Here is a 64,485-nt window from a genome sequence, read left to right on the forward strand (position 1 = left end):
GTCACCAGCCGACTCCAAAAGTCAGCGATTCCCCATCTCAGCCCAGAAAGCAGGTAGAACCACTTTTGTGGTGTCTTTCATCTGGCTACCGGGGCAGTGTAAGAACAAGCAACAGAACTCCTTTCTGGCACCTTCGCCGGGGGAGTTGTGCATGGGGTGTGTTTGGAACATTTTGTCACCAGCCGACTCCAAAAGTCAGCGATTCCCCATCTCAGCCCAGAAAGCAGGTAGAACCACTTTTGTGGTGTCTTTCATCTGGCTACCGGGGCAGTGTCAGAACAAGCAACAGAACTCCTTTCTGGCACCTTCCCCGGTGGAGTTGTGCATGGGGTGTGTTTGGAACATTTTGTCACCAGCCGACTCCAAAAGTCAGCGATTCCCCATCTCAGCACAGAAAGCAGGTAGAACCACTTTTGTGGTGTCTTTCATCTGGCTACCGCGGCAGTGTAAGAACAAGCAACAGAACTCCTTTCTGGCACCTTCCCCGCTGGAGTTGTGCATGGGGTGTGTTTGGAACATTTTGTCAGCAGCCGACTCCAAAAGTCAGCGATTGCCCATCTCAGCCCAGAAAGCAGGTAGAACCACTTTTGTGGTGTCTTTCATCTGGCTACCGGGGCAGTGTCAGAACTACCAACAGAACTCCTTTCTGGCACCTTCGCCGGTGGAGTTGTGCATGGGGTGTGTTTGGAACATTTTGTCACCAGCCGACTCCAAAAGTCAGCGATTCCCCATCTCAGCCCAGAAAGCAGGTAGAACCACTTTTGTGGTGTCTTTCATCTGGCTACCGGGGCAGTGTCAGAACAAGCAACAGAACTCCTTTCTGGCACCTTCCCCGGGGGAGTTGTGCATGGGGTGTGTTTGGAACATTTTGTCAGCAGCCGACTCCAAAAGTCAGCGATTCCCCATCTCTGCCCAGAAAGCAGGTAGAACCACTTTTGTGGTGTCTTTCATCTGGCTACCGGGGCAGTGTAAGAACTACCAACAGAACTCCTTTCTGGCACCTTCCCCGGTGGAGTTGTGCATGGGGTGTGTTTGGAACATTTTGTCACCAGCCGACTCCAAAAGTCAACGATTCCCCATCTCAGCCAGAAAGCAGGTAGAACCACTTTTGTGGTGTCTTTCATCTGGCTACCGGGACAGTGTCAGAACAAGCAACAGAACTCCTTTCTGGCACCTTCCCCGGGGGAGTTGTGCATGGGGTGTGTTTGGAACATTTTGTCACCAGCCGACTCCAAAAGTCAGCGATTCCCCATCTCAGCCCAGAAAGCAGGTAGAACCACTTTTGTGGTGTCTTTCATCTGGCTACCGGGGCAGTGTAAGAACAAGCAACAGAACTCCTTTCTGGCACCTTCCCCGGGGGAGTTGTGCATGGGGTGTGTTTGGAACATTTTGTCAGCAGCCGACTCCAAAAGTCAGCGATTCCCCATCTCAGCCCACAAAGCAGGTAGAACCACCTTTGTGGTGTCTTTCATCTGGCTACCAGGGCAGTGTAAGAACTACCAACAGAACTCCTTTCTGGCACCTTCCCCGGTGGAGTTGTGCATGGGGTGTGTTTGGAACATTTTGTCACCAGCCGACGCCAAAAGTCAGCGATTCCCCATCTCAGCCCAGAAAGCAGGTAGAACCACTTTTGTGGTGTCTTTCATCTGGCTACCAGGGCAGTGTCAGAACTACCAAGAGAACTCCTTTCTGGCACCTTCCCCGGGGGAGTTGTGCATGGGGTGTGTTTGCAACATTTTGTCACCAGCCGACTCCAAAAGTCAGCGATTCCCCATCTCAGCCCAGAAAGCAGGTAGAACCACTTTTTGTGGTGTCTTTCATCTGGCTACCGGGGCAGTGTCAGAACAAGCAACAGAACTCCTTTCTGGCACCTTCCCCGGGGGAGTTGTGCATGGGGTGTGTTTGGAACATTTTGTCAGCAGCCGACTCCAAAAGTCAGCGATTCCCCATCTCAGAACAGAAAGCAGGTAGAACCACTTTTTGTTGTGTCTTTCATCTGGCTACCGGGGCAGTGTCAGAACAAGCAACAGAACTCCTTTCTGGAACCTTCCCCGGGAGAGTTGTGCATGGGGTGTCTTTGGAACATTTTGTCACCAGCCGACTCCAAAAGTCAGCGATTCCCCATCTCAGCACAGAAAGCAGGTAGAACCACTTTTGTGGTGTCTTTCATCTGGCTACCGGGGCAGTGTCAGAACTACCAACAGAACTCTTTTCTGGCACCTTCCCCGGGGGAGTTGTGCATGGGGTGTCTTTGGAACATTTTGTCACCAGCCGACTCCAAAAGTCAACGATTCCCCATCTCAGCCCAGAAAGCAGGTAGAACCACTTTTGTGGTGTCTTTCATCTGGCTACCGCGGCAGTGTAAGAACAAGCAACAGAACTCCTTTCTGGCACCTTCCCCGGGGGAGTTGTGCATGGGGTGTGTTTGGAACATTTTGTCAGCAGCCGACTCCAAAAGTCAGCGATTGCCCATCTCAGCCCAGAAAGCAGGTAGAACCACTTTTGTGGTGTCTTTCATCTGGCTACCGGGGCAGTGTCAGAACTACCAACAGAACTCCTTTCTGGCACCTTCGCCGGTGGAGTTGTGCATGGGGTGTGTTTGGAACATTTTGTCACCAGCCGACTCCAAAAGTCAGCGATTCCCCATCTCAGCCCAGAAAGCAGGTAGAACCACTTTTGTGGTGTCTTTCATCTGGCTACCGGGGCAGTGTCAGAACAAGCAACAGAACTCCTTTCTGGCACCTTCCCCGGGGGAGTTGTGCATGGGGTGTGTTTGGAACATTTTGTCAGCAGCCGACTCCAAAAGTCAGCGATTCCCCATCTCTGCCCAGAAAGCAGGTAGAACCACTTTTGTGGTGTCTTTCATCTGGCTACCGGGGCAGTGTAAGAACTACCAACAGAACTCCTTTCTGGCACCTTCCCCGGTGGAGTTGTGCATGGGGTGTGTTTGGAACATTTTGTCACCAGCCGACTCCAAAAGTCAGAGATTCCCCATCTCAGCCAGAAAGCAGGTAGAACCACTTTTGTGGTGTCTTTCATCTGGCTACCGGGACAGTGTCAGAACAAGCAACAGAACTCCTTTCTGGCACCTTCCCCGGGGGAGTTGTGCATGGGGTGTGTTTGGAACATTTTGTCACCAGCCGACTCCAAAAGTCAGCGATTCCCCATCTCAGCCCAGAAAGCAGGTAGAACCACTTTTGTGGTGTCTTTCATCTGGCTACCGGGGCAGTGTAAGAACAAGCAACAGAACTCCTTTCTGGCACCTTCCCCGGGGGAGTTGTGCATGGGGTGTGTTTGGAACATTTTGTCAGCAGCCGACTCCAAAAGTCAGCGATTCCCCATCTCAGCCCACAAAGCAGGTAGAACCACCTTTGTGGTGTCTTTCATCTGGCTACCAGGGCAGTGTAAGAACTACCAACAGAACTCCTTTCTGGCACCTTCCCCGGTGGAGTTGTGCATGGGGTGTGTTTGGAACATTTTGTCACCAGCCGACGCCAAAAGTCAGCGATTCCCCATCTCAGCCCAGAAAGCAGGTAGAACCACTTTTGTGGTGTCTTTCATCTGGCTACCAGGGCAGTGTCAGAACTACCAAGAGAACTCCTTTCTGGCACCTTCCCCGGGGGAGTTGTGCATGGGGTGTGTTTGCAACATTTTGTCACCAGCCGACTCCAAAAGTCAGCGATTCCCCATCTCAGCCCAGAAAGCAGGTAGAACCACTTTTTGTGGTGTCTTTCATCTGGCTACCGGGGCAGTGTCAGAACAAGCAACAGAACTCCTTTCTGGCACCTTCCCCGGGGGAGTTGTGCATGGGGTGTGTTTGGAACATTTTGTCAGCAGCCGACTCCAAAAGTCAGCGATTCCCCATCTCAGAACAGAAAGCAGGTAGAACCACTTTTTGTTGTGTCTTTCATCTGGCTACCGGGGCAGTGTCAGAACAAGCAACAGAACTCCTTTCTGGAACCTTCCCCGGGAGAGTTGTGCATGGGGTGTCTTTGGAACATTTTGTCACCAGCCGACTCCAAAAGTCAGCGATTCCCCATCTCAGCCCAGAAAGCAGGTAGAACCACTTTTGTGGTGTCTTTCATCTGGCTACCGGGGCAGTGTAAGAACAAGCAACAGAACTCCTTTCTGGCACCTTCCCCGGGGGAGTTGTGCATGGGGTGTGTTTGGAACATTTTGTCAGCAGCCGACTCCAAAAGTCAGCGATTCCCCATCTCAGCCCACAAAGCAGGTAGAACCACCTTTGTGGTGTCTTTCATCTGGCTACCAGGGCAGTGTAAGAACTACCAACAGAACTCCTTTCTGGCACCTTCCCCGGTGGAGTTGTGCATGGGGTGTGTTTGGAACATTTTGTCACCAGCCGACGCCAAAAGTCAGCGATTCCCCATCTCAGCCCAGAAAGCAGGTAGAACCACTTTTGTGGTGTCTTTCATCTGGCTACCAGGGCAGTGTCAGAACTACCAAGAGAACTCCTTTCTGGCACCTTCCCCGGGGGAGTTGTGCATGGGGTGTGTTTGCAACATTTTGTCACCAGCCGACTCCAAAAGTCAGCGATTCCCCATCTCAGCCCAGAAAGCAGGTAGAACCACTTTTTGTGGTGTCTTTCATCTGGCTACCGGGGCAGTGTCAGAACAAGCAACAGAACTCCTTTCTGGCACCTTCCCCGGGGGAGTTGTGCATGGGGTGTGTTTGGAACATTTTGTCAGCAGCCGACTCCAAAAGTCAGCGATTCCCCATCTCAGAACAGAAAGCAGGTAGAACCACTTTTTGTTGTGTCTTTCATCTGGCTACCGGGGCAGTGTCAGAACAAGCAACAGAACTCCTTTCTGGAACCTTCCCCGGGAGAGTTGTGCATGGGGTGTCTTTGGAACATTTTGTCACCAGCCGACTCCAAAAGTCAGCGATTCCCCATCTCAGCACAGAAAGCAGGTAGAACCACTTTTGTGGTGTCTTTCATCTGGCTACCGGGGCAGTGTCAGAACTACCAACAGAACTCTTTTCTGGCACCTTCCCCGGGGGAGTTGTGCATGGGGTGTCTTTGGAACATTTTGTCACCAGCCGACTCCAAAAGTCAACGATTCCCCATCTCAGCCCAGAAAGCAGGTAGAACCACTTTTGTGGTGTCTTTCATCTGGCTACCGGGGCAGTGTAAGAACAAGCAACAGAACTCCTTTCTGGCACCTTCCCCGGTGGAGTTGTGCATGGGGTGTGTTTGGAACATTTTGTCACCAGCCGACTCCAAAAGTCAGAGATTCCCCATCTCAGCCAGAAAGCAGGTAGAACCACTTCTGTGGTGTCTTTCATCTGGCTACCGGGGCAGTGTCAGAACAAGCAACAGAACTCCTTTCTGGCACCTTCCCCGGGGGAGTTGTGCATGGGGTGTGTTTGGAACATTTTGTCACCAGCCGACTCCAAAAGTCAGAGATTCCCCATCTCAGCCAGAAAGCAGGTAGAACCACTTCTGTGGTGTCTTTCATCTGGCTACCGGGGCAGTGTCAGAACAAGCAACAGAACTCCTTTCTGGCACCTTCCCCGGGGGAGTTGTGCATGGGGTGTGTTTGGAACATTTTGTCAGCAGCCGACTCCAAAAGTCAGCGATTCCCCATCTCAGCCCACAAAGCAGGTAGAACCACCTTTGTGGTGTCTTTCATCTGGCTACCAGGGCAGTGTAAGAACTACCAACAGAACTCCTTTCTGGCACCTTCCCCGGTGGAGTTGTGCATGGGGTGTGTTTGGAACATTTTGTCACCAGCCGACGCCAAAAGTCAGCGATTCCCCATCTCAGCCCAGAAAGCAGGTAGAACCACTTTTGTGGTGTCTTTCATCTGGCTACCAGGGCAGTGTCAGAACTACCAAGAGAACTCCTTTCTGGCACCTTCCCCGGGGGAGTTGTGCATGGGGTGTGTTTGCAACATTTTGTCACCAGCCGACTCCAAAAGTCAGCGATTCCCCATCTCAGCACAGAAAGCAGGTAGAACCACTTTTTGTGGTGTCTTTCATCTGGCTACCGGGGCAGTGTCAGAACAAGCAACAGAACTCCTTTCTGGCACCTTCCCCGGGGGAGTTGTGCATGGGGTGTGTTTGGAACATTTTGTCAGCAGCCGACTCCAAAAGTCAGCGATTCCCCATCTCAGAACAGAAAGCAGGTAGAACCACTTTTTGTTGTGTCTTTCATCTGGCTACCGGGGCAGTGTCAGAACAAGCAACAGAACTCCTTTCTGGAACCTTCCCCGGGAGAGTTGTGCATGGGGTGTCTTTGGAACATTTTGTCACCAGCCGACTCCAAAAGTCAGCGATTCCCCATCTCAGCACAGAAAGCAGGTAGAACCACTTTTGTGGTGTCTTTCATCTGGCTACCGGGGCAGTGTCAGAACTACCAACAGAACTCTTTTCTGGCACCTTCCCCGGGGGAGTTGTGCATGGGGTGTCTTTGGAACATTTTGTCACCAGCCGACTCCAAAAGTCAACGATTCCCCATCTCAGCCCAGAAAGCAGGTAGAACCACTTTTGTGGTGTCTTTCATCTGGCTACCGGGGCAGTGTAAGAACAAGCAACAGAACTCCTTTCTGGCACCTTCCCCGGTGGAGTTGTGCATGGGGTGTGTTTGGAACATTTTGTCACCAGCCGACTCCAAAAGTCAGAGATTCCCCATCTCAGCCAGAAAGCAGGTAGAACCACTTCTGTGGTGTCTTTCATCTGGCTACCGGGGCAGTGTCAGAACAAGCAACAGAACTCCTTTCTGGCACCTTCCCCGGGGGAGTTGTGCATGGGGTGTGTTTGGAACATTTTGTCACCAGCCGACTCCAAAAGTCAGCGATTCCCCATCTCAGCCCAGAAAGCAGGTAGAACCACTTTTGTGGTGTCTTTCATCTGGCTACCGGGGCAGTGTAAGAACAAGCAACAGAACTCCTTTCTGGCACCTTCCCCGGTGGAGTTGTGCATGGGCTGTGTTTGGAACATTTTGTCACCAGCCGACTCCAAAAGTCAGCGATTCCCCATCTCAGCCCAGAAAGCAGGTAGAACCACTTTTGTGGTGTCTTTCACCTGGCTACCGGGGCAGTGTCAGAACTACCAACAGAACTCCTTTCTGGCACCTTCGCCGGTGGAGTTGTGCATGGGGTGTGTTTGGAACATTTTGTCACCAGCCGACTCCAAAAGTCAGCGATTCCCCATCTCAGCCCAGAAAGCAGGTAGAACCACTTTTGTGGTGTCTTTCATCTGGCTACCGGGGCAGTGTCAGAACTACCAACAGAACTCCTTTCTGGCACCTTCCCCGGGGGAGTTGTGCATGGCGTGTGTTTGGAACATTTTGTCACCAGCCGACTCCAAAAGTCAACGATTCCCCATCTCAGCACAGAAAGCAGGTAGAACCACTTTTGTGGTGTCTTTCATCTGGCTACCGGGGCAGTGTCAGAACAAGCAACAGAACTCCTTTCTGGCACCTTCCCCGGGGGAGTTGTGCATGGGGTGTGTTTGGAACATTTTGTCACCAGCCGACTCCAAAAGTCAGCGATTCCCCATCTCTGCCCAGAAAGCAGGTAGAACCACTTTTGTGGTGTCTTTCATCTGGCTATCGGGGCAGTGTAAGAACTACCAACAGAACTCCTTTCTGGCACCTTCCCCGGTGGAGTTGTGCATGGGGTGTCTTTGGAACGTTTTTTCACCGGCCGACTCCAAAAGTCAGAGATTCCCCATCTCAGCCAGAAAGCAGGTAGAACCACTTTTGTGGTGTCTTTCATCTGGCTACCGGGGCAGTGTCAGAACAAGCAACAGAACTCCTTTCTGGCACCTTCCCCGGGGGAGTTGTGCATGGGGTGTGTTTGGAACATTTTGTCACCAGCCGACTCCAAAAGTCAGCGATTCCCCATCTCAGCCCAGAAAGCAGGTAGAACCACTTTTGTGGTGTCTTTCATCTGGCTACCGGGGCAGTGTAAGAACAAGCAACAGAACTCCTTTCTGGCACCTTCCCCGGGGGAGTTGTGCATGGGGTGTCTTTGGAACGTTTTTTCACCGGCCGACTCCAAAAGTCAGCGATTCCCCATCTCAGCACAGAAAGCAGGTAGAACCACTTTTGTGGTGTCTTTCATCTGCCTACCGGGGCAGTGTCAGAACTACCAACAGAACTCCTTTCTGGCACCTTCGCCGGGGGAGTTGTGCATGGGGTGTGTTTGGAACATTTTGTCACCAGCCGACTCCAAAAGTCAGCGATTCCCCATCTCAGCCCAGAAAGCAGGTAGAACCACTTTTGTGGTGTCTTTCATCTGGCTACCGGGGCAGTGTAAGAACAAGCAACAGAACTCCTTTCTGGCACCTTCCCCGGTGGAGTTGTGCATGGGGTGTGTTTGGAACATTTTGTCACCAGCCGACTCCAAATGTCAGCGATTCCCCATCTCAGCACAGAAAGCAGATAGAACCACTTTTGTGGTGTCTTTCATCTGGCTACCGCGGCAGTGTAAGAACTAGCAACAGAACTCCTTTCTGGCACCTTCCCCGGGGGAGTTGTGCATGGGGTGTGTTTGGAACATTTTGTCAGCAGCCGACTCCAAAAGTCAGCGATTGCCCATCTCAGCCCAGAAAGCAGGTAGAACCACTTTTGTGGTGTCTTTCATCTGGCTACCGGGGCAGTGTCAGAACTACCAACAGAACTCCTTTCTGGCACCTTCCCCGGTGGAGTTGTGCATGGGGTGTGTTTGGAACATTTTGTCACCAGCCGACTCCAAAAGTCAGCGATTCCCCATCTCAGCCCAGAAAGCAGGTAGAACCACTTTTGTGGTGTCTTTCATCTGGCTACCGGGGCAGTGTCAGAACAAGCAGCAGAACTCCTTTCTGGCACCTTCCCCGGGGGAGTTGTGCATGGGGTGTGTTTGGAACATTTTGTCAGCAGCCGACTCCAAAAGTCAACGATTCCCCATCTCAGCACAGAAAGCAGGTAGAACCACTTTTGTGGTGTCTTTCATCTGGCTACCGGGGCAGTGTCAGAACAAGCAACAGAACTCCTTTCTGGCACCTTCCCCGGGGGAGTTGTGCATGGGGTGTGTTTGGAACATTTTGTCAGCAGCCGACTCCAAAAGTCAGCGATTGCCCATCTCAGCCCAGAAAGCAGGTAGAACCACTTTTGTGGTGTCTTTCATCTGGCTACCGGGGCAGTGTCAGAACTACCAACAGAACTCCTTTCTGGCACCTTCGCCGGTGGAGTTGTGCATGGGGTGTGTTTGGAACATTTTGTCACCAGCCGACTCCAAAAGTCAGCGATTCCCCATCTCAGCCCAGAAAGCAGGTAGAACCACTTTTGTGGTGTCTTTCATCTGGCTACCGGGGCAGTGTCAGAACAAGCAGCAGAACTCCTTTCTGGCACCTTCCCCGGGGGAGTTGTGCATGGGGTGTGTTTGGAACATTTTGTCACCAGCCGACTCCAAAAGTCAACGATTCCCCATCTCAGCACAGAAAGCAGGTAGAACCACTTTTGTGGTGTCTTTCATCTGGCTACCGGGGCAGTGTCAGAACAAGCAACAGAACTCCTTTCTGGCACCTTCCCCGGGGGAGTTGTGCATGGGGTGTGTTTGGAACATTTTGTCACCAGCCGACTCCAAAAGTCAGCGATTGCCCATCTCTGCCCAGAAAGCAGGTAGATGCGACGAGCGAGGGGAAGCAAGCGGCCGACTCAGTGTGAGTGATAAAGCAAGCTTCAATTTATTACGGCGCGATTATGTCTTATATACTGTTCCAATTAATTTTATGCCTACAAATCATCTGCTAATTGGCTAAGCTCTAAAGGATTACATTTTTATACGTCCTCCTATTTGCGGTTACAGCGGATAGCTACAGCGGGTTCGGGTTACACCTTGTTCTTCATGCTTACTCCCTTAAAGTTGTTTTTCTGTTTTTGTATAAGGTCAGCACAATCTTATCTCTCTTCTCTCTTTCACAAGCCTGGTAACTTTCCACTGCAGCTGGGCTTCTTAGTGTTTTTTTCTCTCTGCGGCCTAGTTAGGTTCACTCAGACCTTAGCCAGACTTATGTCAAAAAGTCGTATCACACAGTCCTTCCTTAGTACCGTGGCCGTTCTCTTTCATCCATTCTGCAACAATTCCCCCTTTTTCTTTTTGGACAAGGAAAACTGGTCCAGTTACACGTTCAAACAATTTTCGAATACAGGAGAGAGCACAACTTAAACATATAAATCCGATGACAACAATTATCACTATAAGTAATACACTTTGTAAAAGTCCCTTTAACCAGCCTCCTATTCCAAACCAATTTGCTAAACTTTCTAGGCCAAAGAATCCAACATCTTGTTGAATCTTTTGAGAATGTTCCATCAACTGTTTAATTTCTTTGTGTATGGAGCTGGAATTGTCTTCAAGGTCCATACAACACATGCCTTCAAAATCTTCACAGCCATGTCCATGTGCTAATAATAGAAAGTCAATGGCCATGCGATTTTGTAAAACGGCATGTTGAACAGTGGTTAGGCTATCAGCTAGGTCTGATAGTACCCGGCTGGTGAGGTTGGCTTGTTTAACTATCCAACAAGACAGTGTTTCTAAGTTTTCATGGGCTCGAGCAGCAGCAGCACCTGGGATAAAAAACGAAGTAAAAAATACTTCCCATTTATTCCAAAGTTGTATACTATCGTCACAGGTGTTTTGAAGAGTTTGTATAACATCTCTTTTCCATCTTGTTGGATTTGATTTGTTAGGATGATGATGTGGTAAAGCTAAACTTAAGCGACCAATGGTACATGGACCCCCTACAGGCATTGAGGGTATTCCATTCCATGCTCTATTACCACAAATAAAAAATAGACCAGGGGGTAACTTTCTAGGATATAATAGTCCAGGGGCAGGATTTGACAGGTTTCGACTGGTATGGTTACACCAACCACTCCAAATAGACTGATTTCCAATTGGGTATACAAGAGTGCTAACAGTTGCATTACAAGGTGTGGCAGAACTTTCACCAGCACAAGGATACTTAGAAGAATTTAGATATACACAATAAGAGGCATTCAATGAGTCAACTAGTTCAATTTCTTGAGGATTAGGACCAATAGAAAGTTTGTCATCCCAATTATCAAATTTATCAAAAAACTCACTCATATTTGAACCTCGAGCTAACTGGGTAATCTTTGTCTGGCTAAGAGACTGGTTAAGGGTGATCCAATCTGAGTCATTTAATGGCACACCTACTAAACAAGTTAAAAAGGGTACACTAGGAGTTGACACGCTTGCACAAAATGTGGTTGTGTTGACAGCTCTGCTTAAGGTTACCCATACATTTTCCCGCACATCAAACAGTGATTTAGATACAAAAGCTACACCTATAACAATAAGATTAATTAACACAACAGCTGTTAACATCATGATTAGAATATAGATAAATTTACACTAAAAGATTAATCACAACTGTCACTGGTTGTTGGAACATTGGTCACCGCTGCTTTGGTCCACTTTGCTGGGATCCACTGTGGTTCTGTGGAAGTAAGTACACACATATAACCTCTTCCAGCATATTTCACTTCCGCTGGTCCTTTCCACAAACCAGTTGAAGGATCCCTATTCATAACAAACATTGGAACATCATCTTTACATAGCTTAAACATACGAGTGCAATGCTAACAATTATTACTCTAAGCAAAACACTTTACAACAGCCCTTTTAAACTACCAGAAGACCGCCCTAATAATAGAGCACCATAACTTTGTCCATTAATTATCAGAGGTCCTCGGACACGAGTTGCAATTTTTTGTGTTCGGTTGTCAATTAATGTTGTATCTACTGCTGTTGCCAGGTCCAGGCCGAGGCTCCCTCAGGTGGCGGGTTGTAACACGGTGTCTGTCGATAAGAGTTGGTCATGTCTCCTGGAGGGGGTGTCGTGAAGGTGACAGGAGTCGCGATTGGGGTCGACGCGCTGCGGCTCCTCGCGCTCGGTTTCTCGTTTCCCGTCTGCCGACAGACGTTGGTCTTGTGGGTTCCTTGCTGACAATTTCGGCACCACACTTGACGTTGTCGACATCGGTCACGGGTATGTCCTGGCTTCCCGCATCGATAGCAGAGGAAGTCTCGGCGCGTGGTGGTCACTGGCTTCGGGGGCGCGGTAGCCCCAGGGGGGCGCAGAGGCGCAAGCGCTGCAAATGCCTGACTTTGGGCTTGCACTAAATCTCTCCCTACTGCTTGGATTGCTTCCACTAGCAAGGCTTGCTGACCTACTGGCACCCGACTCATTCGCTCTAGCATTGTTTCTACAGAAGAATCTAAGGGCAGGGTTACTAAAATGCCTTTGGTGTCACTGTTAGTATTCTCCAGAATACACTGGCACAATAACTGCCCTTTCATAGAGTTAGGTGTATCTGGTGGGCTCACTGTGGAGGCCTGACTCATTCACTGTACTACGTAACTGACTTAATATTTTCCAATCAAAGCCTCCCAGGTTCCCTGTCTTTGGTTAGCGGCATTCATCTGATACGTTACAGGGAAAGCTTGTAGGGGGTTGTCTTGATCAGCAATATAAAATATTCCCTGAGCAGCCGCTTCTTGTGCTATTTTTTGCCAATTAATGTGCGTAGAACGCACCAGTTTCTTTACTGTATTTTTTTTTTTTTTTTTTTTTTTTTAGACTTTTGTATTGACTGCTCACTGCTATTTTCTTCCTCAGCAGCACTTTCGTCAAATGTGTCCCCGCCCTCTGGCCCCCCCGAGGCTACTGTGCCGGAGGGGGGGGGGGGGACGGGACGGACACACGAAGGGTCTATAGGTGGTACAGAGAGCACTGTTTGTGATAAAGAGGGTATTGGAATGTGATTTTCACATAGCATAATTTTTCCTGCATTAGGATCTGCGCTTGCAAGTCGGTTTGTTACTGCCGCAGCAAGGCGCTCTGCTTGATATCTTTTTACACAATTAGTTACTTCATGCCATGATTTCATCAATTCTTAGCAACTTTATCATCATCAATTACTAAATCCCATAAACAATCTCCATAATTACGCCATTCATCTACTTCAAACATATGCTCAGGATCTGTAAAATATCCTTTCGCTTTACCCATAGTAATTAACCTGGCCAGATCTTTTAAAGGGCCTACTCCCCGCTTTTCTAAAAAGCATCATAAAAGTGCTACCTCTTTTTCCATAGCGCGCTTAAAATAGTCCTTTTCCTTGATTAAGATGCAGCCTTTTCTCTGGGTAGACACTCACGGACGGCGAACCTTGCCTTGATTAACGTCGGTTCAAGCACGGATCGAGTTACGATGCCTGCATCAGTCGATCTTCGCTCCCTGCTCGCTGCTACCAGTGCTTCTCCGTCCTCGCTGTCCGGTGAAGAACAAGGATTGGGTGTCCTTTGTACGGGCGCCATTTGCGACGAGCGAGGGGAAGCAAGCGGCCGACTCAGTGTGAGTGATAAAGCAAGCTTCAATTTATTACGGCGCGATTATGTCTTATATACTGTTCCAGTTAATTTTATGCCTACAAATCATCTGCTAATTGGCTAAAGCTCTAAAGGATTACATTTTTATACGTCCTCCTATTTGCGGTTACAGCGGATAGCTACAGCGGGTTCGGGTTACACCTTGTTCTTCATGCTTACTCCCTTAAAGTTGTTTTTCTGTTTTTGTACAAGGTCAGCACAATCTTATCTCTCTTCTCTCTTTCACAAGCCTGGTAACTTTCCACTGCAGCTGGGCTTCTTAGTGTTTTTTTCTCTCTGCGGCCTAGTTAGGTTCACTCAGACCTTAGCCAGACTTATGACAAAAAGTCGTATCACACAGTCCTTCCATAGTACCGTGGCCGTTCTCTTTCATCCATTCTGCAACAGGCTGGTCCTGACCTCCTGGTTTTCCTGCGGCTCCTGTGCGATGGCGCTCAGGATGATCAGCTCCACAACCTTCCCTGGCACTAAGATCACGTTGACAGGCCTGTAGTTATCCCGATCCTCTCTCCTACCCTTCCTGTAGGTGGGCACCACTTGACTAACATTCAGCCTTCTTGGGCCTCCCCAGTTAGCCAGCACTGTTGAAAGTCATCGCTGTGCTGAGGCAATAGAGAAACAGACCAATGATTTTCAAAGTGTCCCTACATCACGAGATGTCCATGGTCAAGGACACAATCAAAAGCACCTTGTCCTTTCTGGATATAAGGTTCACCGGAACCACATGTCCTCTGGGGCTGCAGAGGCATCACTGGCAGCAATGCCTTCTCCTGCAGCACTGCACAGTCCAGCCCTGCATGTCTGTGGTCCCAGGGACAGCATGGATTGCTCTCCTTAGGGACATCTCATTTCACCTTCACAGTGACCTCTGCCCACCACCCCAGCATGCGCTGCAGCAAAACATTTTGCTGGCGTGTGACCTTGGACACTTGGTACCCATTATTATTTTTGTTGTTACATGTCTGAGCTTGGCCCAGGTGACACAGGTGTGGTTCAGGGTAACTCTGCTCTGAAATAACCTAAATCAGGGAGAGGAAGGGGAAAAGTCTTATTTAAGCAGCGTTGAGGAAGCCTTAGGATCAATAACCTGACATCTTCTTGGGGAATTTAGAGATCCTGTGTGTTTACACGGCAGGGGTTTGGGAGTGGTTTGGAGGTGTCTGTAGGGCTGGCAGAGGTGAGAAGAGACCAAGAGCTGACTCCATGGCCATAACAGCCACTTTCATTTGACTCCAAAATGGACCAGCCCCTGCCCAAACCTGAGCCAAGAAGCAATTCTAGTGGCACCTCTGTGATCCCCTATGGCAGAAAGGACAAAACACAACGGGAGAGGAATGAGAATTATGTGAGAGAACAACCCTATAGACATCAAGGTGAGTGAAGAAGGAGGGGAGCAGCGAGACAGAGGCTTGGTGGGATCCTGCAAGCCAGTGGTCAAGTAACCACCCGCCGACAGTCACAGGGCAGCACAGTGACAATGCTCCTTTAGGTGTCTGCAGGTTCTTTGCATCGGCATTCTAGCACAGCTGCCAGATGGGCCAGCAGCTGTGATGCTCCCCTGGATCTGAAACCCTGCATCATTCGTGTCCACCTTGGTTCTAGGAGCAAAGAAATGGTGGAGTCTCATCTCCCAGGGGGAGTGAGGCAGGAGAGCAGCAGAGTGCAGGCCCCAGGTCACACACTGGCAGGCTGTGGCCTGTGCAGAAGGAGGGAACGCTCCTTCAGGTGCCCTGGAATTGCCCCAGAAGCATAAACTCCATTTTCAATGTTGGACCTGTTGGAGGCTGCTGTCCTTGCCGAGCAGCTGTGCTGAGCTCTGCCACCTGCCTTTGCACTTGGTTCCCTCAGTGTCACAGCTCTGTCTGCAACAGGACGGGCTCCAGCTGCCTCTGCGTGGGCCCCTGGCTGAGGGCACTGCTGCACATCTGGGCTGAAGCCCCCCAGCTGTGGCACCAGCCCAGCTCTGCCTGGCCATAAGGCAACCTGGTACCAAGTGTCCCCGAGCCCGTGGGTGCAAAGGCTTTGCTTCAGAGCAGAGACATGGCCTGGGCAAAGGAGAGCTGAGTCTTGAGCCCTCGGACTGTGCAATGAAGTGCTGCAATGGGCTCTGCAGGGCTTACTGAAGCACTGAGGACATCCTCCCCGCCCCTGCCTGTAAAACCACCTAACACACCTAAAAACCAAAAACACAAACCAAACCCACCCCAGTCAATAGTAAGACAAAGGTAACTGTGATAGTGACAGTTTGCAACCTCCAAGTCAAACAGCCCTCAAACGAGGGCAAAACCCCGCTTGGGGAGCATGTGCAGTCAGTGAAAGCCTTCCGTGGTGCTGCCTGAGGGTGAGCACTAATGGACATTACGAGTGAGAAACTTATAACATATCCCGTGTAGGTAAATTAATAAGCAAGGTGCTATGAAGTGTCAAAGTGGACAATGAGGGGATAAGTGAGTGGAGACTCCATGGGAACTTCTGGGATCAGTGGATGGGCTGAACCTGTCATTCCCCCTAGGGACGCCTATAGGGTAAGAACTTTATGCTAGCACTAACTCACGGTAGCTGTTGCTCAGGGTGTTGCTTTAAGCGTGTTTTGCAGTCAGTCTACCATTACTTGCATTCTTTGAACCTTACTCTGTCACAAACTTGCATAATAAAAATCTTCAGCTGAAGTTCATTTTCTATAAGTCTCTGGAGATGTGAGTAGGGGTTTTAAGGGCTCTGACTCAATGATGCTGTCAGCGGGGTTCCTGGATAGGTTGGTAGAGTCACCCTCGGATACAGTGGGCTGTCAAAGCGCAGGTCGTGGGCAGGTTGGTCAGACACAAGGGTCTCGTCTGTCTTCGGAAACTGCCAGGCTCATTAAAAACCAAGAGTCTGAGGAAACCCCTCGTCTTAGTGTGAAAGCACTGCTGCACATCTGGGCTGAAGCCCCCCAGCTGTGGCACCAGCCCAGCTCTGCCTGGCCATAAGGCAACCTGGTACCAAGTGTCCCCGAGCCCGTGGGTGCAAAGGCTTTGCTTCAGAGCAGAGACGTGGCCTGGGCAAAGGAGAGCTGAGTCTTGAGCCCTCGGACTGTGCAATGAAGTGCTGAAATGGGCTCTGCAGGGCTTACTGAAGCACTGAGGACATCCTCCCTGCCCTGCCTGCAGAACCACCAGACACACACGTACACACACGCTCCGTTAGGAGTACTTGGATCCTTTGCTGCAGTCTTACTGGTGTCCTGTCTAGGAATGGGTTAACAAAAGTTGATGCTCATGCAGAAAACTTTTTCTAGTAAGGGAATTGCCAGTGCTGGAAATAAGTGTGTCCCCCCAGGTGAGGCAAGGCCCATGAGGGATTGCCTCATCCTGCTGCCCAGCAGGTTCCCCTGCAGCCCCAGGGACAGCTGGAGGGAGCCCAGAGGGGCAGAGGAGGGAGGCAGGGAGAGCTCAAAAGCAGACCTTGGTGGGAGGCTGCTGAGAGCTCCCTGCTGGAGAAATCTGCAGAGCCCTTGAGCCGGTAAGTGTGTGGCTGCAGGGCAATGCCTCTGCAGTTGCTAGCCGGGTCTACAGCAGCTGGGGCCCCCCAGCCTGTGGGACCGTGTGGGAGCCTTTTGCTGTGGAGGAGGCCAGTGTGCTGCAGAGCAGGGCTTCCCTGCTGCAGCGTGGGAGGGCCAGGGCATGTGGGCTGCCTTGTGCCAGGGCCGGCTGCAGGGCTGTGAAGGTGGCTGTGCAGGCAGGGGTGCCCAGGGCTGTCCTTGCCAGCAGGGTCCCTGCAGCCGCGGGGGCTCTGTGCTGGGGCAGGGGCTCTGCCGCCTGCCAGGGGCAGCTCTCAGCCTGCCGGGGGGCTCCCCACAGCTCTGGGGGCGTATGGACTGAGCCCCGAGAGGGAAGGATCTCTCTGCTGTTGAGAATGTGCTGCATGGCTGAGCGCTGCTTACAAGGATAGGTTACCCTCAGAATATGTCTGGATGAGACTTTTCGTATCGAAGGTCAGCGCAGGGATTGCTATGATAAATCCAGGGCTCTCCTCAATCTGTGCTTTCAGTTTTCTGTTGTTGGGGGCAGGAGAGGGAAGGCAGAAATGTTAATGGAGATCTCGAGTTTGAAGATGTCCCTGAGACTGCCAGCTGTAACTGTGAGTGATGAGGAGGTCTGCCAGGAGCCTCCTGAAGTGCCCTCAGCCACTCCTCCACCTATGAACAGCAGCAGCAGCACCTTTGCTGGAGCCATCAGGGTCGTTCTGAGCTGCCCTTTTCCCCCTGTGGACAGGACCCTGCGCCCAGCCAGTGCCCTGCAGAGAGGCACGTTTGTGCGGGGCCAGTGCACAGAGGCAGAGATGGGATCTGTGAGCACTGACAGGGAAAGACCTGGCACAGGGAGATACCTCCCACAAGGAAAATCTCCTGACGTCCAGGATATTGCAAGGACTGATAGGAAACTTCAGACAGAATTGTTGTTGAAAGCAGAATCAGAAAGCTCTCTCTGACCGTGTGCAGTGCAGACCCCTTTCTCTGAGGCATCCCCCTGGCTGCTCTCCCCCCAGCAAAGCCTCTGCCCTCAGGGCTGGGGGTCCCGAGGTGTGAGCCACCCCCTCTGCAGCCAGAGCTCCAGCAGAGCCGCGGTGCAGCTCTGCAGCCACGTGCCCCGGTCCCTCTGCAGAGCACAGGGGCTGAGAGCAGCTGCCCGGCAATGTTGGTGTGTGGGAGGTGGTGAGCAGAGCTGGGCAAGGGCAGCGCTGCCCTCAGTGCCTGGCACGCTCGCCCTGGACACTCATACCTAGACCATCAGTGCAATTTTACTTCTTTCTCTGCCTTTTGGTGTTAGTTTTATTCTCTTGCTCTTGCTGTCAGGCTCTCTGGGGATGGGTGTTTCAGCTGCAGAGTCACACTCTGACCTTGTGGGTCCTCTCCTGCAGGTGTGTCCATGGGAACAGGTGTCCCAGCTTTCCTCTCACCTGTGGGGCTGTGGGCAATGCCCTATGTGGGGCTGGGCAATGGGCTGGTTCTCCCTGAACCTGATGCTCTTGTTAGGGCACTTGGCTACCTCCTTGAAGTTCCCTTCCAAGCAGTGCGTTGCCCTCCAGAATGGAAACCTGTCCCCTCGCACCCATGAGTGATCTGAAAGCCCCACGTAGAGGCGTAGAGTTTCTGTGATGGAGAAAACACTGTTGGGGAGGGTGAAATGAGCTGTGTATCCTTTGCTGTGGGTGGGATGCTGACTTCTGATGAAAGTCTACAACCTTTACTGGTCTGTGGTGGGTCAGTCTGTTCTCAGCAGTGCCTTGTGGTATTTCAGGGTAACATGGGAGTGTGGCCACCATTCATCTCAGGAAGGTGCAAGCTCATAGAAACTGGGAACCAGATGGACAGACCACCTCCCCTCACTGTGCCCTCACCCACAGGCAATCCTCTTGCCTCACAGACCTCACTCTGTTCCACCTGAGGGCAGCAAAAATGCTCTGCTTTTCTGACATCCGAGAATACGCAACAGGAGAGATGGGGGGAGCTGTGAAAAAAACTAAAACTCCCTTAAAATGCCTTCACCCTTCCCGTTCCTTAGCACTGGCGCTGCAGACGCTGAGCAGCCCTTCTGCATTGGCACTGGTTTCACAGGACAAAGTTAAACACCAGGACTGGTCCCTGCCCCCACCCACTCCTGCAGAGTGGGGCTGGCTGGTCAAGAGCCCGTGGGCAGATGCCCTGCTCTTCATCGCCCACACGGCCAGCACCAAGCAGGGCTGCAGCCACACAGCTGCAGGAAGGTCTCCGAGAAAAGAGAGGGATGTCTGTGTGTGACGGGGGGGTGGTCTGTGGGAAATGGCTTTGATTTTGCTTGCAGAAGTCTCCCCTAAATTATCACTGTCTTTTTCTCCTGTGACAGGATCATATGCTCAGAGGCAGCAGATGCCCAACAGCAGCTCCATCACCCAGTTCCTCCTCCTGGCATTGGCACACACGCGGGAGCTGCAGCTCTTGCACTTCTGGCTCTCCCTGGGCATCTACCTGGCTGCCCTCATGGCCAACAGCCTCATCATCACCACCGTAGTGTGCGACCACCACCTGCACACCCCCATGTACTTCTTCCTCCTCAACCTCTCCCTCCTCGACCTGGGCTCCATCTCCACTATTGTCCCCAAAGCCATGGCCAACTCCCTCTGGGACACCAGGGACATCTCCTACTCAGGATGTGCAGCACAGCTCTTCCTGATTGTCTTTTTCCTTTCAGCAGAGTGTTCTCTCCTCACCGTCATGGCCTATGACCGCTTGGTGGCCATCTGCCAGCCCCTGCACTACGGGACCCTGCTGGGCAGCAGAGCTTGTGTCCACATGGCAGCAGCTGCCTGGGCCAGTGGGTTTCTCTATGCTGCGCTGCACACGGCCAATACACTGTCACTGCCGCTCTGCCAAGGCAATGCCCTGGGACAGGTCTTCTGTGAAATCCCACAGATCCTCAAGCTCTCCTGCTCACACACCTACCTCAGGGAAGTGGGGCTAATTGTGGTTAGTGTCTTAGTAGTTTTTGGGTGTTTTGTTTTCATTGTGCTGTCCTACGTGCAGATCTTCAGGGCTGTGCTGAGGATCCCCTCTGAGCAGGGACGGCACAAAGCCTTTTCCACGTGCCTCCCTCACCTGGCCGTGGTCTCCCTCTTTCTCAGCACTGCCATGTTTGCCTACCTGAAACCCCCCTCCATCTCTTCCCCATCGCTGGACCTGGTGGTGTCAGTCCTGTACTCGGTGGTGCCTCCAGCAGTGAACCCCCTCATCTACAGCATGAGGAGCCAGGAGCTCAAGGGTGCAATGTGCAAACTGATAACTGTATCTTCTTCTGAAGGAATAAAATTTTGAATAACATTTATAATGTAATTTATCACAGACCCAGAGTGTCTTCTGAATTTGTTGTAGTTTCTCAGGGTATTTCATTTCTGATAAAGGTGTCGTCCCCATTCTAATTCTTTCTGTGATTTTCTTTTCTGAAGGTGCCCTGCTCTCTCCTCATCTAACAAAGCCAAAGGGCCATTAAACCACTATGTTTTTCCTGGGATTCTTTCTTCCAAGGCCTTTCTGGAGCTGCAGGGACAGTTCCTGTATCCACAGACGGAGGGGAAAAAATTCCTGGCATGGCAGCACTGCCAGGGAACACCACCCCTTGGCTCTCCAGTGCTGTCCTCCTTCCACTTCCACACCCTCCTTCTGACCCCCTGCCTTGGTGTAAGGCCTGAGTGCTCTGGCAGCTTGGTCACCGCCGTGCTGCGTGGCAGTCCTGTGAGCGCAGGCAGGGGCAGGCAACGGGCACTCTGTGACGGTGCTGGCCTCCATCAAATGTTCTGGATTTGTGGAGACCACCTGAATGCAGCACTGCAACGTGCTTCCTTGAACCGAGGTCCCCGTGCCCATTGCTCATGACGAGGGCCATCTCCGCGAGGTGCCGAGCAGGGCACGACACCCCCGGGCTGAGGTGCTGCCAGCCTCTGGCAGGGGCAGCAGGAGGCCAGGCAGTCACTGTGCCTGCTGCAGTGCTCTGCCTCCGCCTTGCCAGGGACGGGCTCGTGCCTCCGAGCACCCCTGTGTGCGTGAGGCTGGGGTTCAACCACGCCAGCAGAGCATGAGGCCAGCTGAGGTGGGGACACCTCCCAGGGCCCGGCCGTTCCTGTGTGTGACTGCAGGAACAAAGGCCACTGTCCCAGGGAGATTCATCTCACCCGCCTTGGGCAGGCTCATTGCAAGTGCCTCTGTCTGATCACGACACCCTTTCTGGATGGTGCCCTCAAATGTGTCCGAGCAATCAGGGAGGTTCTGGGGTCCTGGCAAAAGGCAGACATCCAGCCTTTGTTCAGGAAAAGCAAGAAGGACAATTCGGAGAAATACAGGCTGGTCATTCTCACCGTAGTGTCTGGGGAAATGCTTGTCACGTCGCTGCTGCCTGAGAACATGGCAGCACAGCAGCAGGCACACCGCTTGCTCATGTCTATGCAAGAAGCTGAAAGGCTCGCAGCCTTGGAAGAGCGCGGTGAGGCCGTGGCATGGTCAGGAGAAAGGCCACAAGGAGGGTGACGGGTCGGGATGTCCACCTGAAGGGTGGTTTCCCAGGTGGTGGAGCTTTCCTTGGAGGTAGGGAAGAGCAGGAGGGAGAAGCACTGCCACCCAGTGCAGCTGGGAAAGTGGAGACTGGAGGTCAGGAGGAGGAAATGTCACTCAAGGGCTTGTGCTGTGGTGGGAGACGTCGTCCAGAAGGAGTGTGAGATCAGTCCATGTCTGTGTGTTTGCAGGAACAGCGTGTGAGGGTGGGCAGACATCGGTGCATGTGTGGCAAGGGCAGGGTGAGAGCAAGGTGGGGAAGCCAGATGGGTGCCTGCAGCCTGCCGGGGAAAAGCAGCAGCCGTGGGACAGCGTAGGACAGCGTGAGATGGAAGGCAAAGGGCACGGGCAAGGCTGGAAGTCACCAAGAGAACCCAAGGGTTGTCCCCTTGCGTATGGCCATTGTCTCTGCCACCAAGGCCTATGAGAAGGCGAGTTGTCCTCTGGCCCTGGGGCCTCATGGCCTCCTTGTGACCACTTGCACTGAATCCTTCTCCCTTGAGTGATACTGCCCAGTGAAAGTTCCCAGCACTGGCCACAGCCTGCCACGCTGAGGCCCGGCACCTGCACTCCGCTGCTCTCCTGCCTCACTGCCCCTGGGAGATGAGACTCCATAATTCCTTTGCTGCTGGAGCCAAGGTGGACAGGGGTGACACAGGGTTTCAGATCCAGCTGAGCATCACAGCTGTTGACCCATCTGGCAGCAATGCTAAAATGCTGATGTAAAGAACCTACAGACACCTAAAGGAACGTTGTCACTGTGCTGACCTGTGAACGTCGGGGTCAGTGGGTTGACCATTGGCTTCCATGAGCCCAGCAAGCCTCTCCCTCACTGCCCCCCCTCCTTCTTCACTCACTTGGTATTTGTAGGGCTGTTCCTGTGCCTATTTTCTCATGCCTTTCTCTTACAAATGCTGCACACTGTCTTATGTCCTTTCTTGCATTGGTTTGTCACAGAGAGAATTCACAGCTAGAATTACTTATGAGCTCAGGGAGGTAGCAGGTCCATTTCAGAGCCAGCTGAACGTGGCTTTCTTGGCCATGGGGCCAACTCTTGACCTCTTCTCACCTTTGTCAGCCCTACAAACCCCATGACCGCTCCCAAACCCTTGCCATGTAAACCCACGGGGTCAGAAAAGTCCCCAGTAAGATGTGAGGTCATTGATCTGAAGGCTTCCTCAGGCTGGTTAAGTAAGAGTTTGGCCCCTTGCTCTCCCTGATTTAGGTTCTTTATGGCGGAGAAGGGACGCATTGGACCTCAGCTGTGGCACCAGGGCCAAGATCAAACATGTAACAAAAATAGCGGGTACCAAGTGCCCAAAGTCCAATGCATGCTAAATTTTGCTGCAGAGCATACTGGGGTGGTTGGCAGGTGGCACTGTAACGGTGAAATGAAATGTCCCTAAGGAGAGGAAACCCAGCTGTCCTCAAGACCAGAGGGACAAAGGGCTGGACTGTGCAGTGCTGGCACAGACATGTCTGTCTGTGTTGCCTCTGCAGCCCCAGAGGACATGTGGTGCAGGTGAACCTCATGTCCAGGGAGGACAAAGTGCTTTGGAAAGTGTCCTTGGCTATGGACATGCCGTGACCCAGGAACACTGTGAAAACCGTTGGTCTGTTTCTCTAAATGCATTACCCCAGGGGTGACTATCAAGACTCCCGCCTATACTGGGGAGGCACCAGAAGCCTGGGGGTTAGTCAGAGTGGTGCCCACCTACAAGAAACGTAGAAAAGAGGTTCCTAGGACTGTCAACCTGATCGTAGTGCCAGGAAGGTTGTGGAGCTGATCATCCTGAACAACAGCCAACAGCAAGCATAGGACAACCAGGAGGTCAGGACGAGCTAGCACAGATCTATGAAAGGCAGGTCCTGCTTGATGAATCTGATCTCATTTTGTGACAAGGTGGCCTGCCTAGCGGATGAGGGAAAGCCTGGGGGTGTTCTCTACCTGGACCTTAAAAAAGCCTTGGACAACATATCCCACTGCATTCTCCTGGAGAACCTGGCTGCTCATGGCTTCAGTGGGTGTTCTCCACGCTGGGTTAAAGCTGGCTGGACAGCCAAGCTCCAAGAGGGGTAGTAAATGGAGTGACACCCACGTGACGACCCATAATTACTGGTGATCCATGGGCTCAGTGTTGAGGCCAGTCCTGCTTCAGAACGTTATCAATGGTCTGGATTGAGTGCACCCTCAGTGAGTTTGCATACAGCATCAAGTGGGGTGGAAGTGCTGATCTCCTTGAGGGCAGGAAGGCTCTGCAGAGGGGTCTGCACAGGTTGGAGTGTTCAGCTGAGTCCAGTTGTATGAAGTTCATCCAGGAGAAGTGCCAGTTCTGCACATGGCTCACCACACCCCCACATAACTCTACAGGCTTGGGGCAGAGTGGCTGGAAGGCTGCCTGGTGGGGAAGTACCCTGAGGGTGAGGATTGACAGATGGTTGAGCATGAGCCAGCAGTTGTGTGCAGATGACCAAGAAGGCCAATAGCATCCTATCTGGTATCAGAAAGAGCGTGGCCAGCAGGACCAGGGCAGTGATGGACCCCCTGTACTCGGCACTGCTGAGGCCACACCTCAAACAAAGTGTTTGTGGTTTGGGCCATTCAGTTCAAGAGAAACGTTGAGGTGATGGAGTGTATCCAGAGAAGGGCAACAAGGCTGGTGAAGGGTCTGGAGCCTTGTTTGGATGAAGAGGGTCTGAGAGGACTTGGCTTGTTCAGTCTAGAGCAGGCGAGGCTTCAGGGAGACCTTTATGCTCTCTAGAAGTACCTGAAAGGAGGTTGTAGATGAGTGGGGGTAGGTCTCTTCTGCCAGATAACAAGTGACAGGACAAGAAGCAACAGCCTCAAGTTACACCAGGAGAGGTTCAGATTGGATGTGAGGAAAAACATCTTCACTGCAAGGGTGGTCAAGCATTGGAACAGGCTGCCCAGGGAGCTGGGGGAATCTCCAGCCCTGGAGGTGTTTCAGAAATACACAGTTGCGGTGCTTAGGGACATGGTTCAGTGATGACTTACTGATACTCAGGTTACGGTTGGATGTGATGATCTTTAAGGTCCTTTCCAACCTCAATGATTCTGTTTCTGTGCTTCTATGGTCTTGGAAGCCTACCTAGACCACTTGCTGAGCAGGCTGCTCTAGCTGACCCTGCCTCAGCTGCGCAGTTAAAGGTCAGTCCAACCAAAAAGCAAACCATAGAGATATAAGAGCATCTATAGAATGTGTCAACACAAATAGAGGAGCTCATCTGAAGAATGTTTCTCCACTCAAATGGATTGCGGGAAAGGTATTTGATAAATCTGAGAAAAACAAACTTGTTTTTTGGTGGTCACATCCCTGGACAAAAGGAGGGTGATGGAGGGGTCTGGTATTAGGAGGGCACCTGGGTCTCAGGAACTCCTCATGCAGGAGGACGTGCCTGACTGTGAGGGGCCTGTGAGGTCAGTTCTGCCTCTGGAGGTGACAGGCCAGCATCAGGAACGTGGCTGGGACAGTCCCTCTGCCAAGGGACCCCACAGGCCCCATCCAGGAGAAGGGCTGGGATAGGGCTTGTCATGTCCATTTTGCCTGTGGACATGACAGGACAGCGGCAGGCACAGGGCTTGGTCATGTCTCTGGAAAAAGCTGAAAGGCCAGCAGCAGCCATGTGGTTTGGAAGACCATGTGGAGGTGACTTCACTTTTTTGAGGGGAAAGACCACCAAAAAAACCCTAACAGGTTGGGTTCCCTGCTTGAAGCGTAGTTTCTGAGATGGTAAAGCTTTGCTGGGCAGTGGGAAAAATCTCAAGAGAGGAAAAAATGTGACAAAGGCAAGCTCTGATGGTGGAGAGTGGCTATCGGGAGGAAGAACTGTCACTCCAGGGGTCCTGCTGCGGTGCAAGAGCTCAGCCAGAGGGAGCCTGGATCAGCCCATGGCAATGTTGGGGTGAGAGCAAGGCAGGGCAGCGAGATGGTGCCTACAGCCTGCAGGGAAACAGGGGCATGGGTCCAACTGCCGCGATGAGAGACGGGACGCTGCTTGATGCAAGCAAATGTCGATTTATTGTATACAATCACAAGTTTATATACGTTATCAGAGGCCGCGCGCTTTAAACAGATTGGTTCTTTAAACTACACATTACATAAGGCAATCCCTCATCGGTTAACTCCAAACAAAGAGCACTTTAAGTAAGTTTCAACAGTCATCAATCAGCACAAACTTGTTACTTCTCTTTTGGGCCATCTGTTCCTCATTCCCTTATCTTTACTCAGCCTGACTCCTCCTGTCAGTTGTTACCTATTCACATGCCTTGTCCTCCCGAGGTTTGTAGCCATCCTGCCAAGGTTTTATGGCCGTCCTCCCAAGGTTGATGGCCCACAGGCTCCAGCACATCCCCACTGATCAGCTGGACCGTACTTGGAGACTTGCCTCTCAGGCCCTGTCCCACATCTCCCCCTTCCTGTTGCACAAAAAGATCTTTCTTCACAGACTGTGTTATCCACTTTTGTAGACACCGCAACAAACAGGGTAAAAAGAGTAACAAGAAGACACAAACGGCTAAGGCATAAACAATCATCTTCACTAAACTTCTTAAGCATCCCGACAGTCCCCATCCTCCAAAAAGTTTATCCAACCAATCCCAGCTGTTGTCTTGTGAAAGTTTAAAGACTCCAGCTTTAAGTTGTTGAAATGCTGGTATGAACCGGTTCCGAGTGGTCAGAGAGATTCATGCAGCACATGCCATCAAAATCCTCACAGCCGTGTCCTTGCGCTAAAAGCAAAAAATCGATAGTGGCCCTATTTTGCAATGAAGCATGGCGAACCCTGTCTACATCTAATAAAAGACCAGACAATACATTGCTAGTAGCATTCCCTTGTTGAGCAAGCCAGCAGCCAAGCTTATCTAAAGTTGCTAATGCTTTTCCAGTGGCCGCTCCAGGTATAAAGAGGGAGGCAGCAAAGCGTTGACGAAAAGACCAAAACTCCACGTGGTCTTCACAATCGGGTGCATATGCATGAATGCTACACTTTGCCCTATGAGAGAGACGGTGCTGTAAAATCAGAGATGTATTAGGAGTCAGGACAGAAAGGCGGCCGAGGCTACGTGGACCTCCTATTATGAGAAGGGATGATGGGCCACGCTCTGTCCCCACAAATAAAAAATACTCCCGATGGTAATGACAAGGGGGCATTGCTAGACTTGGACAAGTTTGTTGCCGTGTAATTACACCAAACACTAGCATTCCTAAAAACGGGATGGGCAGGAGAGACATCGCATGCTTTGGACTGATTTTTCCCTGTATAGTTCAACTTCACACAAATACCCATTTTCACTGATCCAAGAAGCTCAATCTCTTGTGGTTCTAGGGTAGCCTGCGGGAGACAGGGGACCCATATGTCCCAATTCTCTGTCAGATTTTGTGACCGATTTGGAAAAATTGCTTTTAAATTTGTAGGTACCGGCCACTCATCTAGCGGTAGGCCCACGAGGCATGTGGAAAGGGGTTATTAGGTGAAGCAGTGGCAAGACACCAAGTGTCTTGTCTGGTCACATTTGCCAATGTAACCCATACATTAACCTTAGGAAGTGCAGGAAGAAATGGGTAGCCTTGCACAATCCCTACTGTCACCATGAAGATAAGCACTATTTCAAAAATTGTTTCTGGCCTGCCCTTAGCTTCCATGCAAATCGTTTTTCACATTTTTCTTTAGTCTACTCCCAGTTTTGTTTAAGAACAGTCCAAACAGCAGGCACCAGGTTAGTCTTACTGCACTCAAAACCACAGAGCAGGACTCTTTCTGCTTGTTTATATACAGATAGGGTCCAGTCCCGGGAATATCCCCAATATCTTTGTTCTTCTGCTGACTCGTGACCTGAAGTAAGCAGAATTTTAACAGTATTAATTCCATTAACAAGACAGCCTTCACACCATCGTTTGGCTAATACTACTCTACACCACCATTCCTTTTTACAGTTAGAGCACACACATAAGACCCAAGGCTTACAGTGCCCGCATACAGCACATGAAATTCCCGTGACTGATACTTCTCTACGTTGATTCATTTAGTTATTTTCAGTCCACAGCGTTCAGTTTATACTGCTTCTTCAGTTATTTGTGATCCCAGAAGGTTCAGAAGCTTGTCGATCGAGGTGATGATGCAGGGGATGATCCGGAGGATGATCGGAGTCCTCACCAGATGATTGTGGTAGGGATTCATGGAAGGGTTGTATGTTCTTCACCAGAATCCACCCGGGGCATTTTTCTGTGGAAACACAAGCATAACCTCTTCCCCATGTCACAAGAGGATATGGTCCCATAATCTTACCTGTTTCTGGATCACGGACCAACACCGGAGGTTTAATTCATGCCTCAAGTGAAGCATTCACATTAAAATGCCCAACTATCGGAGGATTATTATCTATTAAAGAACAATTCAAAAAATTGAAAACACACAGAGCTTTCTTTAGTCGTTCCTCAGGGGTTGCAGTCCCCATTCCCCCTTTTTGTTGTTGTAGTAAGCGTTTCAAAGACTGATGAGAGTGTTCAATCAAAGATTGGCCAGTAGGGGAATGAGGAGTACTGGTAATGTGAGATATGCCCCATGAGTCAAGAAAGCCCTTTGTTGCAGCTGAGATATATGCGGGACTGTTGTCCGTTTTTATTTGGGAGGGTATGCCCAAGGTGGCAATAGCATGCATCAAATGCTTGCGGACATCACGAGCTTTCTCTCCTGTGTGACAAGAAGAAAAGAGAGCACCTGAAAAGGTGTCAATAGAGGAATGGGCATAGTTAATTTACAAACTCTGGATAATGTGTAACGTCCCTTTGCCATAGTTGTAAGCTCTGTAGTCCTCTAGGATTAACCCCTCCTGCCATGGACCAAAAGAATGCCTTTGACAGTCAGGACAGATGGTGATGGTATTGGACGCTTGTTGGGAGGTGAGCCCAAACTGCCGTTTGAGACCTCCAGCATTCTGGTGAAAGAAAGAATGGCTTAGTTTAGCCTGTGCTAGGTGATCTGGTAGGACTCGTACTGGTAAAGTGAGCATATCAGCTCGTCGATTCCCTTCTGCAATAAAGCCAAGTAAAGAGGTATGTGCCCTGACATGCATAACAAAATAGGGGTGAGGGCGAGAGTCTAAGAGAAAGACAAGCTCTTGTGATAAGGCAAAGAGTTCAGAATGTGAGACATCACGTAGTACAGATGCTTCAGCTTGTTCTACAATCCCTGCAACATAAGCTGAATCCGTAACAAGATTAAGCGGTGTGGACCACCTTCAAAAAACTCGAACAACTGCAGCCAGTTCCACTATCTGAGGAGAACTGAGAGAGAGGGGGGTTAAGAGATAAAGTTTAACGATTACGATAGTCTGCTTAGCTGTTTAGGGTAATGATAGTCTGCTTGGCCGTTTAGGGTAAAGTTTAACGATTATGATAGTCTGCTTAGCTGTTTGCCAGATCTTACATGGTTTGTTTGGGTGCTGTGATAAGGTATACGGGAGTAAAGAGCCTTATGACCATATAAGTCCAGCTTTATGACCATATAAGTCAAAAGAACAATTACAACCTTGCAAGAACAAGCCAAAGCCGGTTCTGCAGTTTGGACAAAAACTAGGATGTTACTGAGCCTGCGCCAGATGTGGGGGCAACTAGCGGTCACGAGGAAGACTCACCTGCCTTCATCCTCAGGACCCCTGACGACCACTACCAGGGGACACTGTGCAAACTCAGTCGAGAAAAAAATATGGAAATGGCTCGCAGAACTAATTTTAATATGAAGCGGGGATAGGTAATGCATATGTAATGAGATGCCTTATAAAAACAGAGCAAGTTTTCATGTCAGGCGCACATGGTTTTGGTGGGACTACCCCCCCCCCCGTGCTGCCTAGTGCTGAATAAACATACCTACTTCACAAACTTGGAGATTGTGGAGTCTGCTTTCCGCACGTCAGTTTTGGCGAGCCAGCCAGGAGGATCTCCACTCGGCTGCGGGACCGACTGCGGAGCGGACGCTCCTAGGCGCGCCCCGAGCATTTTACTCGGAGGAGTCTCCGCTGCCGGCTGATCACCGCGGGAGTGGACAACAGCCTCTTGAAGCTGCGGATTTAACGGTATGTTTAACGAAGGGACTTAAGCGTATGCACATTCGGGGCTGCTGATAAATCGCGCAGAGACGTCTGGCGTGCAGCATAGTGCCCGTGGGTTGGGTACCTGTAGGGTTTGGGACTGCAATTGGGAAACTCGCTGGCCGGTAGAGCGGCCGGTAGCGATCTCAAGGATAGATCGACTGAGTTCAAGGTAACCGCTGTATCTTGTTGTTGGGAGCCAGGAGAGGCAGGAGAGGGGTAAGCGGGCCTCTTGTAATTCACAAAATATTTGCAGCTGCTAAAAGGTTGTTAACTGGAGTGATGCTATGTTAGATTTCTCTTGGTATTGATTTTGGTTATGGCAATAAGGCATTTGGAATAGACTACCGATTTGAATTTGTCGAACCATAGTGTTTGTGTGAAGTGATGTGTGTGTGATTTTCTCTGAGTGCATGGACGTCCGTGAGAGTGGAATTGAGTGAGAATAAGTGAGAGCGTGGCTGACAGGCGTAAAAAGAGAATTTAAAAGTCAGTTTAAATTCCTTAAGAGTATATCGAAAATGGGTAACACCCAAGGAGGGATACTAAAAAAGAGTCCTCTGGGTTGTATACTCACCCATTGGAAGGATATTGTTGGGAAGGGAAGCACAGAAAGTAAAAAGACCCTCATTAAATATTGTAATCAGTGGTGGCCATTGTATAAGTTAGAGGGCGAAGTTAAGGGGCCGTTTAATGGCACATTGGATTATAATACTTTGTTACAGCTTATGCTGTTCTTGAGAAGAGAAGGGAAATGGGATGAAGTGTCATATGCAGATATGTTTTTCACGCTGCGAAACCATCCGGAGTGGCAAAGGGACTGTGGGATAACACCCCCACAGGACCCTATGGTACTCGCATTGGAGCGAGAAAATAAAGGGGGTAGAAGTAAACTGAAAAGATGCTGTTCTTCCTGCAGCATTGGGCAGAGGTGTACAAAGGCAGACAAAGTTCACCAAGCCCCAGAACAAGACTTAAATGACTTGTTTAAACCTCCCCCCCGGGCACGGGGCCAGGATGCGGACTTGGAAGGAGCTTCAAATCCTCCTGATAGCCCTGTATCTTCCCACACTCGGCAGAAGTCTATTTTACAAGCACCCATCCGAGAGGCAGTGGGGCCAGATGGTGGAACAATGCTACTTAAAGTGCCTTTCTCCACTGCTGATTTGGGAGAGTGGAGAAAGACTGCAAAGGATTATAGAAATGACCCGATAAGTGCAGCCAGGCATTTCCAATTTATCATAAAACAACACAATCCCGATTGGAATGATATACAATTATTATTGGAATATTTGACTGAAACTGAGAAACAGCTAGTTTTGAAAACAGCAGGAAATTTGGCCGAAGACCATTATAAAATTACAGGAGGGGATGTTAAGGAACATTTCCCCCTCCAAGACCCAAAGTGGGATGCTAATAGATCGGCACATATGCAAAGATTACAGGAATATCAGGAATGGATTTCGAAGGGAATGGAGAGAGCAATTCCCAAAACTATAAACTGGTCAGCTTTATATGCAGTTAAGCAAACTCCTTCTGAGTCCCCTTCTGAGTTCCTGGATCGGCTGAGGGATGTGATGCGCCGTAACAGGCCGCTGGACCCTGGGTCTGAGGTAGGGATCCAGCAATTATTTTCTTTATTCCTAGGTCAATCTGCAGGGGACATAAGGTGAAAACTTCAAAAGCTGCATTCTACAGAAGGTAGAAATTTGGAAATATTGTTGGATGAAGCATGGAGGGTGTTTAGTAATAGAGAAGAAGAAAATCGGCGGGGACAAAGGAAATTGATAGCTGCCATTCAAGAAAAAGGGGAACGGAGAGGTGGTAGGCGAGATTCGTCTCTATTAGAAAGGGATCAGTGCGCTATATGCAGGGGCTTTGGTCATTGGAAAAGGGAATGTCCTAGAAACAGGGAAGGGGGTCGGAAAACCTCGGCAAATGTGAAGATAGCCAATGTAATAGAAGACTGACGGGAACCTGGGGAATCTACCCTAGCGGATCCACTGGTTATAATTAAGCTAGGGGAAAAGCAGCAACAAGTGGAGTTTTTGATAGATACAGGAGCGACATATTCGGTTTTGAATCAAGCCTTAATGCCTTTAGGAGATGATTACGTTGTAGTACAGGGAGCAACTGGTCAAAGTGAAAAGGCGTATTTTTGCGAACCTTTAAAGTATAAATTGGGAAAGCAATGGGGTATCCACAAGTTCTTATACATGCCCAACTCCCCAAAGGCACTTTTGGGGAGAGATTTGTTGGAACAATTAGGAGCAAAGATCATGTTTGAAAAAGGGGAAATTACTCTGGAGGTAAAGGATCGACAATATACACAGGCATTAAGTCTAGTCCTAACCAGTCTCCCCTCAGAAGGGAAAATCGATGAGGAAATTCTGAACCAAGTGTATCCAGGAGTCTGGGCTACTGATGTGCCTGGAAGAGCGAAAAATGCTCCACCTGTTGAAGTTAAGATAAAGGAAGGTCAACGACCAGTAAGGATTAAACAATAGCCTCTAAAGAAAGAGGACAGGGAAGGAATCCGGCCAGTGATAGAAAAATTTTTGCAGCTAGGACTATTAAAGGAATGTGAGTCTGAATTCAATACTCCTATATTACCTATTCGGAAGCCCGATGGGTCATATAGGGTGGTTCAAGACTTGCGCGCAGTGAACAGGATTACTGAGGATCTCTACCCAGTCGTGGCAAACCCGTATACCCTACTGACTGCATTGGCACCTGAATTAATCTGGTTTACTGTTATTGATTTAAAGGATGCTTTCTTTTACCTCCCTCTCCACGAAGCCAGTCAAAAGTTGTTTGCATTCGAGTGGGAAAATCCTAAAAGTGGTTGAAAGACCCAGCTCACTTGGACGGTGTTGCCGCAAGGATTCAAGAATAGTCCTACCATCTTCGGCAATCAGCTTGCGAGAGACCTGGAATCCTGGGAAGCCCTGTCCGAGAAAGGAAAATTGTTACAGTATGTGGATGATATCCTGATTGCTACCAACACAGAGGAAGATTGTATGGCGTGGACGGTGAGTCTGTTGAATTTCTTAGGGCTTCAAGGATACAGGGTGTCCAAGAAGAAGGCCCAGGTAATGCAGCGTAAAGTGAATTATTTGGGCTATGAGATCAGTGCGGGACAGAGAACTTTGGGGCAGGCCCGCAAAGAGGTGATATGCCAAACTAAAAAACCCCAGACGGTAAAGGAATTGCGAACCTTTCTGGGAATGACAGGGTGGTGTCGATTGTGGATCTACAATTATGGACTGCTTGTTAAACCATTATATGCGCTGACAGCGACTGAGCAGAAACACCTCAAATGGAATAAAGAGGCTGAACAAGCTTTTGAACAACTAAAGAAGGCTCTGATGTCTGCCCCGGCTTTAGGACTCCCGGATGTGGGTAAGCCGTTCCTCCTCTTTTCTCACGAGAAACAGGGCATTGCCCTAGGAATATTGGCACAGGAGCTAGGTCCGTATCGTTGGGCAGTTGGTTACCTCTCTAAACAGTTAGACGCGACTGCAAAGGGCTGGCCTGGATGCCTTAAGGGCAGTTGCGGCTGTGATACTAAATATACAGGAAGCCCGAAAATTCACCCTGGGCCAGAAAATGACTGTTTTTGTGTCCCATGCAGTGTCGGCAGTATTGGAGGCAAAGGGTGGACACTGGCTATCTCCACAAAGATTCCTGCAATATCAAGCTGTAATAGTGGAACAGGATGATGTGGAAATCGTGGTTACTAACATTGTCAACCCAGCTTCTTTTCTCAGTGGAAACACAGGAGAACCAGTGCATCATGACTGCTTGGAAACTATTGAAGCGACATACGCAAGTCGCCCAGACTTAAAGGATAGCCCCATAGAAAACGGAGAAAACTGGTTCACAGACGGGAGCAGCTATGTCCTGAATGGCAATCGACATGCAGGATACGCCATCAGCACCAGTCAAGAGGCAATAGAGTCAGGACCTTTGCCCATGAACACCTCTGCACAAAAGGCAGAAATAATTGCCCTAACTCGAGCCCTGGAGTTGGCTCAGAGCAAAACTGTAAACATTTACACAGACACAAAATATGCCTTTGGAGTTGTACACGCACATGGAGCAATGTGGAAAGAAAGACGTTTATTGAACTCCCAAGGAAAGAATATCAAACATGCAGAAGAAATTCTGAAGTTACTAGAAGCTGTCCAACTCCCTGAGAAAGTGGCAATTATGCATATTAAGGCACACCAGAAAGTGAGCTCAGATTTGGAAAAAGGGAATGAACTGGCGGACAGAGAGGCAAAACAAGTGGCCAAAATGAAAATAAAAGTAGCAGGGTCTTTAATCCCCGATAGGCATATTTCCCTACAAGATAAACCAAAATACACTAGGGAAGATCAGAAACTTATTTCAGACTTAGAAGGGTCATATAATGAAGAGGGATGAGCTTATACCCCACAGGGAAAGTTAATTGTCCCCTCATATTTACTGTGGCACTTAATACGGGAAGAACATAGGAAGAGACATGGGGGAATGGAGGCTCTGTATAAGCATCTGATAAAAGATATTGTAGCTAGAAACTTATATACCACAGTGAGACAGGTGACTCAACAGTGTGACCTTTGCCTCCAGACTAATCCAAAGAATACTCCCAAATTAGAAATGGGCCAGATTGGAAAGGGTAATGGGCCTGGACAACAATGGCAGGTTGATTTCACAGAACTTCCAAGAAAAGGGGGGTACCGATATTTGCTGGTATTAACTGATACCTTTTCAGGTTGGCCAGAAGCGTTCCCAACCAGAACTGCCAAGGCTCGGGAGGTAACTAAAATACTAATACAAGAAATAATACCGCGTTTTGGGGTTCCAGCAACCATATCCTCTGACAGAGGACCACACTTTGTTTCAAAAATAGTGCAACAAACCAGCCACCATTTAGTTATAGATTGGCAACTTCACACCCCATATCGCCCTCAGTCGAGTGGCCAAGTGGAGAAAATGAACCACTTAATCAAACAGCAAATTGTAAAGTTGGGACAAGAAGCAAACTTGCCATGGCCTCAGTCTCTCCCTTTAGCCCTTTTGCGTATAGGGACAAGACCGAGGGCGAGGGAAGGACTGAGCCCTTTTGAAATTCTGTATGGACGCCCCTATGGAATACAAAAGGGGACATCAATGCAAATTGGGGATGAAATTATGACTTCCTATATGGTGGCATTGAGCAAGCAGCTCAATAAAATTGGAAAACATGTAATTGGGACCCGAGGAAGGGGTCTGGATGGGCCTGTACATGATATCCAACCTGGAGATTATGTATATGTAAAGCCTCTTGCAGAAAAAACCTTGAAACCACAGTGGGAAGGACCATACCAAGTACTCCTCACCTCCTTCACAGCAGTCAAAATTAAAGAACAGAATGCCTGGATTCATCATACCCGTGTGAAGAAGTCGCCACAAAAGCTTTGGACATCAGAAATTCAAGGGCCGTTAAAGCTCAAGCTAAAAAGATAGGATGTGGGTTAAATTGAATATGATTCTGATAATTTCACAGGTGATAGACACAGCGGCCTGGCGAGAGAACTGGTATGTTCAGGCGATTCAAACCATCACCAAAATTTTAAATAAGACAGATTGTTGGATCTGTACCCAAATGCCAAGACATTCTGGTTATGAGATACCATTAATAGGCATCCCACTGCCAGTTCCCCTGACGAACCGCCAAGACGGCTCCTTTTGGGGAAATACAATCTGGAGCACAGACCCTCAGGTTAAGTGGGGACGAGAATTAAAAATCACTGTCGAAGAGACCAGCACACTGGGGAATAACTGCCTGGTAAGTTCGGGAAAAGGACTGTTCGTGGGAGAACACCCAAATTGTAACAGAAGTCATACATTAAATATGACAGGTAGAGATTTGGGATTTTAAAAATTGAACTATACCGGTCTCCCGACCCCACGAGGGACAGGGTGGTATTGGTTGTGCAGCACAATGGCTCGTAAAGTCTTGCCCATAGGATGGCGAGGAGCATGCACTCTGGGAGGTCTGGTCCCCAATATTACTATCATTGACGGGTCAACGCGACCCCCCATAAGAAAAAAACGGAACATCGTAAATAACCCCCTCATAAACAGACCAACGAGTTTCCACAGTTTTGCGCAATGGTTCATTCCGTTTTTAGGGGTTAGTGAGCTGGAAAAGGCAATAATAAACATCTCAGCTATAATAGAAACAGTGGAAAATAGGACAGTTGATGCCCTCCTAGCACTCCAGGAGGAAGTTACTGACTTATCGAAAATAGTGTCACAGAATCGTATGGCTTTAGATTTGCTATTAGCCTTTCAAGGGGGGGTATGCACTGTGATCAATGTAGATTGTTGCATGTATGCAGATCAAAGCGGGCGAATCACCGAGGACCTCCAAGAAATTAGGAAACAAGTAAATATTCTACATAAAGTGACACAAGATAACACTTCTTGGGGCTTTTCTGAATTATGGGAGAAATTGACATCCTGGTTGCCCAATCTAACATGGTTAAAACAATTATTTGTAATGATCATTGTAATTGTCTTTCTATTTTTAATTATTAGTATAGCTGTCCGTTGTAGATTTTGGTGTCTTAAGGGAACTGGAAATTCCTATAGTGAATGGAAGAGAAATCAACTGCGACAAAAATTAGAATCTAATCAATACTTCGAGTCTGAGTAAAAGAATTTACTAATTTCTTAGAAAAGGAGGGACTGAGAGAGAGGGGGGGGGGGTGTAAGAGATAGGGTAGAGTTTAACAATTGTAATTGTCTGTTTAGCTGTTTAGAGTAAAAGTTGTAAAATTTAAGCTGTTTGCCAAATCTTACACGGTTTGCTTGGGTACTGTGATAAGGTGTACGGGAGTAAAGGGCTTCATGACCATATAAGTCCAGCTTTATGACCATATAAGTCAAAAGAACAATTACAACCTTGCAAGAACAAGCCAAAGCCAGTTCTGTGGTTTGGACAAAGAGCAGGACATTACTGAGCCTGCGCCAGATGTGGGGGTCACGAGGAAGACACCTGCCTTCATCCTCAGGACCCCTGACGACCACCACCAGGGGACACTGCGCAAACTCAGTCGAGAAAAAAAAAAAGGAAATGGCTCGCAGAACTAATTTTAATATGAAGCCGGGATAGGTAATGCATATGTATAGGCGTATTGCGACATATTATGAATATGTAATGAGATGCCTTATAAAAACACAGCAAGTTTTCATGTCAGGCGCACACGGTTTTGGCGGGACTACCCACCCGTGCTACCCAGCGCTGAATAAACATACCTACTTTACAGTCTTACAGACTGTGGAGTCTGCTTTCCGCACGTCACAAGGACACGTCTGTGAGGATTTTGAGGGAATGTGCTCTATGAATCTTGCTGATCATTCTGAGTCCATTCACAAAAAGCTTTCATAACTGCAAGATAATATGAAGAAACACAGTGTTACTGAAAATACTGATGACGAGTGGCTTAATTAAGGGATGGGGTATCACTGGCTGGTAGAAAACCTTATTGATGGAAGGGATTAAATTTTTGTTATTATCTTTGCTGTGCTTGTTATCTTTTGTTGTATTTTCTCCTGTATGAAGAAAGATTTGGAATCAATTGTTGATAGAGCCTAGGTTGTCCAAAAAGAAAAAGGGGGATGTGTAGGGGAATTCTTGGCAGAACGAGGGCATACTGTACCCTTGCAGGAGTTGGACAACCCTGGCCTGCAGATTACAAAGTTACTTTGAAGATCTTGTACTGTCCTTGAATAGGCGGAATAAAGAATAATGAGCATTGTACAAGAAGAAGGCCGGATGCCAAGCAAGATATGAAAACCGCTAGGTTAGCACATCCTTATTAGGCGCTTGCAGCATGACAACCAATCAACAGGTAACATGAATACGTAACCGACAACCAATGACTGTCAGGCAGCTGCCGCGTGAACAGTGTATTAGAAGTATAAATATGACAAAGTTGCTAAATAAAGTAGGATGACATGTAGCCACATTGGTGCGATTGTCGTTACTTGGCTGACTTTCCGATTGGGACCCTCTTCAGCCCACACTGCCCCAGTATGTCCCAGTGGCCTCCAGGTGGGGTGTGAGCCCTTCCCCACTGCTCTCTCAGCCTGACCATCCAGCTGGTGTTTTACCCATCTCTTTCTGTTCCCACCCAGAGTGTCATGGCCTCATGTGGGCAGAAGAACGCTGATGTAAACCATGACAACAGTTTTGCTGAAGCTGAGGGAAATGACATCCACTGTGGAGCTCCTCACGCACAACTGCAGGCTGTCAGGTTGGCAAGGCAGGATTTACCCTTGGAAAATCCACCTGGACAGTTACCCACTCAGGTGCCAGAAATGTCACCCAAGGGGACTCTAACTGGGGGCACACCCCTCAACATGGGGGTTTGCGCAGCCTATGGTTCCCCAAGCTGCTCTACTGGACTCCTTCCAAGTTACGGACTCCTTCCAAGACAGTTGCAACACTTACTTGTCCTTTCTCACAAGAGACCTCTGCCAATTCATGGAGCTTTCAAAAGCGATACTTCAAGGAAATATTGATTTTATACCAGAACTTCACCATTATTATTACGGTTATACCACACCCTTATTTTCTCTCATCTTTAACATATTTGCACCTGGGCAGGAGACAGTGATGCCTTCTGAAGTCATCTTTTCAGCAGATTGTCTCAGCAAAGGCTCTTTCAGTTATTCACCAGTTTTCTCCTCCCTTTAGTCTTTGGTCTTTTAGGTACCTCTCACCTGTACTGCTGTTTTTAGCTTCAGGAAGGAAAAACTTGCGTGTCTTCCTGCAGCCAAACTGTCTCCTTACCCAGCTCTTCCCTTGTGTTTAGATCTTTCTGTATCTAACAGCCTAAAAGATTTCTCATGAGAGTGTCCCTTGCAGAAAGGCACCTCATCAGAGACAGCTTGGAATTGGCATCTGCTTGTGGAGGCTGTTGGCCTATTTATGACACTTGATCATGCTTGACATTGCTTGCAGATCTGAATAATTCTTCTGCACCTGTGTGCAGCCAGTCCTCTAAGGCAAACAGGTGGGGATGGTGCAAAGGAGCTGCAGCACCCACCTGCAGAACTGAGGGGAGAAGTCTGATGTAAGGAGAAGGGATGTGAGTCCCAGGGGACAATGAGAAAAAGGGTGGTCTTGGGGACATTCAGAGCAAGGTTGTCCATCCTGTGTCAGACCTCAAGGGACTGCGATTCCTACCAGTCCAGATATCCTGAGGAGATCCTCTGCATCATTATCACTTGGAGATTGCTGCTAGAACCTCCTCTCTAACCTAATAAGGAGCAAAATATAACCTATGAAATGAAAAATAATTCCTTTCAAATGCACTTTGAAATCCTCTCTCTTACCTACGTGAATGGAACAGATTCAGTTAGCTGCACAGCTCTTCAAGACTTGAAGGAAATGACAAAAAGGCAAATACCTCGTTAGGGCATTGGGGGCTCCTGCCATGAACCTGAGCTACTGAGAGCAGGCTGAACCAACCACTCAAGGAATGTAAGTCAGAAGCAACACTGAAAATACCTTCAAATGTTGATGGGTCCCGCTGAGGGCCATCGCTGACAAAGCGTCCCCATGGACTCGTTAGAGTAGCTAATTAGAGGCCAGACCCGCAGGTAGGCAAAGGTACTGTGTCGGTGGCTGTAATGCTGCAAAACACATTTGGATTTTTGTATGAAGCAGAAAGGCCAAGCCCTGACCCCCAGGCTCTTGGAGGGCAGAAGAGAAGACCCTCCAAATCAAGTTTCCTGTCACAGGCCTTGGTGGCATGGGCAGCTGCCATTGCCAGGGGGACAGAGGCCTCAGCCCCCTGTGGGGCCATTCGGCCTTGCTGCAGCCCTGGGCCATCTCCACTGCAAGTTGCCCTACACTGTCCATGTGGCACCTCTTTCCACTCTGGGGGTTGGACTCTTCCTTGCTTTCCTACCCAGCCCTCACACCCGCATTTCTCTGCCTTTTCTGAAGTTTCTCCCCTCATCCCTGCTTGTTCCTTGAAGCTCAAAGCCATGGGACAATCCAGGCACCCTCTGGGTGAACTCCGGCATCAGAGGGCAACCCTCAGAGGGACATTTCTTTCTCTTCACATCCAATCTTACCTTTCCAAGCAGCACTTTGCGGAGGTTTTCTCTTCCTGTCACTATCAGGAATCACTCCCTTATCTCTGACACCCCCCTTCAAGCAGGTGCATGCTATTCCTGTGGTGCCCTGAGGCTCCACTTTGCCTGTCTCAAGACATTGAGGACCTTCAGTCTGTCTCCACAGGCTCCATCCAGGCAGGCATCCTCCACAGCCTCTCCAGTTTTTCCTCACTCCTCCAGAATGAGAAACCTCAAAGCCCAGGCACAGATCACCCGCATGTGGCCACAACAGTGCTGTGTCAAGGAGGATGATGCTGAGTCAAGGGGGACGATCAATCCTTCTTCTGAGTGGCCACCTATGGTGAAAATCTCAGAATCAGCAAAGGAGAACAGCCAATGGCCAGGGAGGAAAGGGAAAGGAGAGGTGGGCTACTTGCATGGGAGGATACAAGGGTGGTCACCGAGAAGCAATTGTGCATGGGAAAGGAGGGAAAAAGGTAGGAAAGGGTGAAGAACAGGAATCCATAGGAAGCAGCCAAGCAGCCCTGCATCTGAGCAGCAAAGCTTGGAGTGGGAAAAGAACGTTGCAGGTCATCTGACACACTTTCTGTTAGGCTTCAACCGCTGCTGGAAACCGGAGTGATTTCCCTGCCATCATGAAGGCAAGATCCATGGTGGATGCAGATCCAGAATCATTCATGCTGGAAGGGACCTCCGGAGGTGTCCAGGCCTACGTGCTGCTCAGAGAACGATCAGTTATGGGGTTGAAGCAAGTAGCTCAGGCTTTCCTTCAAGTGGGGCTTGAAAAGCTCCAAGGATGGACATGGCACAAGCTCTGTGGGACATCTGCTCCACTGCTTGACTGTCTTCGTGGGGAAGGACATTGTCTTCCCCTGCTTCAGCTGATGCCCATTGGCCCTCACAGTCCCGTCACGCACAAGAGGCAAGAACCTGGCTGCCTTTTCCTGCTGATATGACCCAAGAAGATATGGGAAGGCTGTTATTAGGTGTCCCCAAAGCCTCCTCTTCTCCTGGCTTTGCACCTTTCAAATAAGGCCCATGGCATCCTGGGCTGCATTAGGAAGAGCACTGCCCAAGGGATGGTGGAGGGGATCTTTCCTCTCTACTCAGCCCTGCTACAGTTTGTCTTGTTGACTTGCTCTTGATTTCTACTTTACCAGAGTCACCCATTCTTGACTGAAAGGTGCCGTCCACATTTTTCACCATTCCTGCCTTGTCTTTTGTTCAAAACAAGTCCAGGAAGCGTTTGTGCCATGTTGGTCAGGGATCATTGCTGCGATGGATTGACGGGACGCAGGGTGATACAAGCCAATGTCAATTTATTGTACAGTAGCACGAGTTTATATACATTTCAGAAGCTGCGCGTTTTAAACAGTTGGTTCTTGAAGCTGCATGTTTTAAACAGTTGGTTCTTGAAGCTGCGCGTTTTAAACAGTTGGTTCTTGAAGCTGCGCGTTTTAAACAGATTGGTTCTTGATGCTGTGCATTGCATACTAGGCAATCCCTGATTGGTGGTTAACTACCATCAATTAACAGCAAAGTGTTACCTTTCCTTCGCGGCATCCGTCCCCCACTCCCCTATGCTCTCTCAGCATGGCTCATCATGTTAATTGTTGTGTCTATTCACACTCCTTGTCTTCCCAGGGTTAGTGACCTCCAAGCTCGAGCACATTCCCTTCAGCTAACTGATTGCCACGCATGGTCCTAGTTTCCAGCCCGCTCCGACAGATCATCTTCCACTTTGCCTTCAACCAAGGCCTTCAAGTAAAGGTCCCTTTCTCTAGCGGTCTAAAGGAGATGTCGTTCTCCTTCTAACCTTCATCAGGAGGTTGAGAGAATCTGAGCAGAAGACCTTTGTGACGTGCGGAAAGCAGACTCCACAATCTGTAAGATTGTAAAGTAGGTATGTTTATTCAGCGCTGGGCAGCACGGGGGGTAGTCCCGCCAAAACCGTGCATGCCTGACGCGAAAACTTGCTCTGTTTTTATAAGGCAACTCATTACATATTCATAATATATTGTAATACGCCTATACATATGCATTACCTATCCCTGCTTTGTATTAAAATTATTTTTGCGAGTCATTTCCATATTTTTTTCTCGACTGAGTTTGCGCAGTGTCTCCTGGTGGTGGTCGTCAGCGGTCCTGAGGATGAAGGCAGGCGAGTCTTCCTCATGACCTCCCACATCTGGCGCAGGCTCAGTAACGTCCTGGTTTTTGTCCAAACCGCAGAACCGGCTTTGGCTTGTTCTTGCGAGGTTGTAATTGTTCTTTGGAGTTATATGGTCATAAATCTGGACTTATATGGTCATAAGGATCTTTACTCCCGTATACCTTATCACAGCACCCAAGCAAAACCGTGTAAGATTTGGCAAGCAGCTAAGCAGACTATTATAATCGGTAATCTTTACCCTAAACCGCTAAGCAGATTATCGCAATAGTTAAACTTTACCTTAAATAGCTAAGCAGAATATCATAATCGTTAAAATTTACCCTATCTCTTAACCCCCCTCTCTCTCATTTGCACATGCAGGACTTAGTGATGAGTGTCACAGGAAACCTGAGCAGGCCTGTGCTGTGCTCCATGTACCTCTTGGCCTTCAGGCTGAGCTGTGCTGAGTGTGTCCCTGGGTTGCAGAACAAGCCATTTTGGAAGAAGAAATCTGCAGGAAGCTGCTGGTGAATGGCCAACCGCACGCCCTTACCTTTGTCTGGGACTGCAGTTACCAACTCCCAAGTGAACATCTCCTCTTAGAACACGAGAAGTGATGACTAGAATGGGTTTCCCTGGCAAAAAACACTTCAAGACCTCACAGGAGACAATGTGGGATAAGCCTTCTGCAGGCAGGATCTGCACCACTTGCTGCACCACTCTCCCAACGCTGTAAACTCCGTGTTCCCGGCCTCGGAAGGGACGGAATACAGCTGACACGATTGTCTCTGTGTGTAGAGAGTTTGCTCTAACCAAGGCCATTTGAAATGACACTTTGTCTCAGAGTCCAAGTGCCTTTCTTACTGCAGCCATAACCAGCTGGGCTGCTGACGGCCAATCCCCCAAGGGAACGGGACACTCCAGGGACCTCAAACTTGCCTTCATGGCCACGTGCCTCCTACTGGCCTATGAGCTTCTCAGATGTAATGGGTGTCATAATGACAGCCCAGATCATCAGCCTGCTTGTGGCCTCGGTTACTCCTTGGTTAGCGGTTCCTGAATTGGAGAAGGCAGCGATAACGAGATGCACAGCAATGGAAGAGATGGCCAAGGACCCTGCAGGTGCCATGAAGGCTTTGCAGGAAGAAGTGTGAGAAATAGCCCCGAGAGCTGTGCAAATTGGAATGGCATTAGATATGAAGCTGCCGTCTGAAGGCAGAGTCTGTGCTGGTTTTAATACCAGTTGTTGCGTATACGTAGATCAAAGTGGGAGAATTTCTACAGATACATGTGTAAAAAAAAAAAAAAAATTGAAAACGTTCTAATATTTGTCATGAGTTCCAGAAAGTTCGCGCCTTCTATGAAATTGAAGTCAATTGGAATATTCTGACGTCCTGGTTTCCTGATTTACAACTATGGGTTAAGAAGTTCATCTCCAGATGCCTTTCTCCTCTTTCTCTTTGATCACTCCAATCCATTTTACCTATGTAGCTTCTGCTTTAAGGTTCAGAGAGGAAAAGCTGGACTGTCTTTCAGTAGTGTCTGTAATTTTCCCTATGGGCAACTCTTCAGTAGTGGGAATAGACCTCATGGGGATTTGCTTGAATTAACAATTATACAGCTGAGAAATGTATTTTTTATTTAGTAATTTCTAACCCACCACCCCCACCCCCACCCCGATAATTAATCCCTCTTTTATTCCTGTGTACACCCTGTTCTCTAAGGAAAGCAGCCAATAATTACTGCCAAGAATTTGCTATATTCAGCTGCAGAGTTGGTTGAAGAAGTCTGATGTAAAGTGATGTAAGTCTCATGGAGCTGAGGACAGAAATCGTGGGGCTGGAGAGCTGAGGAGCAAGGCTGTCCACGCAGTGATTAGCTCCAGGGACTGCTTTTCCTACCTGTCTGCACCTCCTCAGGAGACACTGTGCATCAATAGCAATTGGAAAAGCCTTCTATCAATTCCCCAAAGTGCTCATTACCTGCCTTTCTCTTTCACTGTACGGCTGAAACTTATCTCATGAAGTGTAGGAGCCAACCTTGAAGACCAGATGTCCCTGATGGAGGGGACTGGGCTTTTCAGGGCGTTCTGCCTCGTCATGAGCTCAGGGTGTCTGTGGTGCTGTGGACTTCAGGTGTTCAGAAGAGACTGAAGAAACCTCTCAAGAACACCAAGTCAGGAGCAAAGCCCACAGCCCCTGGAAGCGTTAATGGGCCCCACTGAGGGCCATGGCTGAGAAAGCCTCCCCATGGCCTTGTTAGAGCCCATCCTTGGAGGCTGTGAGTGCAGGAAGGCAAAGGCGCTGTGCAGGCAGCTCTGCTGCTGAGCAAAGCCTTGGCTTGCTTGATGAAGCAGAAAGGCCAAGCCGTGACCTGCAGCCTGTGGGGAGGTCGGTGCTGTCCCTCACACAGGGCTCAGGGCTCTTCCTGAGGACCATGGAAGGTGGGCGTCCAATGCCCAGTGAAGGACAGCAATGGCACAGCAACTTCCAGCTTCCCCATGGGGCTGCAAGGAGGCAACGATGCTCCCGTGCCGTGAGGACATCATGTCTTGTCATGGCCCTCAGAGGCAGAGACAGCTGCCACAGCCAAGGGGACACAGACCTGGGTTCTACTGGTGCCTTCCAGCCTTGCCAGTGCCCTCTGCCATCCCCACCATAGGCTGTCCTGCATGGTTGGAGCCCTGCCCCTGTTTCCCTGCAGGCTGTAGGCACCATCTCGCTGCCCTGCCTTGCTCTCACCCCAACATTGCCATACCTTCGCTGAGGTACCTCCACTCTCACCGGCTGTTCCTTGAAACACAAACCATAGGCTGATCCAGGCTCCCTCTGGCTGAGCCCTCGCACCGCAGCAGGACCCCTGCAGTGACAGTTCTTCCTGCTGAGCTCCAGTCTCTGCTTTCCTAGTTGAAACTTTGTGACATTTTTTCTTCTCTCCTGCTGTTTTCCCCTGCCCAGGAAAGGTTTACCATCTCAGAAAATACCCTTCCAGCAGGGAACGCAGCCAGGAAGCCTTTTCTTATGCTCTGCTCTCTCACCAGAGAGAAGGAATTCTCACATGGTCTCCCAAACCACGTAACTGCTGCTGGCCTTTCAGCTTCTCCCAGGGACATGAGCAAGCCCTGTGCCTGCTGCTGTCCCATCATGTCCACAGGCAAAAACAACCTCTATCCGAGCCCTTCTCCTGGATGGGGCCTATGGGGTCCCTTGGCAGAGGGACTGTCCCAGCCACGTTCCTGATGCTGGCCTGTCACCTCCAGAGGCAGAACTGACCTCACAGGCCCCTCGCAGCCAGGCACGTCCTCCTGCATGAGGAGTTCCTGAGACCGTTTTTCCCTCCCAATACCACCCCCCTCCATCACCCTCATTCTGGCCCAGGTCCTGACCACAGAAGAGCATGCTTGTTTCATCAGATTTGTCAAATATCTTTCCCACAAGCCATTTCCCACAAGCTCATCTTCAGCCGAGCCCCTCTATTTGTGTTGACACATTTTATATATGCCTTTATAGCTCTATGGTGTTTTTTCAGGTTGGACTGACCTCTGGAGGTCATCGAGTCCACCCCTCCAGCTGAGGCAGGGTCACCTAAACCAACTTTCTCAGCAACTTGTCTAGGTAGGCTTGCAATATCATAGAAGCACAGAAACAGAGAATCATTTAGCTTGGAAAAGACCTTGAAGATCATCAAATCCAAATGTAAACTCAGGACGGCCAATTCCATCACTAAATCATGCCATGAAGAATTGCATCTACCTCTATTGAAACACCTCCAGGGCTGGTGATTCCACCAGCTCCCTGGTTCCAATGCTTGAGCACCTTTGCAGTGAAATTGTTTTTCCTCATATCCAATCTGAACCTCTCCTGGTGTAACTTGAGGCTCTTGCCTCTTGTCCTGTCACTTGTTATCTGGCAGAAGACTCCTACCCACCCCATCTACAACCTCCTTTCAGGTACTTCTAGAGAGCAGCAAGGTCCCCCCTGAGCCTCCTACTACCCACACTAAACAACTCAAGTCCCCTCAGTCACTCTTCATCCAAGCAGGGATCCAGACCCTTCACCAGTTTTGTTGCCCTTCTCTGGAAATGCTCCAGGACCTCAACGTTTCTCTTGAAGTGAGGAGCCCAAAACAGAAACACGTTGTTTGAGGTTTGACTTCAGCAGTGCCGAGTACAGGGGGTCCATCACTGCCCTGGTCCTGCTGGCCACACTCTTTCTCATACCAGACAGGATGCTATTGGCCTTCTTGGCCACCCGGGCACACTGATGGCTCATTCTCAACCATCTGTCAACCCTCACCCTCAGGGTGCTTCCCCAGCAGGCAGCCTTCCAGCCACTCTGGCCCAAGCCTGTAGCGTTGTGGGGGGCTGTTGTGACCCAAGTACAGAACTGGCACTTCTCCTGGTTGAACCTCATACAATTGGACTCACTTGAAAGGTCCAACCTGTCCAGATTCTTCTGTAGAGCCTTCCTGCCCTCAAGGACATCAGCACTGCCACCCAACTTGATGTTGTACAAAAAATCACTGTGGGTGCACTCAGTCCCCGTGTCTGGGTCACTGATGAAGTTCTGAAGCAGGACTGGCCCCAGCACTGAGCCCTGGGGAACACCACTCCTTATGGGCCATCGTCACCTGGATGTCACTCCATTTACTACCCCTCTTGGGGCTTGGCTGTCCAGTCAGCTCTAACCCAGCATGGAGAACACCCACCGAAGCCATGAGCAGCCAGTTTCTCCAGGAGAATGCAGTGGGAGGTGGAGCCAAAAGGCTTTCCTAAGGTCCAGGTAGACAGCATCCACAGCCTTTCCCTCATCCACTGGGCAGGTCACCTTGTCCCAGCAGGAGATCAGGTTCATCAGGCAGGACCTGCCTTTCATAAACCCATGCAGGCTGATCCTGACCTCCTGGTTTTCCTGCGGCTCCTGTGTGATGGTGCTCAGGATGATCAGCTCCACAACATTCCCTGGCACTAAGATCACGTTGACAGGCCTGTAGTTATCCCGATCCTCCCTCCTACCCTTCTTGTAGGTGGGCACCACTTGACTAACATTCAGCCTTCTTGGGCCTCCCCAGTTAGCCAGCACTGTTGAAAGTCATCGCTGTGCTGAGGCAATAGAGAAACAGACCAATGATTTTAAAAGTATTCCTGCATCACGGGATGTCCATGGTCAAGGACACAATCAAAAGCACCTTGTCCTTTCTGGGTATAAGGTTCACCGGAACCACATGTCCTCTGGGGCTGCAGAGGCGTCACTGGCAGCAATGCCTTCTCCTGCAGCACTGCACAGTCCAGCCCTGCATGTCTCTGGTCCCAGGGACAGCATGGATTGCTCTCCTTAGGGACATCTCATTTCACCTTCACAGTGACCTCTGCCCACCACCCCAGCATGCGCTGCAGCAAAACATTTTGCTGGCGTGTGACCTTGGACACTTGGTACCCATTATTATTTTTGTTGTTACATGTCTGAGCTTGGCCCAGGTGACACAGGTGTGGTTCAGGGTAACTCTGCTCTGAAATAACCTAAATCAGGGAGAGGAAGGGGAAAAGTCTTATTTAAGCAGCGTTGAGGAAGCCTTAGGATCAATAACCTGACATCTTCTTGGGGAATTTAGAGATCCTGTGTGTTTACACGGCAGGGGTTTGGGAGTGGTTTGGAGGTGTCTGTAGGGCTGGCAGAGGTGAGAAGAGACCAAGAGCTGACTCCATGGCCATAACAGCCACTTTCATTTGACTCCAAAATGGACCAGCCCCTGCCCAAACCTGAGCCAAGAAGCAATTCTAGTGGCACCTCTGTGATCCCCTATGGCAGAAAGGACAAAACACAACGGGAGAGGAATGAGAATTATGTGAGAGAACAACCCTATAGACATCAAGGTGAGTGAAGAAGGAGGGGAGCAGCGAGACAGAGGCTTGGTGGGATCCTGCAAGCCAGTGGTCAAGTAACCACCCGCCGACAGTCACAGGGCAGCACAGTGACAATGCTCCTTTAGGTGTCTGCAGGTTCTTTGCATCGGCATTCTAGCACAGCTGCCAGATGGGCCAGCAGCTGTGATGCTCCCCTGGATCTGAAACCCTGCATCATTCGTGTCCACCTTGGTTCTAGGAGCAAAGAAATGGTGGAGTCTCATCTCCCAGGGGGAGTGAGGCAGGAGAGCAGCAGAGTGCAGGCCCCAGGTCACACACTGGCAGGCTGTGGCCTGTGCAGAAGGAGGGAACGCTCCTTCAGGTGCCCTGGAATTGCCCCAGAAGCATAAACTCCATTTTCAATGTTGGACCTGTTGGAGGCTGCTGTCCTTGCCGAGCAGCTGTGCTGAGCTCTGCCACCTGCCTTTGCACTTGGTTCCCTCAGTGTCACAGCTCTGTCTGCAACAGGACGGGCTCCAGCTGCCTCTGCGTGGGCCCCTGGCTGAGGGCACTGCTGCACATCTGGGCTGAAGCCCCCCAGCTGTGGCACCAGCCCAGCTCTGCCTGGCCATAAGGCAACCTGGTACCAAGTGTCCCCGAGCCCGTGGGTGCAAAGGCTTTGCTTCAGAGCAGAGACGTGGCCTGGGCAAAGGAGAGCTGAGTCTTGAGCCCTCGGACTGTGCAATGAAGTGCTGAAATGGGCTCTGCAGGGCTTACTGAAGCACTGAGGACATCCTCCCTGCCCTGCCTGCAGAACCACCAGACACACACGTACACACACGCTCCGTTAGGAGTACTTGGATCCTTTGCTGCAGTCTTACTGGTGTCCTGTCTAGGAATGGGTTAACAAAAGTTGATGCTCATGCAGAAAACTTTTTCTAGTAAGGGAATTGCCAGTGCTGGAAATAAGTGTGTCCCCCCAGGTGAGGCAAGGCCCATGAGGGATTGCCTCATCCTGCTGCCCAGCAGGTTCCCCTGCAGCCCCAGGGACAGCTGGAGGGAGCCCAGAGGGGCAGAGGAGGGAGGCAGGGAGAGCTCAAAAGCAGACCTTGGTGGGAGGCTGCTGAGAGCTCCCTGCTGGAGAAATCTGCAGAGCCCTTGAGCCGGTAAGTGTGTGGCTGCAGGGCAATGCCTCTGCAGTTGCTAGCCGGGTCTGCAGCAGCTGGGCCCCCCCCAGCCTGTGGGACCGTGTGGGAGCCTTTTGCTGTGGAGGAGGCCAGTGTGCTGCAGAGCAGGGCTTCCCTGCTGCAGCGTGGGAGGGCCAGGGCATGTGGGCTGCCTTGTGCCAGGGCCGGCTGCAGGGCTGTGAAGGTGGCTGTGCAGGCAGGGGTGCCCAGGGCTGTCCTTGCCAGCAGGGTCCCTGCAGCCGCGGGGGCTCTGTGCTGGGGCAGGGGCTCTGCCGCCTGCCAGGGGCAGCTCTCAGCCTGCCGGGGGGCTCCCCACAGCTCTGGGGGCGTATGGACTGAGCCCCGATATGGACGGATCTCTCTGCTGTTGAGAGTGTGCTGCATGGCTGAGCGCTGCTTACAAGGATAGGTTACCCTCAGAATATGTCTGGATGAGACTTTTCGTATCGAAGGTCAGCGCAGGGATTGCTGTGATAAATCCAGGGCTCTCCTCAATCTGTGCTTTCAGTTTTCTGTTGTTGGGGGCAGGAGAGGGAAGGCAGAAATGTTAATGGAGATCTCGAGTTTGAAGATGTCCCTGAGACTGCCAGCTGTAACTGTGAGTGATGAGGAGGTCTGCCAGGAGCCTCCTGAAGTGCCCTCAGCCACTCCTCCGCCTATGAACAGCAGCAGCAGCACCTTTGCTGGAGCCATCAGGGTCGTTCTGAGCTGCCCTTTTCCCCCTGTGGACAGGACCCTGCGCCCAGCCAGTGCCCTGCAGAGAGGCACGTTTGTGCGGGGCCAGTGCACAGAGGCAGAGTTGTGGTCTGTGAGTGCTGACAGGGAAAGACCTGGCACAGGGAGATACCTCCCACAAGGAAAATCTCCTGACGTCCAGGATATTGCAAGGACTGATAGGAAACTTCAGACAGAATTGTTGTTGAAAGGAGAATCAGAAAGCTCTCTCTGACCATGTGCAGTGCAGACCCCTTTCTCTGAGGCATCCCCCTGGCTGCTCTCCCCCCAGCAAAGCCTCTGCCCTCAGGGCTGGGGGTCCCGAGGTGTGAGCCACCCCCTCTGCAGCCAGAGCTCCAGCAGAGCCGCGGTGCAGCTCTGCAGCCACGTGCCCCGGTCCCTCTGCAGAGCACAGGGGCTGAGAGCAGCTGCCCGGCAATGTTGGTGTGTGGGAGGTGGCGAGCAGAGCTGGGCAAGGGCAGCGCTGCCCTCAGTGCCTGGCACGCTCGCCCTGGACACTCATACCTAGACCATCAGTGCAATTTTACTTCTTTCTCTGCCTTTTGGTGTTAGTTTTATTCTCTTGCTCTTGCTGTCAGGCTCTCTGGGGATGGGTGTTTCAGCTGCAGAGTCACACTCTGACCTTGTGGGTCCTCTCCTGCAGGTGTGTCCATGGGAACAGGTGTCCCAGCTTTCCTCTCACCTGTGGGGCTGTGGGCAATGCCCTATGTGGGGCTGGGCAATGGGCTGGTTCTCCCTGAACCTGATGCTCTTGTTAGGGCACTTGGCTACCTCCTTGAAGTTCCCTTCCAAGCAGTGCGTTGCCCTCCAGAATGGAAACCTGTCCCCTCGCACCCATGAGTGATCTGAAAGCCCCACGTAGAGGCGCAGAGTTTCTGTGATGGAGAAAACACTGTTGGGGAGGGTGAAATGAGCTGTGTATCCTTTGCTGTGGGTGGGATGCTGACTTCTGATGAAAGTCTACAACCTTTACTGGTCTGTGGTGGGTCAGTCTGTTCTCAGCAGTGCCTTGTGGTATTTCAGGGTAACATGGGAGTGTGGCCACCATTCATCTCAGGAAGGTGCAAGCCCATAGAAACCAGGAACCAGCAGGACAGACCACCTCCCCTCACTGTGCACTCACCCACAGGCAATCCTCTTGCCTCACAGACCTCACTCTGTTCCACCTGAGGGCAGCAAAAATGCTCTGCTTTTCTGACATCCGAGAATACGCAACAGGAGAGATGGGGGGAGCTGTGAAAAAAACTAAAACTCCCTTAAAATGCCTTCACCCTTCCCGTTCCTTAGCACTGGCGCTGCAGACGCTGACCAGCCCTTCTGCGTTGGCACTGGTTTCACAGGACAAAGTTAAACACCAGGACTGGTCCCTGCTCCCACCCACTGCTGCAGAGTGGGGCTGGCTGGTCAAGAGCCCGTGGGCAGATGCCCTGCTCTTCATCGCCCACACGGCCAGCACCAAGCAGGGCTGCAGCCACACAGCTGCAGGAAGGTCTCCGAGAAAAGAGAGGGATGTCTGTGTGTGATGGGGGGTCTGTGGGAAATGGCTTTGATTTTGCTTGCAGAAGTCTCCCCTAAATTATCACTGTCTTTTTCTCCTGTGACAGGATCATATGCCCAGAGGCAGCAGATGCCCAACAGCAGCTCCATCACCCAGTTCCTCCTCCTGGCATTTGCAGACACGCGGGAGCTGCAGCTCTTGCACTTCTGGCTCTCCCTGGGCATCTACCTGGCTGCCCTCATGGCCAACGGCCTCATCATCACCACCGTAGTGTGCAACCACCACCTGCACACCCCCATGTACTTCTTCCTCCTTAACCTCTCCCTCCTCGACCTGGGTTCCATCTCCACTATTGTCCCCAAAGCCATGGCCAACTCCCTCTGGGACACCAGGGACATCTCCTACTCAGGATGTGCTGCACAGCTCTTCCTGATTGTCTTTTTCCTTTCAGCAGAGTGTTCTCTCCTCACCGTCATGGCCTATGACCGCTTGGTGGCCATCTGCCAGCCCCTGCACTACGGGACCCTGCTGGGCAGCAGAGCTTGTGTCCACATGGCAGCAGCTGCCTGGGCCAGTGGGTTTCTCAATGCTGCGCTGCAACGGCCAATACACTGTCACTGCCGCTCTGCCAAGGCAATGCCCTGGGACAGGTCTTCTGTGAAATCCCCCAGATCCTCAAGCTCTCCTGCTCACACACCTACCTCAGGGAAGTGGGGCTTCTTGTGGCTTGTGCCTCTTTATTATTTGGGTGTTTTGTTTTCATTGTGCTGTCCTACGTGCAGATCTTCAGGGCTGTGCTGAGGATCCCCTCTGAGCAGGGACAGCACAAAGCCTTTTCCACGTGCCTCCCTCACCTGGCCGTGGTCTCCCTCTTTCTCAGCACTGCCATGTTTGCCTACCTGAAGCCCCCCTCCATCTCCTCCTCATCCCTGGACCTGGTGGTGGCAGTTCTGTACTCAGTGGTGCCTCCAGCAGTGAACCCCCTCATCTACAGCATGAGGAGCCAGGAGCTCAAGGGTGCAATGTGCAAACTGATAACTGTATCTTCTTCTGAAGGAATAAAAATTTGAATAACATTTATAATGTAATTTATCACAGACCCAGAGTGTCTTCTGAATGTGTTCTAGTTTCTCAGGGTATTTCATTTCTGATAAAGGTGTCGTCCCCATTCTAATTCCTTCTCTGATTTTCTTTTCTGAAGGTGCCCTGCTCTCTCCTCATCTAACAAAGCCAAAGGGCCATTAAACCACTATGTTTTTCCTGGGATTCTTTCTTCCAAGGCCTTTCTGGAGCTGCAGGGACAGTTCCTGTACCCACAGACGGAGGGGAAAAAATTCCTGGCATGGCAGCACTGCCAGGGAACACCACCCCTTGGCTCTCCAGTGCTGTCCTCCTTCCACTTCCACACCCTCCTTCTGACCCCCTGCCTTGGTGTAAGGCCTGAGTGCTCTGGCAGCTTGGTCACCGCCGTGCTGCGTGGCAGTCCTGTGAGCGCAGGCAGGGGCAGGCAACGGGCACTCTGTGATGGTGCTGGCCTCCATCAAATGCTATGGATTTGTGGAGACCACTGCAACGTGCTTCCTTGAACCGAGGTCCCCGTGCCCATTGCTCATGACGAGGGCCATCTCCGCGAGGTGCCGAGCAGGGCGCGACACCCCCGGGCTGAGGTGCTGCCAGCCTCTGGCAGGGGCAGCAGGAGGCCAGGCAGTCACTGTGCCCGCTGCAGTGCTCTGCCTCCGCACGTGCCAGGGACGGGCTCGTGCCTCTGAGCACCCCTGTGTGCATGAGGCTGGGGTTCAACCACGCCAGCAGTGCGTGAGGCCAGCTGAGGTGGGGACACCTCCCAGGGCCCGGCCGTTCCTGTGTGTGACTGCAGGAACAAAGGCCACTGTCCCAGGGAGATTCATCTCACCTGCCTTGGGCAGGCTCATTGCAAGTGCCTCTGTCTGATCACGACACCCTTTCTGGATGGTGCCCTCAAATGTGTCCGAGCAATCAGGGAGGTTCTGGGGTCCTGGCAAAAGGCAGACATCCAGCTTCTGTTCAGGAAAAGCAAGAAGGGCAATTGGGAGAAATACAGGCTGGTCATCCTCACCGTAGTGTCTGGGGAAATGACGGTGGAAATACTCCTGCAGCCATTTCCAGGTAATTGTGGGACATCAAAGGGATTGCTGCACCCATACGTATTGAGGCAAGAAGGGGATGGTTTGTACCTGCACCTTTGCAAGGGGTTTGACTTTTTCTCCTGCACTTTCTTTATAGGCAGATGGGTGACTTCTGGAGTGAAGAAATGGAGGACACTGTGGGTGGGGAGTTGGCTGGCGGCTTGTGGCTATGTCTCGAGCTAGCTCAATGGCGTCAGGGAGCAAAACACGACCTTGGGAGAGAGACACAGTTATGCTTGTTGGAAGGAAGCCATGGGAACAAGAGGAGAACCTTGAAGATAGGGAGTGGTCTGCAGAACTTGTGGCCTTGTAGATAAAGGGAGTTGCTGAGCTGCTGTGTCTGTAATAAAAAAAGAGCCCAGAGTGGAAAGTTGCTGAGCACAGTTACAGGCTGACACGTCAGCCCCCTGCAAAGGTATAAAAGGCTTGCTTGAGTTTAATAAAGTGTCTCCGAGGTGTCTTCAAGTGTCTTCGTGCCTTCAATCCGCTCCCAGAGTCGGTGCATCATACGCCACAGGGGCTCAAGACCAAATGTCAGCAGTGGTCAAGTCCTCCTGGTGGCCACTGACTAGTGGCATCTTCCAGTGCAAGCAGTTGGGCCAACTGTGTTGAATGTCTTGATTGTCTCCCAGTACAAGCTGACAAAGTGGCTTTTCAGACCCTTCTGTGGATGATGCCAAAGTGGGCAGAGCCCTTGAGAGATGCCATCCAGTTCACCCTGCCCTGAGCAGGACAGCTGGACAAGGGCCTTTACAGGGGCCTCTCCCAACCTGAGATATTCTAGGACTCATCGACTCACTTCCCTGGAGAGCTCGGTTAGGATGGGATAGCAGGGGGAAGAAGAGAAAACAGAGGCGCAGAAGCAGAGACAAAACAGTGTCCAGTAGAAACAGAGCAGTTCCCCTGAGGAATGTTCTTCCACCCAAAGGGTAGGTAGGAAATCCATGAGATAAATTGGCTGAGAGAAGCTTCCCTTTATCTGCTGGGTGCTGGGCCACGGGGAGGGTGACGGCTGAGGACGCTATCTCGTGGTCAGTTGTGTCTCAGGGACTCACATTCCAGCAGGAAGCCAATGGCTGTGACGGGGGCAGTGAGGCCAGTTCTGCCTGTGGAGGGGACAGCCCAACAGCAGCAATGTGCCTGGGAAAGGGGCGGTGAGGTCACCTCTGCCTGAAACAGCACGTAGGGCAGCCCCTGACTCATGGCTAGGACACGTGCTGTTAAGCTCCATCTGCCAGTGTCTCGGGCAGGCCAGCAGAAGGCCCCTGGGTGGCACATGGGCTGTGAGATCCCCTCTGCCTAAGGACCTGGGCTCACTCCACCGAGGGGCTTCTTTCTTGCTTGTCACATCGCTGCTGCCTGAGAACATGGCAGCACAGCAGCAGGCACACCGCTTGCTCGTGTCTATACGAGAAGCTGAAAGGCTCGCAGCCTTGGAAGAGCGCGGTGAGGCCGTGGCATGGTCAGGAGAAAGGCCACAAGGAGGGTGAGGGGTCGGGATGCCCGCCTGAAGGGTGGTTTCCCAGGTGGTGGAGCTTTCCTTGGAGGTAGGGAAGAGCAGGAGGGAGAAGCACTGCCACCCAGTGCAGCTGGGAAAGTGGAGACTGGAGGTCAGGAGGAGGAAATGTCACTCAAGGGCTTGTGCTGTGGTGGGAGACGTCGTCCAGAAGGAGTGTGGGATCAGTCCATGTGTGTGTGTTTGCAGGAACAGCGTGTGAGGGTGGGCAGACATCGGTGCATGTGTGGCAAGGGCAGGGTGAGAGCAAGATGGGGAAGCCAGATGGGTGCCTGCAGCCTGCCGGGGAAAAGCAGCAGCCGTGGGACAGCGTAGGACAACGTGAGATGGAAGGCAAAGGGCACGGGCAAGGCTGGAAGTCACCAAGAGAACCCAAGGGTTGTCCCCTTGCATACAGGCATTGCCTCTGCCGTACAGAGTGCAGTTTATGGCACCTGCAGTGTCCTTGGCCATCTCTTCCACTCCTGTGGATCTCTTTATCACTGCCTTCCCCAGTTCAGCAGCCCCTCGCCAAGGAATAAACCACCCAGCAGTGAGTGAAACCCAGTGGGTCTCTCTGTAAGGGCTGGTTGATTCTGCCTGTATCTCCACAAGTAAGTTGTTCCCCATCGACTGTTGTCCAGTGTCTCAGTCAGTCATATCAGGAAATATCCCACCATCTTGGTGGTACATCTACCCAACCATCTTGGTGGTAACGCTTTTTGTGCTAAACCGGCACATATCCAGCACCACCCAGTGCCCAGTGGAACGTTCCAGTACCTACTGCTAGTTAGTTCTGACAGCTTCATGAATTGCATTGAGCAATCACAATGTGGGTAGGGCTCCACAAAGAGCAGAGTTCCATTTTGGTGTGTCTTGGCTTCATTTTAGTAACACACTTCACACTGAGTGTGGATTCAGTATTGCCAGGTCTGGAGGTCAGTCTCGTTCCAATGAGTGTATTTTGGTCTTAGCCACAAGTTATGCCCACTAGTCCCAAATGGGATGGGGATACCAGGCATTCCTGCATGAGGACATTCAGGGAAATGGGTACAAACCCAACAATCATTCTTCTTAAAAACATTAATCGATCCTTCCACCATTTTCAAATGAGTATTCCATGTCCATGACTCCTCCTGATCCCACCCAAGCTGAGGATTTAGCATACCACATCACAGGCCAAATTCTATACATCTGTAAAACATGTTTCAACATATATCTACAAAGGAGAGACAAGTAGCAGACTCCAGCTTCCCTGTAGACAGCCCAGTCTTATCTGGGGTCGCATTTCAGTCATTCACTTATATGCTGTCTGGCAATAATGCAAGATCCTGAACCTAGAACTTCATGATTCTGGAGGTAGTTTCAAGCATAAAGGTTTTTGTTGCTTGACAGTCCATTCTGGTGATGTGGCTGGTTAAACCCTGCTATGGCACGTCCGTGGTGTGACTCCTTCAGGCTTGACAGCAGCGTAGGTGCTGAGAAAAATCTGGAAAGGTCCTTTCACTTCTCCTCAACGGTTCATCCATCCACGTTCTAAGATACACGCAATCTCACGGTCGGTAGTGATGTACAGGCACGTCCAGGGACAGATCTGCGCTCACAGTGAGGTACCTCTGGAGAGAGGACAGGACCTTTCCTAGAGACTGAACATACTCTTTTAAGCCATGTTTCCCTTCTATTATTTTGGGATTCACTGCCATTTCTGTCACCTGGCAAGGTTTACCATGTATCCTTTCCAAAGTCTCTCCTTCCGTTTACGCTGGATCCTGTATCTGTAGCAACGCTGAGGGAAAAGCATCTGACAACTCTCTCTGAGGTTCTTGGCAGATTTTACTCATCTGTCCTTTCAGGCTTAGCTTCATTTATTCTACTTTCCCGCTTGATTGAGGTCTCCATGGAGTGTGGAGATCCCATTTTACCCCTCCTAGTTTAGCTAAAAGGTGAAGGGCTCCTACTACCAAGTGTGGACCCCAACACCCAAAGAAAGTCCTATGGGTACCCCGAATCTCCGTATTATGTCTAAACTTACACTTATGATACTTCTTATTGGTGCGGCAAGGGAAAGCTTCCAGCCAGCCTGAAAAAGCATCTGTCATGACTAAAAGATACTGATACCCATTTTGCTGCAGTAACTTGGAAAAAGTCTATTTGCCAGTAATCCCCTGGGCTTTGTCAGCCCTGGGAAAGGTCTTTGGGGGTATGTGAAGATACTTCTTCAGGCATAACTCATGCTTCTTCACTCTGCTTTTTGTTTTCCCAGTCATGGTACATTTAGAACTTGCCCTTTCAAGGCTTCTAACATCCTCTCAATTCCCCTGTTGCCTTCGCAGGCGCGCGGTGACCTGGTTCAGGAACGGCACGGTGGCCAACCCCAGGCCGCTCGGTCCATCAGCACGCAGACACCAATGTGGTGGATGGCAAAATGGTGTTTATTGATAAGTGGCGCGGCATTATAGAGCTTGGGTTTACAACGTCCCTTCCGTCTGCTTACGTCATAAGCTAAATGCTATTGGCTATCCAGAGAGGGGCTCTATATTTCCGTACAGCACGACATCTTCCGACCGCCAAGCCCTAACTACCTACATTTCCCCCCTCCTTATGGATAATTGAATCAGCTAAAATATAACAATCAAAATCTTAATTTAATTTATATTCTATGGTTTGTAAAAATATTAAAAGAATATTGTATCAACTTGACTAAAAAACATAAGGCACAGTGGTCAGGTGGAAGGTAAGGGGTAATTGATAATACCAAGGTATGAATTAGGGTAAGCTAGAGGTAGCTAAGGGTAATACCAAATGGGACTTAAAAGTTAAAGCAGTTGATGGCGTTCTACCAGCATAACGTCGACTTTCTCTAGGTGGCTCTTGACAAATGACACGAGCTTATTCAGTATACAGGGTCCAAAGATCAGTGCCATGATGATCACTGCAATCGGCCCTGCCAAGGTAGATATCAGGGTGCTTGACCACGGTGAACGGGCAAACCACGATTCAAGCCACCCTTGTTGGGTTTCCCTGTCTCTCTTTCTTTTTTCTAGCCTTTCTCTAAGTTTGGCCATTGTATCTCTGACAACCCCAGTGTGATCTGCGTACACACAACATTCTTCTCCTGATGCCGCACATAACCCGCCTTGTTGTAAAAACATGAGATCCAATCCTCTACGAGTTTGTAAAACTACTTCGGACAACGACCTCAGTGACTTTTCCAAAGCGCTGATCGATTGTTCAATGCAAGCCAGATCCTCATCCACTGCAGTTCTGAGGGACTGGAACTTCTGGTTCTGTTCGACTAACGAGGCTATACCTGTTCCTGCCCCTGCGGCCCCTATGGCTAGCAAGGTAGCTGTAGTCAGAGCGGTGATGGGTTCTCGCTTTTGGATATGATGCGAAGCTGGAAGGGTTTGATGAGTATATACGTATTCCTCAGGATGGTATACGATTCTCAGAATAATCCTTACCTGTATACAAAATTCATGGTTTCCTTTGAGCAGTTTAAGAGATACACATGGGGTAATTCCTGATTTTGAACATATCCATTTGGTGTTTTTGACAGGAACTAGCCAATCAGCTTTCGATAGCTCTTCTGATGTGGACTCGGTCAAACACAGAGGCCTTTTTTCAAGGGGTATTTCGCCGACACATCTACCCCGCCCTGATACATGTTGCATCGTGACTCCTGGGTTGTCCTCGGAGCTCCACACACAATGTATGGGGTTGGGCCCCCTAACGAGTTCCGGTTCATAGGGTATACCTACTGCCTCATAAAGAGGGGGCCTTATGTCATAACAAAGCCAACAGTTTGTTGTCATGGCGGGATTAGTAGAGTTCAGTATCTGATACGTTACATTCATCAGCCTCCATAGAGGAGGCAGGTCAAATTCTAAGGTATTCGGAGCTTCGGTGTTGCCGGGGGTCGTATCTTTAATATTGTTTTCAGTATTATATATAGGTGTCTGTGGGTTAAGAACCGGGTTAGGGCCAATTGCTTGGGGTGCTTGTAGCACAATCCTGATAATTTGTATCACTACCCCCGGGTCTGTATTGTCGGAGTGTATAAATACTGACCACATTCTCCCCACTGCCCAGCCCATGTCAGCTGGGTTTTGAATTCTCAAATTTAAATGTGTACAGGTACTTTTTTTGATTGACGATTGAAGATAAATAGCCACTGGGCCCACATTTTGGAGGGTCACACCTATCTGGCCCCCACATTACGCGCAGAAATTCGTCCTCTCTTTCTGGTTTCCATCTATCACTCGTTACAATGGTCTCACATCCCCAATATCCACAAAAATAATATCCTGGATAGTTACAATAGCTTTTTCCTGAGTTTGAACTGGGGCACCAATAACGTCCCCCATGGCACTTTAGATCTATATTTTCCCAGTCCGGGAAATAAATCATTGACTGTAAACGTAAAAGTCGGGGTACCCGCTGTTATATTCTCCTTTATCACTCGACTGCTTATGGGGTCCCGTAGGACCCACTTGAATGGCTGATGGTGATTATAATCTGATTCTGTCTTTCCTGCAATGACAAGTCCTAGAATCAAGTTCATACAAAGGCATCGCATCCCCCTTTTTGGAGGCTATTTGGTCGTTATCCGAATCTGGGTGGTGCAGGATTCCCAAGTTTAGACAGGACAGTTGTCGACTTGTCATTTTCTCTCGTCGGTGGGATGTACGGGACACGGGGGTGTCCGATGATCCGGTCCTGCAAACAAAAAACTCACGGTTTTCATTAGTTTTATTCTGAAGGTCTGGCTTGATAGACTTAAGTGGACACCACTTAATTCTGTTGTCTTTTCTGACCGCAGCATACCCTCGCCCTGTCAGAACTAATTTCCACCCTTGTTCCCACCCTCCTAGCTCATTTCTGATCATGACCGACGGGCCTTCTTCTAGCGCTCGAGTGGCCCAGTGCTTCTGGGCAGGGCTATTCACCTCGTCTCCCCTGGGGAACTGGTTTAGTGCTAATAGGGCAGTCCGTAGTAAGCGTGCCTGGTCCCCTGAGGGAATGGTGTTGGTAAAACCCTCTGTTTTTGCTAATACCTCTAATTTAGATTTCAGAGTTTGATTTGCCCGTTCGACTATGGCTTGTCCTGTGCTGTTACATGGGATGTCGTGTATTAGAGTAATACCCCATTTCAGAGCGAATGCCTGGACTGCTTTAGACACAAAATTCGGACCATTGTCCGTTTTGATCTGATTAGGGACACCAACCCACGCCATGGTTGTCAACCAATGTTGGATGGTTGCTTTAGCATCGGTCTTAAGGTGTTGTGTGGCTACAATCACCCCGCTATATGTCTCTACAGTTACTGCTAGCCATGCTCGAGGTTTTAGTAATTGACAGAGCATAAAATTCGTCTGCCACACCTCAGAGGCTTTAAGACCTCTGGGGTTGACTCCACTAGACTGAGAGAAGGGGGGGGGGGGTTTAAGAGATAGGGTAAATTTTAACGATTATGATAGTCTGCTTAGCTGTTTGCCAGATCTTACATGGTTTGCTTGGGTGCTGTGATAAGGTATACGGGAGTAAAGAGCCTTATGACCATATAAGTCCAGCTTTATGACCATATAAGTCAAAAAAACGATTACAACCTTGCAAGAACAAGCCAAAGCCGGTTCTGCGGTTTGGACAAAAACCAGGACGTTACTGAGCCTGCGCCAGATGTGGGAGGTCACGAGGAAGACTCGCCTGCCTTCATCCTCAGGACCCCTGACGACCACCACCAGGGGACACTGCGCAAACTCAGTCGAGAAAAAAATATTGTAATGGCTCGCAGAACTAATTTTAATGTGAAGCGGGGATAGGCAATGCATATGTATAGGCACATTACAACACATTATGAATATGTAATGAGATGCCTTATAAAAACAGAGCAAGTTTTCGTGTCAGGCGTGCACGGTTTTGGCGGGACTACCCCCCGTGCTGCCCAGCGCTGAATAAACATACCTACTTTACAATCTTACAGATTGTGGAGTCTGCTTTCCGCACGTCAGTTTTGGCGAGCCAGCCAGGAGGATCTCCACTCGGCTGCGGGACCGACTGCGGAGCAGACGCTCCTAGGCGCGCCCCGAGCATTTTACTCGGAGGAGTCTCCGCTGCCGGCTGATCACCGCGGGAGTGGACAACAGCCTCTTGAAGCTGCGGATTTAACGGTATGTTTAACGAAGGGACTTGAGCGTACGCACATTCGGGGCTGCTGATAAATCGCGCAGAGACGTCTGGCGTGCAGCATAGTGCCCGTGGGTTGGGTACCTATAGGGTTTGGGACTGCAATTGGGAAACTCGCTGGCCGGTAGAGAGGCCGGTAGCGATCTCGGGGATAGATCGACTGAGTTCGAGGTAACCGCTGTATCTTGTTGTTGGGAGCCAGGAGAGGCAGGAGAGGGGTAAGCGGGCCTCTTGTAATTCACAAAATATTTGCAGCTGCTAAAAGGTTGTTAACGGGAGCGATGCTATGTTAGATTTCTTTTGGTATTGATTTTGGTTATGGCAATAAGGCATTTGGAATAGACTACCGATTTGAATTTGTCGAACCATAGTGTTTGTGTGAAGTGATGTGTGTGTGATTTTCTCTGAGTGCATGGACGTCTGTGAGAGTGGAATTGAGTGAGAATAAGTGAGAGTGTGGCTGACAGGGGTGAAAAGAGAATTTAAAAGTCAGTTTAAATTCCTTAAGAGTATATTGAAAATGGGTAACACCCAAGGAGGGATACTAAAAAAGAGTCCTCTGGGTTGTATACTCACCCATTGGAAGGATATTGTTGGGAAGGGAAGCACAGAAAGTAAAAAGACCCTCATTAAATATTGTAATCAGTGGTGGCCATTGTATAAGTTAGAGGGCGAAGTTAAGGGGCCGTTTAATGGCACATTGGATTATAATACTTTGTTACAGCTTATGCTGTTCTTGAGAAGAGAAGGGAAATGGGATGAAGTGTCATATGCAGATATGTTTTTCACGCTGCGAAACCATCCGGAGTGGCAAAGGGACTGTGGGATAACACCCCCACAGGACCCTATGGTACTCGCATTGGAGCGAGAAAATAAAGGGGGTAGAAGTAAACTGAAAAGATGCTGTTCTTCCTGCAGCATTGGGCAGAGGTGTACAAAGGCAGACAAAGTTCACCAAGCCCCAGAACAAGACTTAAATGACTTGTTTAAACCTCCCCCCCGGGCACGGGGCCAGGATGCGGACTTGGAAGGAGCTTCAAATCCTCCTGATAGCCCTGTATCTTCCCACACTCGGCAGAAGTCTATTTTACAAGCACCCATCCGAGAGGCGGTGGGGCCAGATGGTGGAACAGTGCTACTTAAAGTGCGTTTCTCCACTGCTGATTTGGGAGAGTGGAGAAAGACTGCAAAGGATTATAGAAATGACCCGATAAGTGCAGCCAGGCATTTCCAATTTATCATAAAACAACACAATCCCGATTGGAATGATATACAATTATTATTGGAATATTTGACTGAAACTGAGAAACAGCTAGTTTTGAAAACAGCAGGAAATTTGGCCGAAGACCATTATAAAATTACAGGAGGGGATGTTAAGGAACATTTCCCCCTCCAAGACCCAAAGTGGGATGCTAATAGATCGGCACATATGCAAAGATTACAGGAATATCAGGAATGGATTTCGAAGGGAATGGAGAGAGCAATTCCCAAAACTATAAACTGGTCAGCTTTATATGCAGTTAAGCAAACTCCTTCTGAGTCCCCTTCTGAGTTCCTGGATCGGCTGAGGGATGTGATGCGCCGTAACAGGCCGCTGGACCATGGGTCTGAGGTAGGGATCCAGCAATTAGTTTCTTTATTCCTGGGTCAATCTGCAGGGGACATAAGGCGAAAACTTCAAAAGCCGCTTTCTACAGAAGGTAGAAATTTGGAAATATTGTTAGATGAAGCATGGAGGGTGTTTAGTAATAGAGAAGAAGAAAATCGGCGGGGACAAAGGAAATTGATAGCTGCCATTCAAGAAAAAGGGGAACGGAGAGGTGGTAGGCGAGATTCGTCTCTATTGGAAAGGGATCAGTGCGCTATATGCAGGGGCTTTGGTCATTGGAAAAGGGAATGTCCTAGAAACAGGGAAGGGGGTCGGAAAACCTCGGCAAATGTGAAGATAGCCAATGTAATAGAAGACTGACGGGAACCTGGGGAATCTACCCTAGCGGATCCACTGGTTATAATTAAGCTAGGGGAAAAGCAGCAGCAAGTGGAGTTTTTGATAGATACAGGAGCGACATATTCGGTTTTGAATCAAGCCTTAATGCCTTTAGGAGATGATTACGTTGTAGTACAGGGAGCAACTGGTCAAAGTGAAAAGGCGTATTTTTGCGAACCTTTAAAGTATAAATTGGGAAAGCAATGGGGTATCCACAAGTTCTTATACATGCCCAACTCCCCAAAGGCACTTTTGGGGAGAGATTTGTTGGAACAATTAGGAGCAAAGATCACGTTTGAAAAAGGGGAAATTACTCTGGAGGTAAAGGATCGACAATATACACAGGCATTAAGTCTAGTCCTAACCAGTCTCCCCTCAGAAGGGAAAATCGATGAGGAAATTCTGAACCAAGTGTATCCAGGAGTCTGGGCTACTGATGTGCCTGGAAGAGCGAAAAATGCTCCACCTGTTGAAGTTAAGATAAAGGAAGGTCAACGACCAGTAAGGATTAAACAACAGCCTCTAAAGAAAGAGGACAGGGAAGGAATCCGGCCAGTGATAGAAAAATTTTTGCAGCTAGGACTATTAAAGGAATGTGAGTCTGAATTCAATACTCCTATATTACCTATTCGGAAGCCCGATGGGTCATATAGGGTGGTTCAAGACTTGCGCGCAGTGAACAGGATTACTGAGGATCTCTACCCAGTCGTGGCAAACCCGTATACCCTACTGACTGCATTGGCACCTGAATTAATCTGGTTTACTGTTATTGATTTAAAGGATGCTTTCTTTTACCTCCCTCTCCACGAAGCCAGTCAAAAGTTGTTTGCATTCGAGTGGGAAAATCCTAAAAGTGGTTGAAAGACCCAGCTCACTTGGACGGTGTTGCCGCAAGGATTCAAGAATAGTCCTACCATCTTCGGCAATCAGCTTGCGAGAGACCTGGAATCCTGGGAAGCCCTGTCCGAGAAAGGAAAATTGTTACAGTATGTGGATGATATCCTGATTGCTACCAACACAGAGGAAGATTGTATGGCGTGGACGGTGAGTCTGTTGAATTTCTTAGGGCTTCAAGGATACAGGGTGTCCAAGAAGAAGGCCCAGGTAATGCAGCGTAAAGTGAATTATTTGGGCTATGAGATCAGTGCGGGACAGAGAACTTTGGGGCAGGCCCGCAAAGAGGTGATATGCCAAACTAAAAAACCCCAGACGGTAAAGGAATTGCGAACCTTTCTGGGAATGACAGGGTGGTGTCGATTGTGGATCTACAATTATGGACTGCTTGTTAAACCATTATATGCGCTGACAGCGACTGAGCAGAAACACCTCAAATGGAATAAAGAGGCTGAACAAGCTTTTGAACAACTAAAGAAGGCTCTGATGTCTGCCCCGGCTTTAGGACTCCCGGATGTGGGTAAGCCGTTCCTCCTTTTTTCTCACGAGAAACAGGGCATTGCCCTAGGAATATTGGCACAGGAGCTAGGTCCGTATCGTCGGGCAGTTGGCTACCTCTCTAAACA

At 49.9% G+C, this 64,485-nt stretch overlaps 1 protein-coding gene and 1 pseudogene across 2 annotated transcripts; both read left to right on the plus strand.

Annotated features, from left to right (window-relative positions):
* Positions 1 to 19,314: 19,314 nt before the first annotated feature.
* On the plus strand, positions 19,315 to 20,256 carry LOC308057565 (olfactory receptor 14C36-like; the record flags this gene model as incomplete). Its single annotated transcript, XM_080411644.1, has 1 exon — positions 19,315 to 20,256. The coding sequence occupies one exon, from the start codon at positions 19,315 to 19,317 to the stop codon at positions 20,254 to 20,256; it is 942 nt and encodes a 313-aa protein (XP_080267770.1).
* A 30,993-nt stretch (positions 20,257 to 51,249) lies between these two features.
* LOC308057570 (olfactory receptor 14C36-like) lies at positions 51,250 to 52,202 on the plus strand (annotated as a pseudogene). The gene has a single exon. The product of its transcript is annotated as an olfactory receptor 14C36-like (transcript).
* Positions 52,203 to 64,485: the final 12,283 nt, after the last annotated feature.

This window comes from Falco punctatus (assembly GCF_963210335.1).
Source record: "Falco punctatus genome assembly, contig: scaffold_52, whole genome shotgun sequence".
NCBI lineage: Eukaryota > Metazoa > Chordata > Aves > Falconiformes > Falconidae > Falco > Falco punctatus.